Source organism: Lactuca virosa, chromosome 7 (genome assembly GCF_052849685.1).
Source record: "Lactuca virosa cultivar CGN04683 chromosome 7, Lactuca_virosa_CGN04683_v6, whole genome shotgun sequence".
In the NCBI taxonomy this organism is placed as follows: Eukaryota; Viridiplantae; Streptophyta; class Magnoliopsida; order Asterales; family Asteraceae; genus Lactuca; species Lactuca virosa.
Genome location: NC_136432.1, coordinates 228,364,980 through 228,437,068, shown reverse-complemented (window position 1 = coordinate 228,437,068; position 72,089 = coordinate 228,364,980). Strand labels below are relative to the sequence as shown.

At 35.7% G+C, this 72,089-nt stretch overlaps 3 protein-coding genes and 2 pseudogenes across 3 annotated transcripts; 1 reads left to right on the top strand and 4 right to left on the bottom strand.

Annotated features, from left to right (window-relative positions):
• Positions 1 to 30,269: 30,269 nt before the first annotated feature.
• On the bottom strand, positions 30,270 to 34,515 carry LOC145124328 (UDP-glycosyltransferase 85A8-like). The gene is made up of 4 exons (XM_079059625.1): positions 33,891 to 34,515; positions 31,689 to 32,266; positions 31,175 to 31,501; positions 30,270 to 30,558 (listed from the first exon to the last, which is right to left on the bottom strand). Exons 1-3 carry the CDS (start codon positions 34,405 to 34,407, stop codon positions 31,361 to 31,363), a joined length of 1,236 nt encoding a protein of 411 aa, XP_078915751.1. The 5' UTR covers positions 34,408 to 34,515; the 3' UTR covers positions 30,270 to 30,558; positions 31,175 to 31,360.
• Positions 34,516 to 39,156: 4,641 nt separating this feature from the next.
• LOC145127622 (RNA-binding protein 1 pseudogene) lies at positions 39,157 to 40,143 on the bottom strand (annotated as a pseudogene).
• Positions 40,144 to 43,556: 3,413 nt separating this feature from the next.
• LOC145127621 (uncharacterized) lies at positions 43,557 to 46,107 on the bottom strand. Its single transcript, XM_079062780.1, has 3 exons — positions 45,337 to 46,107; positions 44,319 to 45,126; positions 43,557 to 43,984 (listed from the first exon to the last, which is right to left on the bottom strand). Exons 1-3 carry the CDS (start codon positions 46,105 to 46,107, stop codon positions 43,557 to 43,559), a joined length of 2,007 nt encoding a protein of 668 aa, XP_078918906.1.
• Positions 46,108 to 49,638: 3,531 nt separating this feature from the next.
• On the bottom strand, positions 49,639 to 50,193 carry LOC145127620 (uncharacterized). The gene is made up of 2 exons (XM_079062779.1): positions 49,741 to 50,193; positions 49,639 to 49,650 (listed from the first exon to the last, which is right to left on the bottom strand). Exons 1-2 carry the CDS (start codon positions 50,191 to 50,193, stop codon positions 49,639 to 49,641), a joined length of 465 nt encoding a protein of 154 aa, XP_078918905.1.
• Positions 50,194 to 56,639: 6,446 nt separating this feature from the next.
• Positions 56,640 to 58,099, top strand: LOC145127619 (CENP-B homolog protein 2-like; annotated as a pseudogene).
• Positions 58,100 to 72,089: the final 13,990 nt, after the last annotated feature.

The window sequence follows — 72,089 nt, the reverse complement described above, 5'->3', positions numbered from 1 at the left end:
GCTAGGGTTTGAGGTTCCTTCACCACTTGACTCTTGAATTTCCTCAAGGTAAATTTGCCTCCCACTTTCTCCTTGGCTCATGAATTCTCTCTCTCGAAAGAATCCTCTTCTTGCTACAAAGACCACATTATCACTGGGTCTGTAGAAGATGTAACCAAAGGATTTATGTGGGTAGCCGATGAAAATACACCTTTCGCTTCGGGGTTCGAGCTTATCGTGAGTCTCGCGTCTCACGAAAGCCTCGCAACCCCAAATCTTGATGTGGTCTAGATTGGGAACTTTTCCAGTCCACACCTCGTGAGGTGTTTTGGCAACCTTCTTTGTAGGGACTAGATTAAGGATATGGGCGGCAGTCTCTAAGGCATACCCCCAAAATGAGATTGGTAGCGAAGCTCGACTCATCATGGAACGAACCATGTCCAACAAGGTCTGATTGCGCCTCTCAGCTACACCGTTCAACTGTGGTGTCCTAGGAGGTGTCAGTTGTGAGACAATCCCACATTCCTTAAGATAGTCAAGGAACTCAGTACTAAGATACTCACCACCACGATCGGATCGAAGCATCTTAATGTTCCTGCCCAACTGATTCTCCACTTCTTGCTTAAACTCTTTGAATTTCTCAAAGGTTTCTGACTTATGCTTGATTAGGTAGACATATCCATATCTACTAAAATCATTAGTAAAAGTCACATAGAACCGATTAGCATCTCTTGTGGCGGTTCTGAAGGGTCCACACACATCCGTGTGTATGAGGTCCAACAAACCTTCACCCCTAGCACAAGTGCCAGTAAAAGGTGACTTTGTCATTTTACCAAGCAAAGAAGATTCACAACTATCATCTGACTTTAGATCAAATGACTCCAAGACTCCATCCTTTTGGAGTTGGCCTATGCGTTTCTTGCAAGACGACAATGCCATAAGGATGCTTTATCTAAGCTAGTGGAAGAGTTAATACACAATACATTATTTCCTAGATTATCTACAACAGATATAGTTTCATACACGCCATCACAAGGTAATGCTTTAAAATAAAGAACATTATTAAAGAAAGCATCAATGCTACCATTATTATTATCAAAATAAAAGGTAAAACCTTGTTTATACAATGCATGAAAGGAAATAACATTTCTTGCCATTTCTGGCAAATAATAACATTTATTCAAATCTAATGTAAACCCACTATTTAGCACTAAGGAATAAACTCCTATCTTGGTGACAGGTGAAGCTTTCCTGTTTCCCATGATCAAGTTTATCTTTCCCTGCTCCACATTCTCACTTCTTTTTAGTCCCTGCAAATCACAACATATGTGAATACCACAACCTGTATCAAGGACCCAAGACTTAGAATGAGGTGAGTTATTTAGACAATATAGTGTATATACCTGCATGGTTGGGTTTTACATTCCCATCCTTCAAATCTTGCTGGTACTTTGGGCAGTTTCGCTTCCAGTGCGACTTTTCATGGCAATAGAAGCATTCAACCTCATTAGGGTTAGCAGAAGGAGTGACAAAACCTTTCTTGGTTTTGCTTGAAGAGGAGCCTTGAAGGGTCTTACCCTTGGTACCCTTAGAAGGGTTCTTTCTCTTCTTCCCTTTGCCATGCCCAATTGCCAAGACATTGGCCGCAGTTGGAGTAGGAGTAGGAGTAGTAACAACCGACTTACCCTTTAGACCATTTTCGGCGGTCTTCAAGAGTCCTTGAAGTTTGCTGAGGGTGACTTCTTCCTTGTTCATGTGATATGTCATGCGGAATTGATCATAAAACGATGGCAAGGAGTGTAAAATGATGTCTATTGCTAACTCCTCAGGGAAGTTCACATTCAGCTTCAGTAAACGGTCCACATACCTTTGCATTTTCTGCATGTGGCCCGTGATGGGTTCACCATCCTTCATTCGGGTTGTTATCATGGAGGAGATTATTTCATATCGCTCTTGACGAGCACTTTGATGGTAGCGGTCCATCAAGTCCTGGTGTATCTCAAAAGGATAATAGTCCTCATAGGACTTTTGGAGCTCGGCTGTCATGGTGGCCATCATGATGCATGCCACTTTTGTAGCATCTCTTTCATGTACCTCATATTCAGCAAGCTCTTCAGGAGTAGCAGTTGGCTCGGGTACCTTTAGCTCCTTGTCGAGAACATATTCTTTGTTCTCATACCGAGAGACCATCCTGATGTTTCTGATCCAATCTGTAAAGTTGGACCCATCAAAGATGACTCTCCCACAAAGATTCATGAGAGAGAAGGAGCTAGTAGGGTTTGAGCCAGAAGCATTGTTATTGGAATACATCTGAAAAGATGAGGGAATAGATTAGATTAGATATAGAGATTGTCCTTAACAAAACACCCAAATGTAATATTAAGGCTAGGACCCAACACAATATTTTATAACTTAGAAGAGGGATGCCGTAATCTAAGCTATAAGATATTTGAAGGTAGGTGGATGACGATTCACCAATTTCCACCATGACAAACGAAATATTTAATTAGGTTTTAATTGGTTTAGAAACTCCTAGATTCTTTGAGATTCATTGAACTTTCTTCAATGGCATGTTTCAATCTCGAGTGTGCCCTTCAAGTTTTGTGACTGGGATGCCGACGATCACAAAACAAGGTGTGAAGTAACCATGCAAATTACTTGGTACCCTTAATGTATTACCCCTCAATCGATGTGCCAGTTAACCACCCATGCTCCATCAATACTATGATAAACATTAAGTCACCCTTTACCTACCTTGTTAAGTTCAAGTTAGTGTGTCGGTTAACCACACACGCTCCACTAACGACTTAAACAAAGTGTAAAGTGTAATTTCATGGATTAGCACCTTATTCACATTTTCCTAAAATAACTAAGATTGGGAATTCAATAAAGTTTAGTTACTTTAGTATTATCATTATACTTTTAATGAGAATTTATAAGTCCTTGTCCTACCCGTTCAGCTAACGACCCTCCACCGATCAAGGAAGCGGTGGGTGAGAGTGGACACCCATTAAGTTGCCATTTTATAGGCAACAACCTTATACCCCCCTTATAGACCGGCTTCGTGAATGAGGCGTACTAGAGGTAAGACGACTTGGTCTTATACATATATAAATATTATTAAACTTATAATATTATAAAGTATAAGGGTTGAATTTTAACTTTTAAAATTCTAGGGGTTGGAACTAAAGTTTTTAATATGACTTTACATGTTCCAAAACTTGAGTGCAAGTTTTGTAAACTTTCAAAACTTTTCATTTCTCATAACTTATGAGTTAATGGTTATTAAAAATGAAGACTCTTCATTTTTTGTAACCTATGTGTTCTTTTAATGGTTATTTATAAATGTGACTTTTGGTTATCCATAACTTAAGAACTAGTTATGGACTCCATTAAAACACATAAAGATCAAGAAATTAATCTAATCAATTATTAGCACATAATTTCTATGATCTTCTAAACTCATATGTTTATGAGTGTTCATATTAAAAATTTCAAGAATCGTAAGTACATATACAAAACTTGAAATTTTGATACGAGCTTTTGAACAAAACTTCGATTTTTCAAGTTTTTTTTTTTGCATCAAGTATCAAATAAACAAACCAAGCTTTGATACCACTGATGGGTTATGGGCATTCTAACACTCCTATGGTGTACATGCAACCCTAGAAACCTTGGATCTATGTTTGACTAAGATACATGCAAATAATTATTTTTCCAAGGTTCTTATCCTAACTAGCATGGAATGGGATACTTGAATCAAATAAAACTAGTAGAATTACTTACCTTGTAGTAGTAGTTGATTGCTTGGAGTTTGAGAGCCTAGCACCAATAATGTGGATGCCTCAAATGGAAGTCACAAATCACCACAAACTTGGAAACTTGAGAGAATAGTCACAAACTTCTTGAAATCGGCCCTCTTGGTTTACACACATCAACTAGTGCTATTTCAAGAACCAAAGCCTCCTTTATATAGTGTGGTGGATTAGGGTTACATCCATGTAAACCCTAATACCCATGTCTTTTCATTTCCATGAGATCCATGGGTTAAAGCTCCATGGAGTATCCATGGACTTTCCATGCAAGCCTAGCCCATTCCAAATAAGCATTAGCCCACACTATATAAATACAAGAGCCCATATTTAATTAGTCATACTTTTGATCTCTAAATTAATTCTAAATTAATTATAGATCAACACTAATTAAATAATATGATTTTATATTAATATATTAGAACTTATAATATATTAATAAATCATAACTTATACTATTCTCAAAAGATTATCAGTAAATTGTTCGGGTGAAGTGCAACCCAAATGGACCATGCCGGGTCGGGTCAAGTACATACCAAATATAGTTATGGACTTAGACACTATCTCCAACAACTATGACCTTTGCTCCATCGGGACAACTACTAGTGCGGAAGGCGTTAGCGACATCCACTAACTGATGCCTGCTCGTGATCGGGTCCTTCTCCCTAAAGTACTTCGGAGACCCAAATGCCCGGAACTCAATGAAAGTCAATGAACGTGGCCCAATCAAAGCCACCATCTTAGAACAAAAAGAGCCCAAATGCTCCTCCAATTCCTCCATCATACGCTCCTTGATCGTACCAAAGATCACAGGAATCTGCTCAAGTATGTTGCGGGTAATCTCATACGAGATGAACTCCCGCGTCTGATCATCCAACTGCCCGACTCTAGAACCCAAGCCTGAACACTCACCGACACCAGAACCACTAGTTGGTTTTCCTCGAAGAGTCACCATACTAAAAATAGACCATATTAACCATCAGAATATGCATAAATATATCGAGGAGTCATATAATCTACAAGCTCCCTGGTTTCATCGCTGCTCTCCTTGACTCGAGTACGGATCCTCTGCTTCCAGTAGTACGGGCACATACTACCTTCCACATCTATCCGTACTTTCCTCCAGGATCGCCTTGAATCCTCCAAGTTACTCCTTATCCACACATACAATCCTCCATAAGGCATGGCGCCCAACACAAAATCTATTCCTAGGTTTTCCTAGGGAAATGACGCCACCACTCTTCGCCATCAGTTACAGAAGGAACTCGTACTAGCACCCTCTAACTAGCTCACAAATACAATTAAATATCACTGACACCAGATAATTCTTCGAATGAAAGGTCTCACACTATAACGGTTGGACTTAAACAAGAGTTGCGCAATAGAGTTAAAACCTAACCTTCTAAAATTATTCAGTTTCCATAATATGTAACTTAGCATATTCGCTTACAAGTTAGCTGAAGTTAGTGAGAGCTCCTAAAAAGGATAAAGAAAGCAACATTCGAGCATTGAGTAATCAGAATCAAGCATAACCTAAACAGGCCATCCTATCACTGACTGATCAGTACTAGCATGCAAGTCTACAATCTCATATAATATGCATAAAAAGGCGTCTCTCCTAGCATTCTATCATGCAAATCCTGGGTAGATCCTTAGCCCTAACTAGCATGCGATTCACAAATTCATAAATCAAAGCACATCATAAAACATGCATAGGTATTTTGGGAAAACTTACTTGAGCTCGGTCGATTACATGCACCACACCCTTTTTATTTTATTAGAAAACCCTTTTTATAACACATTTCTTTTTGAAAAGTTTTACCAAACCATCGGTTTCAGTCCAGACACACCCGAGAGTATGTCCGAATCCCTCCAAATAAGGCTATGATACCAACTTGTAAAGTCCTAAAAATTAAGACTAAAAATTTTTGTTTTTAAATTAATAAAACTATTATCCAAAACATCATCGTAAAAATCCTAGTGGAACAAAGTGTATCAACAGCATCACAAAACATCAGAGTAACATAAAATGCGGAACGAGATGATGTGTGCATTGCAATCATCCCGGGCTCTTCCCTTTTGAACCAGAAGTACATGAAAAAATAATCTAAAAACCGTAAGCACAAATGTTAGTGAGTTCCTCAAGATACCACACACCATACATAATAAACATGTAATGGGCCCAGCTCGGCATCGAGTCCTGCTCGGTATACAGATCTGTCAGTCATTGGGCCTCATCCGGTATACATATAAACATATAAGCTTTTAAACACATAACACTTGCAATAATCACAAAGATAAATAGCATACATAATGGTCATCGGGCCCCGCCCGGTAAACATATTCACACATAACATAAGGAAGAGTCATGCAAACATCTAGGATCCTAAACATAACAAACCATGGGCCGGCATTGGTGCCTTCGACCCGCTAAACACATCGAGGAAACTCACCTCTATCTGTTGAAACGCTCAAATGAATCTCAGTCTGCTGGTTCGGAAAATCCCCGCCCTAACATCATCAAAATAATATCCAATTAATAATAGGACCTCGACCCATAAATAAGAATCTAAGATACTTAACCCATAACCAAGGTAAAAGACCATTTTACCCTTTTTCTTACTTGGCCCAAAACCAAGGCCCAACCCAACTACCCAAAAGGCCCAAATCCTAAATGGCGACCTGAAGCCCAATATGGCCCAATCCTCCAAATTGGGCCCAAATGCATCATGGCACTGAATCCAAGGGAGCCCAATATACTAGCAAAAGCCCAAAATCAAAAGTCTAATGGCCCAACAAGGCCCAATGTTAAAATTCCAAAGCATGGCCTAATACCAAGAATCGCCAAGCCCAAGAGCCCATATGCTGAGTACGCAGGGTGTACTCAGCTCGTACGCCCAACATACGCCCCAGACTCCCAATCCACTCCATTAAACACTTAATCAGTTAAAACCTCTTGCCAAACTCTCAGATCTAGTCCTAAAGGGTGACTTAATACGTAAAGTTGGCAACTTTACACCCATGCATGGCTTAATGGGACCCAAAACTCAAAAAGAAACTTAATAAAGCACTTAACACTTGCATGAACCAATCTCTTTCACAAAGTTTGAATTTTTATGAACAAGGGACCTCCATAGAGCTAAGATCTAACATCCATAACTTCTGGAGTAGATCAAAAGCTCAACTTTAACTCAAAAGACTCAAAAATGCATAAATAACCCCAAAAATAGATCTATACAAAGGACCATCAAGGTGAGAGGGTTTTACCTCAAATGGCTTGCTAAGGTGAAGGTAACTCTGGATCTACAAGCTGAAGCTTTTCCTCCAAGTGTTCCTCTTCTTCTTCTTCACCACAAAACACCAACATACTCACTTTTAAGCTCAAAACTCACCAAATACTCTTAGGGTTTCGATATTAGGACATAAGGAGATGGAGGTTGGTCAATAAATGTCCAAGAGGTGCTATAAGTTGTTTAAATAGGGTGTAAAACCTAAAAATTAGGGTTTGCCCAAACATTGTGTACGCCCATCGTACTTCCACGTACGCCCAGCATATGTGGGTGAAGTCTGCGGCTAGAAAAGATCTAGTACGCTAAGCGTACTCATAGAGTACACCCCGTGTACTGGCCAGGGACCAAAATAAAAAGGATTTTAAGGGCTAAAAGGAAACTTACTACATTATAAGTGTTGCACCCATCCTTAGGCTTCAACCCTCAGGTCGATCATCATATCCGCTTCCTACATGAGCCCCACGACTCAAACTAACACTACGTTGAACAAGGTATTGGACACTTTAAGATCAACTAACTCATACAGATTTGTGCCATTCAGATCTAAACTACCATGGCCACCAAGGCCCAAACAAATACCAAACTCATCTTCATCCTGGACATTCATATTAAATAATTTCTTTGTGACAAATTATTAGCAAAATTCAACAGTGAAAATAAATTCATGTGGCCATTCGATGAACATGGTCATGTTTTGCTTAACTGTGTGTCTCTAAAGATAGACAATTCTCATAATAAACAATTTTTGTGACAAATTATTAGAAAAATATCACACTTAAAATATCAAATTGACATCCATTCGATTTTGATTTTAACAATCATTGAACTATTTGACTGGAAAAAACTAATTTTTACTATTTTTGAAAAATGTGTTTCATTGAATTTTATAAAATAATGTATTTTAGATACTAAACAAATTGTATGAAAAATCGAATTAAATTAATATAGTTCACCGGATGCCCTAATCTACCCTTCTTAATAAAAGAGTAGTTTTACTGTGCCACGTGTCTATTTAATAGCCATTTCGCCATGTGTCGGTTCCTTAGCAATTTTGCCACATGGCCATATCTTCTATATATATATATATATATATATATATATATATATATATATATATATATATATATATATATATATATATATATATCCTGTAATCAGGGTTCAATTCAATTTTATTTTAAAGATTTATCGATTTGACATTCACCTTTTGTTCCAATTTATTAGCATATTTGAATTGAAACTACATTCACCTCTGTATACTCTGATTCCTTTTGATGCATATGTAGCACCTGGTTCTTGGTATGTATTTTTATTTAAGTATTTTGCATTTTTGGCCTTGGACTCGGCGAGTTGAAGGACCGACTCGCCGAGTAGAAGCAGGATGAGGCGGGGGATTTAAGTGATGGACTCGTCGAGTCGGGTCCCGGATTCGACGAGTAGGCTCTGACTGGACAAAACCCTAATCTAAGGGTTTGTACCCTATTTAAACAACCTTATGCAGCCTCCATCGCCCCTTTATGCTCCCAGAAACCCTCCATAGCAAACCATAAGTGTTTTGGTGCAAGATCTAAGGCTTTTGAGTGATTTTTGTGGGTTTTGACCTCAAGGAAGAAGGAAGAGCATAGAAGGGTCAAGAGGAGACTGAAGGATTCGAGTTTGGTCCATCATTTGCAGTCTTTGAGAGGTATAAAGTCTGTACCTTGCTCTTTCATTTGATAGATCCCTTTTTGGGGAGATTTAGGGCTTTTATAAGCCATTTTTGGTAACCAACCATGATTGCAAACATGGTTGGGGGTTGGGGCTTTGGAATCAGGTCTTTATAGGGGTGACAAGGCAGATTTGGGTTGCTTTTGCACCCAAGGAAGGCTCCATGGAACACTAGAGCTTATTTTATGTCCTTTTGAGCTCAAAGTCCCGTGCATGCACGTAAAGTTTGTAACTTTACGTGCTAGAACGATTGAAGGAGCTTAGATCTATCTTTTGGTCAAGTGTTGTACATCAGAAATTGAGGATTTAGGGTGTGGATGTTATCGACTCGGCGAGTCCGTTCTTGGGACTCGACGAGTCCAAGACTTTGAGTCCCATATCTGTTGAGGGTCAGAAGGACTCAGTTGGGTGTTAGAAGGATTGTAGCAGGACAGAGAGAGTAACCCAACGCATTGGACTTAATTTTAGACCTGGAGTTCATGGGACTCGATGAGTGCTAGAACAGACTCGGCGAGTCCAAGGCAATCTCCTTATGATTGGAGATGAACTCGACGAGTTGTTCATACAACTCGGCGAGTCAAGGTCAGGACTTGTTCATCAGTTGAAGGTGAACTCGGCGAGTGTTCATCCGACTCGGCGAGTCAGATGAAGGTTCATTGATGTTCGTAAGGAAGGGGAACTCGTCGAGTCGTTGCCAAACTCGACGAGTCGAGTCGTGGATAAGGACGAGTAAAGGGAATGGACTCGACGAGTTGGCGGCCCAACTCGGCGAGTCGGGTCAACTGGAAGTTGACTTTGGCTTGGACTTGGTTAGGGGTAAAATGGTCATTTTACCCTAAGAGTAGATATCAGTTTCTAACTGAGTGTTTTGTGGGGATTGTAGCCGGAGGATTTCTGGAGCAGCAGCGGACGGAAGTTTCTCGCACAGCTTATCAGCAGTTTCTCGTACGAGGTGAGTTACCTTCCAGTAGGGGTGGGTCTAAGGCCACAATGCCGGCCCACCAAAGAGGAGTATTTAGAAGATGATTGTCTTTGTGATAATTATCTTGGTCAGGTTACATCCTTGGGTCATGAGTTTTATTTGTATGATATGTTACGTGTATGTTAGGGATTGGTTTCCCTGATAGCGGTCCTTAGGACCGAAGGGTAGGTCAGTACTCGGATGTGCCTGACCGTATGTTTATATCATGTTGTTGTATGCTAGTGGTAGGGGGTGGAATAGTCCCCAGTTACTGGTTGAAAGATACCAATGACAGTTACCGGTTGAAAGATACCGATGATGATTACCGGTTGAAAGATACCGACGATGATTACCGGTTGAAAGATACCGAGGATATTGTATGGTATGTGATGATTACCGGTTGAAAGATATCGATGAGGATTACCGGTTGAAAGATACCGACGATGATTACCGGTTGAAAGATACCGAGGATATTGTATGGCATGTGGTATGATGGGGGAACTCACTAAGCTTTGTGCTTACGGTTTCGGTTTTGGTTTCAGGTACCTCTTCGTCTAAGGGGAAGGAGTCGGCGGCGTAGCATCGCATCACACACACACACATGATTTTCGCATGGAGTTTTCTAGGATTATACTCTGATATGTTATTATTTTATGACTTGGGTTTTTAGACATGTTACATTGTTTTATGAGATGATGTGTTTTCACAGTATTTTCTTATGAATATGTTATGAGTCAGTTTATTAAAAAGAAATTTTTGGACTTGAAAATTGGGTCGTTACAGCCTATCTTCTCCGAATTTGAATCCACGCACCACAACCATTGCTTCCTCAAATCGAAAAGGTTACATCCTCCTCCAAAGAAGAAATATATTGATAGCCTTAACCTGCCAATCCATCAGTGATGATAGCGCCGCCTCCACCATGGAAGAAGATAGGGTTTGCTCCACATGGGTTGCCTCTCATTCTTCTCACGTCACCATTTATTCTGAAGGTAAGATTTCATGGATTAATTTTTTAGTCGATTAGCATGATCATGAAGGTAGACATTTCCAATTTATTCCTAAATCTTAGTTTTTAAATGTCTCTTAAACCATTTGGTTATGGCTTTAAAACTTCAATTTTTACTGCATTTGAGAATCAAATTACCTCTTGCTATCGAAAAATCAAATTCTATGTGATTATGGCTTTAGAGGGTTGTGACGGGTTTGGACACAAGGTTGCAGTTTTCCACATCTTTAAATTGATTTTCTTGCTGAAAAATAAAATCCCAATAATGCTTACACATCTTCAAACTTATTGTTGAATGTATAGATGATTCTAGGATAAGTGGACTGAAGGGATTCCTATCAATAAATGCAAAACCATCTCCCTGATGGTAACTCAAAATCCACCAGAAATCCATCTGATAAGTTTTTCAATTGGATTTACCTGGATTTGTACTTGAATCAATTAACACCATTGGGCTGCTGCTTCCGCTCACCACCCATTTGATGAAATGCCTCAGATGTGTCTAAAACAGTCGTAAGTGCATGAATGACAGAAGTATGATTATCACTGAAGCTAAACTTTTTTATGGATAATAAATTCCATTGGAAGCTATATATCTCATTCATTTCTTCTACCTTTTTTTTTTGTTATTTCTGATTGCAGATTATCTAGACAGTGAATCCTTTGGCAACACCGATGGATTTTGGACAAAAAATATGGTGTTTGTGGTTTTTTTACCACTCTTGAAAAGAAATCAAAGAGTTTTCAAGGCAACAACTCTGAAGAAAATGATTATGAATTTATCATGAAGAGGTATGGTGATAAGATTCATTTCTGTTAGCATTATTCTTTTATCTTTCATGAAGTCTCTATTATAAACAAAAAGAAAAACTAATATAGAGAATATGATAAGGTTGTCACTAATCCAAATTTGTGTGCCACTGTTAAGAATTAATCTGTTGTTCTTATTGAGGAAATTGGTGACCACATCTATAAGCAATCTCACCTAATTTTCCAGTATTTTTCATTATTATAGTTTTCTTTCACATGAATAATAAATGTTTGATGAAATAGATATTGCCTTAATAAATTTTTAAGTATCAATTTGGTTGTGATATGTGGAATCCGGAAAAAGGAATCCTGGTAAATTTTCTGCTTTAATGATTTTTATTTTAATATTTGTTAAAGTTTAATGATTGTTGTAGTTTATCTGTTCTTTTTTTTCTGATTTCCGCTAGCTATCTTTTTGTATAAGTCATTATTATCTATATATTAAAATTGTGCGGCAACATGAATAGTGAACTGGGCAATAGTTTGGCAGAAATGGCCCCCTGTTTATGGGTGTACCTGCAATTCCGTCTTCGTTTTTACAGGGGGTTATTTTTTGACATTATGTGTATTCTTTGTGAACACGTGTTGGCAATCTACCGCCTCCAGATACTTCCACACCAATATGCTATCTTGCGGATCTCATTCATCGACACCCACCATCGCTACATCATCCAAAACCCTAAATCCCCTTTCATATTAAAGCCACATGCCCGCCTCCTTCCTGATTCCAATTGTTGATGAGGATTTACGCTTTTGTCGATGACCATTAGAAAACTCACTGACAATCACAACAACACAAGCACGACCTCCTTCTTCCATATCTTCGGTGGAGGTGAGTACGCCTATGGAAGAGGTAAGGGAGAGAGGGTAACGGAGAAGATGACACCACTGAGGCCGGAGCAGAAGGTAATTGGCTTCAAATCAAGTCAGAACCCATGAAATTAGGGCAGAAATATGGAATTCATGATCGACAACCCACCTAGATTGTGTAGTATCAGCTTCCGATTATTACTCCTTCTACCCCTTTTGTCTCTCCTGTCGTCGATTTTCTATCATCACGTCCGGCTAGAAGTCATCACTTCCTGAGGAAAACCTCCGGCTTAGCCCCACCTCAGCTCACCGACATGGAAGAAACCACCTTCTCCTTCTCTTTCTCAGGTATCAAATCGATTTCCTAATAGCTCAAGTATCAAAAGGATTTCCTAATACCTGAAATCGATTTTATTTTAGGTTCTTATCAAGGTATCGCCAATCAATTGGACCCTCTGTATAACCAATTGCTCTGCTCCTACATTCGAATGGGAAGTTGAAGGTACCCATGTCACCATAATGTTACAGGTTTCATATTACAAGTAATAATTTCTTTTTTATATGGTAATTTTATGTAGTTTTTGATGTGTGTGTTCTTTGAGTTGGTAGGGATACCATTTACTTACTTTGGTTTCCCATATTTTCATGCTTGCATCTACAGTTCCGTTCCTATGGTCCAATGAGTAAGCTTTTTATAAAATATATATGTTTTGCTCACAGGAGAGGTAAGTTTTTCAATTAAATTTAAAGTTATAGCAATGAATATGTTTTATTAATATTTACAAAAAAAAAAGTTGAATTTGATGTGTGATTGTTTGTGAAGATGTTACCTACACTCCAAATCAAATAAGAAATATGGAAGAATCAGTGTGAAACACATAGAATCTAAACCTGTAAAGCTCATGGAAATGGTAAGATTCATACTTGATTTTCATTGTTTAATTTTTCATAGATTGTGGTTATATATTCATCATTTAATTATATAAGTTGATTAACTGAGTTCTCTAGTTTGTATTTTTACAAGGTTAAAGAGATCAGAGCATGGTTAAACAATCACACGGGAAGTTTTGCAATGTTTCAGACCCAAAGCATGGTTAAACAATCATATGATTGTTGAGTTGAATTCTTATATCTGGAAGTAAATTAATGAATTATTGTGCTGCTGATACAAATGGACACACAGACAATATGTGGTGTTTTTTTAGTTCTTACCTGATTTCTGTTTTTAGTTAGAAATTCAGGGAAAAATGAATTTTTTTATTATTATTTTGGTTTAAATTCTTATCGCTAACTTTTCTACAGGTTCTGACATTCTAATAGACAATGAAGGAAATTTGAAGCTAGCAGATTTTGGCATTGCCCGTTCATTCTCAAATGATCACAGTGGGAATCATACAAATCGTCTCATCACTTTATGGTATAGGTATCCACGTCAACACTCTGTCTCTCTCTCTCTCTCTCTCACACACTCACACACACCAAATTCTTTCGGTTTCTAACCGGTTGGTTGTCTAATCACCCTTTGATTTCTTTTATTTTTTTATTATTTTTTTGTTTTTATATTGCAAAAAATAGCAATGTACTTAACCTCTATGCTCTAATGTTTACCGATAATAACAACATACTTAGAATTTTCAATCGGTTTTGTTAATGGACAACCTCTCATATTGTATCTTCTGTTTATCGCTTCAATAAACTGCTTATTGGGACTTTTTTTGTTGTAGGGCACTCTAAATATTATGAAGATTCAGTTTCTGAAACCGTTGGAATGATTTTATTATAGGGACATTTTAATGTTGAAATTTTTTCAAATATTAGTTATTATTTCGTTCTTCAATCAGATCTGACTTGTGTTCGAATAATTTGATTTAGGGGCAGGGGCATAATCGAAAAGTTGATGGTAAACTTCTATTCCTTTTTTCTATTTACAATTGAATCCATAAAATTTATAGTTTTAGTTAAAAAAATCACTTCATTTGAAACAAATAAACAATTATTATATATTTATCTATTTTACTTACATGTTGCAAGGTTGATGCAATTGTTGGAAAGCCTCGGATGCCTTTAATATTTGCTTTAATTTAAAATCCATAGAAGCCATGAAGCTATTTCTGACGAATAATTGATTTATAATTCCCTTTTAGATGGGTCTCTGGATGTAATCTTTGGAACGATGATGTTATTTGTGGCTTGTTACTTTATTTTCGTTCACTATTACATAATCACTTTCTAAAACCAATTCAAACATCCCCTACACCATCTTGAAACTATCCAATGCTTTATATTACCTAACAAGTTTTACAACTACTCATATAATAACAAAAAAAATAATCAAAAAAACATTGATTTACATTATCAATGTTGATTCTTTATTGATTTTGAAGGAAACAAGAGTTTTAATTATCTTAATTTTTTTCCATGTCTTTCAAACTTTGCAAGTTTTACTTTCAATAGGAACACAAACATCACTACAAAAGGAATGAGTGTGCAGTATGTCAGCTTCTGTATTCTTGGGTTCATCAAAAGATAACTCACATTTAATGAAGTTTTTGGAGAATGGACAGTTGTGGCTCCCACCATCTCCTGGACATAGAAAAACTTGGGAAGAAGAAGTAAGTGAACTTTTTTACTTTCCTCATTTGTTAATTTTCACATTAGGGCAAATTATTATTGTAACATGATATAAGAGGTGAACATGGTTAGATTAGGAACAATATATGAAACTTCTATGATTTTTTAGGTTTTGATTAGATTTTTTTCTTGCATTTGATACCTAATTCTTTTTTTTATGTAGATACTCACGGATTGATGACCGAGGCAATGGGGAGAAAACATCAATAGCCAATCTTCACGAACAGGGTATACAGGATATTTAAATGCACATGTTAGCAATGAACTTTCATTGATTAGTTTAGAGTACTTTTAGAGTTCATTTATTAGGATATTGTAATCCTAGGGTCATTGGTGTTGTATTGTAACTACAACTGGTGGATTGACATTAAGCAGTCTGTAGTGATTTAGGGATTGGTTGGTATGGACAATTTCAGCTTCTAATACCCTTCCCGACCCATTCTTTTTAATTACTTATTACTCTTGCCAATTAATATCAAGAAACACGTTCAGTCCAGATTTCCAACATGTAGAAACAACATTTTACAAACAATCGACCAAAAAGAGTTCACACATCCGGACCCCGCAAAGCGGGGTTACTCATCTAGTTATTGTTTAAAAAGTTATTTTTTAAATGGTTCTTGAAAGTTGGTCCAGTTTGTTTGGTTTTTAGTTAGTTCTTTGTTAATAGGATTAAAGCACTTTATTAGAAATCAGTCTTGACTATTATTCTGAATGTTAATATGGAATTGAAGAACAAAAGGATTTGGGCTAATTTGTTTGGTTTTTCAATTGGTTGTTTGTAAATAAGACTAGTGTATTCTGTTTAGCTAACAGGATTATGTCCATTATATATGGTTTTTTTACTTCTTGAGTCCAATTTATTAACAATCATCCAACTTAAAATCTGTTTGTTTTTTATTTTTAGGTCACTTTGCTTTGAAAGTTCTAACTGTTGGCGAGAGCTGTAACAAGAATCAAGCTAAGTTTGGATATTATTGATAAAATCTGATATTCATAGAAAGTATTGTATGTCCTATCTAGTCTGTATATAGCTCCTTATTATGTGGGGTTTCCTGTTGTACTGGTCCTATATATGTATCTCATTGTAATTGTGAATAAGATGAGTGAAAACATTCTATCAAATTCTTTGTTTTACATGGTATCAGAGCATACCAACTGAACCCCTCGAAGACCATGACAGACAAAGACGCAACACCTCCTCCAGAAACCCGATATGTGGTTCAGGATGCTCCGTTCCCAACAGGGATCATCCTGGATGACAAAAATTATCAGTTGTGGTCACAACTGATGGATATGTGAATTGGAGCCCGAAACAAACTAGGATTTCTCACCGGATCCACAGCGAAGCCTAAATCTGGAGAAAAGCTAATCGAAAATTGGTTGACTGAAAACAACCGTGTGAAGAGCTGGCTTATTGACTCCATGAGCCCGACTTTGATTCCAAGATTCATCCGTCTAAAAACAGCAAAAGAAATATGGGATGCAGTGGCTAAGACGTTCTATGACGGAACGGATGAAACACAATTATTTGAATTGAACAGGAGGTCGTTTAGTACCCGACAAAATAGAAGAACCCTCGCATCGTACTACAACGAGTTGATTAGTATTTTTCAGTAGATCGACACGCGGTTGATGGGTGAAGAAGATAACATAGAGAATGTTGTGTCACTCAACAAGATTCTTGGCCGGCTCTGTGTGCACATTTTTCTGGCTGGGTTAGATCCTGAATTTGATCAGGCCCGTGGAGAGATATTGCGTAAAGATCCTCCTTTAGATCTTGAAGCTTGTTATGCCTTTGTGCGAAAAGACCAAACCCAACGATCTACCATGGAGGAACAAAAACCAGAGCCCGATAGCATTGTTAACCTAGCCACTAGAAACCGGTCCTCAAAAGGAAAAAACACCAGCAACAAACTCGTGTGCAACCACTGTGGAGAAGAAGGGCATTCAAAACAGCGATGCTATGAAATTGTTGGTTACCCTGAGTGGTGGGATTTCTCCAAGAAACCAAGAAGAAAGGTGGGCCAAGCTTCAATAGCCACAACGAAAAACAAAGACACAAACCCCATGGCAGCACACACTGAGTCCTTCAATGATTATGGTATGTCGAATACAACCCACTCGTTGAATAGTGAATGGATTATTGACACAGGTGCGATGGATCACATGACTAATGATCTGTCCAAGCTAGTGACCATATGTCGGCCTAACAAACAAAAAATAAAAACTGCAAATGGAGGTTTATCACCTGTTACGTGTGAAGGTGCTGCTAAAGTATCACAGTCAATGAATCTTGACACTGTCTTAGTTGTTCCATCTCTCTCATCAAACTTATTATCTATTAGTCAGATCATTGATAAACTAAATTGTTATGTAACTTTTTGGCCAAACAAATGTACCTTTCAGGACATAACAACGGATCGGATGATTGGCTCTGGTATTAGAAAAGGGAAGTTGTACTATCTTGAAGAAGAAAGGCAAGCAGAAGCATACAATGTTGAAGGGGAGACATCTCAGTTGTGGTTATGGCACCATAGATTAGGCCATTTATCTTTCAATTATTTAAAGAAACTAAAACCTGAGTTATTTTTGAATAAGAACAATGTTGAGTTTAATTGTGATGTGTGTGAATTGGCTAAAAGTCATCGAATTTCTTACTCTCCAAGTGAAAATAAAGTTACAGTACCGTTTATGAAGGTACACTCAGATGTCTGGGGACCAGCACGAATTCCCACCCCGAATGGCTATCGATATTTCATCACCTTTATTGATGAATGCACACGTATGGTATGGGTTTCTCTACTTAAACATAAAGATGAAGTTTCTCGTGCATTCCAAGAATTATACAAGAAATGAAACGTTTTTGTGAAGAAAAATCTATTAGACACCAAACTTCATGTGCTAATACGCCCCAACAGAATGGCCTTGCAGAAAGGCGAAATAAACAAATTTTAGAGATAGTTCGTGCATCCTTGTTTGATATGAAAGTACCAAGGAAATATTGGGGTGAGGCAGTACGAACAGCAGCATAAATGAACCGAACTCAATCTAGAGTAATTGACTTTAAAACACCACTGCAACGTTTACATGAAACCATGGAGCTCCCAATGGGGCCGAATCTTGAACCAAAAATATTTGGCTGCACTGCCTTCGTACACAAAGATGGTGGAAAACTTGAACCACGAGCTATTCGATGTATGTTTTTAGGGTATGCCGATTTTAAAAAAGGGTATCGGTGTTATGACCCTAAAGAAAAGAAGATGTATATCACGCGCGATGTAAAGTTTCATGAAACTGTTTTGTTTTTTGATCATGACGTTTTTCCTCAGGGGGAGATAACAACTAATTTGGAGGAAAACGTAATACATCAAAATAGTGAGTTCAGTAAGGGTCTAGATGACACTGGACATGAAGGATGCGATAGTAGTGGAGATTTCGAAACAGGGGGAGCAAGTCCTGACCAAGATAGTACAACGAGCTCATATGAACCAGAGCCAGAATCATCTTCGAGTCCGAGTCCAACTCCAGAGCCAGAACCATCTCTGAGTCTGAATCCAACTCCGATCCCATCACAAGGTATATCATCTAACGATATCTCTTCTACCTCTCCTGAAACTAATAATGAGCAGGTAACCCCGAGATATCCTGTGAGGAGAAATAGGGGAGTACCAAAGAGACAATATCAACCGGAGTTGACATCAAAATCCAAATATCCGATCAATCACTATGTATCCACAGATAAATTGGTGAATACACAAAAAACCATGGTGGAATAATTATCAACTGTAGCCATACTGAATTCGGTCCAAGAAGCACTTAAAGATCCAAGGTGGAGGAAAGATATTCAAGAAGAGATGGATGCCTTGAAGAAGAATTGGACGTGGGGATGAGGTAATTCTTCCTCCAGTAAAAAAAACTGTTGGGTGCAGATGGATATTTACTATAAAGTTGGACTCCTCTGGGAAGATAGACAGATTGAAAGCCAGGTTGGTCGCGAAGGGGTATACACAAAAATACGGTATAGATTACGGAGATACTTTCGCTCCAGTGGCGAATATTAACACTATTCGTGGTCTTGTCTCAATAGCAGCAAACAAAGAATGGCCACTGAGACAGTATGATGTAAAAAAACGCTTTTTTGAATGGTAATTTAGAAGAAGAAGTGTATATGGACCCCCCACCAGGAATGAATTTTGGTAACAAGGTGTGTAAGCTTAATAAAGCTCTTTATGGCTTAAAACAGTCACCCAGAGCTTGGTTTGGGAGATTCTCAAAGTTCATGAAGGGTATTTGTTGAATTAATGTCTAAGTCCATAACTATATTTGGTATGTACTTGACCCGACCCGGCAGGGTCCATTTGGGTTGCACTTCACCGGCACAATTTATATGGATAGTCTTTTGAGAATAGTATATTTATGATTTATATTAATATATTATAAGTTCTAATATATTAATATGGAATCATATTATTTAATTAGTATTGATCAAGAATTAATTTAGAATTAATTAAGTGATCAAAAAGAACTAATTAAATATGGACTCTTATATATATGGAATGGGCCAAGTTCATTTAGGTTGGGCTAAGCTTTCATAGATGGTCCATGGAGCTTTTAACCCATGGATCCTACGTAAATGAAAGGTCATGGGTATTAGGGTTTACATGGATGTAACCTAATCCTCCATAATATATAAAGGGGTCCTTGGCTCACAAAATTGGCACAAGTGTGTGAAAATAAGAGTGGGCCGATTTTAGTGTGCATACATATTCTCTCAAGTTCTTCCAAGGTGTTTTGGTGATTTGTGATTCCATTTGAGGCTTCCACACTATTGGGGCTAAGCTCTTAAAGCTTGAAGACATCAAGCTACATCAAAAGGTATGTCATCTAACTAGAACTTTGTAGTATAGGTGCTTCATAATATGCTAGTTAGGATGAAACCTTGGAATAGTTAATATTTGCATGTATAATAGAGAAAACATAGATCCAAGGTTTATAAGGTTGCATGTACACCATAGGAGTGTTAGAATGCTCAAAACCCAACAGTGGTATTAGAGCCATGGGTTGTTTTCTGTTATATTAATGCAAATGTTTTATTTTCAAGTTGAAAAAAAAAGGAAAAAAAACATGACGTTTGTCAAATTTTAAGATAATTACTTGTTTTGTGAAAAACGAATTATTTATAAAATTTGAATCATTTGTTATATGAGTTCAATTAGGTCAAATTTAGTAAAAGATAAAATGATATGATTATTTTATTAGTTTTAAAAGTTTGATCTAAATGTTTTAAGGAGTTACATATTTTGTCATAAAATTTTGGAGCTGAAAAGTTTTTTTTAAAGTTGTGATCTTAAGGGTTTTTAAAACTTCCATAAGTTATGGATATGAAAGTTTTTTTAAAAAAAAAATTGATTCAAAGTTTTTATGGAGTTACAAAATTTGGTGTTAATGTTTTAAAGAATTCCATAACTTGTTCTTAAGTTATGGAACATGGAAAGTTTCATCATAAAACACCATTAATTCCATAAGTTATGGAATCCAAAGGTTTTCAAGAATTACAAAACTTGCCTTCATGTTTTGGAATTTGAGAAAAGTTTTTTATGAAAAAAACAACTGAATTCTAAAACTCTTCGGTTCATAACTTAAACAATTAATTAAATGGTTTTAATTTTGAGTTTAATAATTGGAATTATGATGTTTTGTTGAATAGTTCAAATTAACTCTTATGGACTTTATTAATAGTTAATTAAAGCGTTTAATTAAAAGAGTATTATTAATCCATAAATATATGGTTTGAGTTTAATTAAATTAAAACTCTAGTTTAATTAATAGATTAAACCACCAAGTATTTTAAATGTCTAAAATACACCCTTATACTATTATAATATTAAAAGTTTAATATATTATATGTATAAGAGCAAGTCGTCTTACCATTAGTAGGCCTTATTCACGAAGCCGGTCTATAAGGGGGGTATAAGGTTACTGCCTATAAAATGGCAGTTTAATGGGTGTCCACTCTCACTCACCGCTTCCTTGACCGGTGGAGGGTCGTTATCCGAACAGGTAGGACAATGACTATAATTCTCCCTTCATTATAAGTATAATGATAAATACTAAGTAACTAAACACTTATAAATTCCCAATCTTAGTTACTTAGGAAAATATGAATAAGGTGCTAATCCATGAAATTACACTTTGCACTTTGTTTAAGCTGTTAGTGGAGCGTGTGTGGTTAACCGGCACACTAACCTGGACTTAACAAGGTAGGCAAAGGGTTACTTAATGTTTATCATAGTATCGTTGGAGTGTGTGTGGTTAACCGGCACATCAATTGAGGGGTAAATATTAAGGGTACCAAGTATATTTGCATGGTTACTTCACACCTTGTTTTGTGATCCTTGGCATCCCAGTCACAAAACCTGAAGGGCACACTCGAGATTGAAACATGCCATTGAAAAGTTCAATGAATCTCAAAAGAACTAGGAGTTGCAAAACCAATTAAAACCTAATAATACATTTCGTTTATCTTGGTGGAAATTGGTGAATCGTCATTCACCTACCTTCAAATATTTTATAGCTTGGATTACAGCATCCCTCTTCCAAGTTATAAAATAGTTTGTTGGGTCCTAGCCTTAATATATCATATTGGGTGTTATATTAAGGACTTAAATCAACTTTACGTGAATTTCTCCCATTGTTGATGTCTGGTTTAGACAACAATGATCTTCCCAAACCAAGTTTTCCTAATGAATATGACTTCCCGAGTTTGGCTCATGGAAGTCATACTTGTCTTCCTCCACCTCCTCCAATTATTCTCCCTAACCCACAAGTTCAAGGTCACTCAAGCCCTAATGGCAAGCAAGGTCTATGTGTGATCACATCTTAGAGATGAAGTCACATATTGACAAGCCGGGAGAGTTGGGTTTCAAAGTCTTGAGAAAGTTGGATGTTCAATCACTTTCTAAGTCACATAGTGAGTTCCTTTGGGACTACTATGAAACAGACTATGACATGAACCTTAATGATCATATCTATTTGCTTGGTACTTCTGAATCAGCAATGATTTGGAACGATAGTAAAGCAAATTTGATTAGAAGATCAACTTCCCAAAAACTTTATGGACAGTGACAATGGTGACACTGGAAATCCAGAAAAAGCATTCTCTTCCAATGGAAAGGGATTGGCCATAGTCAACCCGGTTGACCAAATGGTAAAGAGAAAGGCTAAGTCTGAGATAGTCTCATTACCAAAGGGTCCATATGTTTATTTTGCCAAAGGAAGGGGCGTTGATTGCAAAGCTGCCAAATTTACCTAAGGATGTTAAAGTCAATAAGTTTGACTCTACATCAGGTAGAGCCCATTATCTAACTCTGTTAAGTTCTATTCTGAGATCCTCATTACATGATGTGACTGGGTCACATGTTGATGTTTTAAGAATCAAAGAATAGAGAGAAATCTTAAAGGAAGTATATGTTGATTCTGATCGCGAAGGTGGATTTCGATCGCATGAGAATTTTGAGCAGTTGCTTAAGAAGTTATGATATATTGCTAAGGAATAGATAACAACAATTTTCCATGTAGATTGTAAGGATAAGTTTTTCCGCAAAGTTTTAAAATAAAAGAAAATTGTTTAATTTTATTTATTTGAAGTATCCTTACAATGGCATTTGTGGAAAATTGTTGCTTATATGATTCCACTGACAGCAATATTGGAAAATGGATTTGATTCCTTCATTTGTGGTAGTGTCTGAATTTACCAAATCAGGAAAGTTCCTCATCACCCAAGTTTCAATTGGACGAAACTTGGAATCATGCAAGTTGAATAGTATGATGAATGAGAACTTTCAAGCATTGGAAAATCAAGACTAATTACTTGTTCACATGGATGTGTGAGTCAAGTGAAGGACTAAAGGGATCGAGTACACATTCTTGTGCACTGGTCATGTCCACCACAAAGCTCGTTAAGAATATTTGATTTACTAAAGTTTAGTAAATATGGTTATACTTACAAGTTTAAGTATAATTCGGAAACATTGGAAAAGTCTCAATGTATGGCAGAACGAATGGGAAGAATTAAATTAGGCAGAAAGATAAAAGTTTCTCAAATCTGAAAAGATGGGAGAGTACTTTAGTATCATGTTTGTGATCATCTTAATGATTTAGAAATCATATCACAATTAGTCCTCTAAAGGTCATCTTAGTGCATTCTTATGACTAAGAAGAGGAGTCATGAATTGTTGAAATGGTTAGATCAGGAAGATGAGTCATAATTCGTTCCAAAACAATTCTTAGAGTCATACTCCAAGATTGTAACTTGAGTGATATATCTTAAAGAAAGGTTTAAAACACTTGTCAAATGTAAGAGTAAAAGTGTCCTACTCTTGTACATTTGAATTTGGTAAGTTGTGATGGTTTGGATAAAACAAAGACCAACTAAGGCCAATTGTGTGAAGTGTTTGTCTTGATAAAGAATCCGCACTATCTCTTGAATATTTGGCAAGATAGTCTTATATGTCAAGAGGATAGTGGGAGTCTTAAAGATCCTAAAAAGAATTTCAAGAACTAATCAAGAATAAAACCTGAGGTTCTTCACTAGCACACGACTTGAGGTTTATAACCTATCGTGTTGACATATTCTGTGCCCATTCCAGTTAAAGTTGGCTTTGCATAGGAGTTCTGAAAGTTATCAATTGGTTGCATAACAACTTGGAAGCAATGGCAGGCCCTGTACTGCCAGGTCGCAAGAAGTTAAGATTGCATAAGTTCAGTCCATATGAGTTTGGATTTGTCATTATCCTTGTCTTGTGACTATGGTTTTGACGATTCACATGGATAAGAACACATACACCATAAAATTTAAGGGTCATAAGGTTTCTCTCCGATTCATGAAAATGATGGTGAGGAAACACTTCCACCAAGTAGATTTGAAGCAGATGGCAAAAGGTCTAAACAATTGAGACTATGATTACGGCATCCCTTTTCATAGTTCTGAAATTGTTTAGACACACATGCATGCTATCTAAGGAAAGGTGTATGATTTTGATAAAGTTTTATCAAAGCATCTCGTATCAGAAATCTGAACTTTGGTAAGAAAGTCAATAAAGTATTGATTTCTAGAAGTCCAGCTGATTTCTGAGTACATGTCAAAGCTAGTGGGAGCATAAGTGTTATGCTAATAATCATCATGTTAGTGGGAGCATGATAACTATTGTTAGTGTTGCAAGTTAGGAATGTTAATTATAGAAAACAAAAGTTTCAATTCGTGAGGCTGCAGGGATTGAAAAAGTTGTTTTGCTATAATTAAGGGAGAGTATATACTTCATTTCAGTTCTAAAGGCTTAGATTGAGACCTTAATCATCTTTAGTCAAGAATATATATATATATATATATATATATATATATATATATATATATATATATATATATATATATATATATATATATATATGAATTTCATGTTGGATTCATTCAACTTAAGGAAATTCTATATATTGCGTTCTCAAAATTCGATTATGATTACGGCATCCCTCTTCATAGTCAAATTTTGAAAACATGGCAAATAAAAATATTGTAGCAAAAGACTGGTCTAGAATCATGTCTTTATGTGAGACATCATGAATCGTGTACCATTTGCTTTGGGTACCGGATCGATTGCATGTGCTATAATATTTGTCATTTCTAAATATTTCCAAATGCCCAGAGGCATTAAGAAGGGAAAAGGTCTAGAATTGGATATGACTAAAATGATTAAGCAATTGTCGAGGACAATCTGAGGTTTACCAAAGATTGGTTGCTCAGGGACAGTTGGAAGTATAGTACTAATTTTGGAAGGACCATCTTGACATATTCTGAAAAGAGGCATCTCTTATTCAAAAGTGATAGTCAAAATGAGAATATGGAGTTGTCTCCATAGGTGGAAGTTATCTGTGTAAGATTAGAAAACTTAAGGCAAGAAGCATGTCCAAAGCAATGTACTTTGAATATGAGACTTAGTTTCCATGGAGTTGATCTCCATTGGAATACCTTATAATGACTGTTGACAAGTCTTTGTGACTTTGTACATATTCATTACAGGAGGGTCAGTGCATGTAAGTTTAAAATCTAAACAGATTTCGATAAATGATAGGAATTTGAAATTCTCACATTTTTCGATAAGGATTTGGGAGTGTGAAATTAGAATCATTGAAATTATGTTCAATTGGTTTATTTCACAAAGTAAGGATCATAGACAAACATAGAGTGCATACTTGGTGTATGGCAAAGTTATTCTTTAAGAAAAACATAGTGTACATGCTTGGAGCATGGGACAACTAGTGTTTTTAGTTCAAGTATAAAGTTGATAAAACCGAAACAATCAATAATGAGTAATCAGTATGGTGATAAATAAAAGTGTTTATTTATATTCATAGGGTTTGATACCATATTTGATTCATTTATTCTTGTGTTTCACTTTGCATGTTTTGACTTCCAGAATAACTAAGTCGCTCTTCCTGAATGATTAAGTTATTCAAACCATCCACAGTCGGTCATATGTTGGAAGTAGATATGAATCAAGACTGTCATGGGTTGGTTTGTAGAGGTCCAATTTGGTGGACAAAGTGGTGCTACAACACTCATGAGTGCTCATAAGTTCTGAGTATTGGATTCAACCCGCGCTCATTTGAATCACTTCATGGATTTTATCACGAGTGATCATGAGACGATAATATCTTATATTCTTCAAACCTAGAGATATGAGTTGTTACTATGAGTTGGTTATACATTGATTGCACGAAAACACATTTGGTAACTCAATGTTATAAAATGTGCCTTTGTGTATGATTCAACAAGTAGTAGAACAAGCCATATGAGTCGAAGTTTATCCATTCCTTTTACCTTGGGGATAAAAGCGATATCTGTGGGCCCCTCGATGATTTAGCGATGACACATGTGAGTGCTTGGCCAAGCCAGGACTGATTTGATTTGTTCAATCAGTCAGTCGTCATAAATCGAAAATCGGGAAACAACAAATGGACAGAGAGAATGATTATAATCCATGTCTCAGTCCATATGATATCTAGAATGGAGGAATATATGATCCCTTATCAAATGGACAAGTCATTGACAAGGTCAGAGTTCGACAGCGGCTTTAAGAGCTACGATTGCCAGTTAGGTTTTGAAGTCATACTCAATAATAGTTTTAGACTTATCCAAGTGGGAGACTGTTGGATTAATGTCTAAGTCCATAACTATATTTGGTATGTACTTGACCCGACCCGGCATGGTCCATTTGGGTTGCACTTCACCGGCACAATTTATATGGATAGTCTTTTGAGAATAATATATTAATATATTATAAGTTCTAATATATTAATATGGAATCATATTATTTAATTAGTATTGATCAAGAATTAATTTAGAATTAATTAAATGATCAAAAAGAACTAATTAAATATGGACTCTTATATATATGGAATGGGCCAAGTTCATTTAGGTTGGGCTAAGCTTTCATGGATGGTCCATGGAGCTTTTAACCCATGGATCCTACGTAAATGAAAGGTCATGGGTATTAGGGTTTACATGGATGTAACCCTAATCCTCCATAATATATAAAGGGGTCCTTGGCTCACAAAATTGGCACAAGTGTGTGAAAATAAGAGTGGGCCGATTTTAGTGTGCATACATATTCTCTCAAGTTCTTCCAAGGTGTTTTGGTGATTTGTGATTCCATTTGAGGCTTCCACACTATTGGGGCTAAGCTCTTAAAGCTTGAAGACATCAAGCTACATCAAAAGGTATGTCATCTAACTAGAACTTTGTAGTATAGGTGCTTCATAATATGCTAGTTAGGATGAAACCTTGGAATAGTTAATATTTGCTTGTATAATAGAGAACACATAGATCCATGGTTTATAGGGTTGCATGTACACCATAGGAGTGTTAGAATGCTCAAAACCCAACAGTATTGGCTACAAGCAGAGTGATATTGACCACACGTTGTTTGTCAAGAACAATGAAGGAAAAGTTACAGCCCTTATTGTTTATGTCGATGACATGGTAGGGACAGGCAATGATGAAGATGAAATGAACAAGTTAAAAGATGTGTTGGGTGCTGAGTTCGAGTTAAAAGACCTGGGAAAATTGAAATATTTTTTAGGTATTGAGGTGGCGAGATCCAGTCGAGGTATTACCATGTGTCAGCGAAAGTACACTCTTGATATTCTCACAGAGACAGGAATGTTAGATTGTCAACCCATTGATACGCCGATTGAAAAAAATCATGGGCTGGCTCTTCTCTCCAACAAAGCTCCAACAAATAAAGAAAGATACCAGAAACTAGTTGGTAAACTTATCTATTTATCCCACACTCGACCGGATATTGCATACGCTGTGAGTGTAGTAAGTCATTTTATGCATGCACCAAATGAAGATCACATGAAAGCAGTGATTAGAATCCTACGCTATCTTAAGTCATCCTCGGGAAAAGGTTTGTTTTTTTCTAAAACTGGAAGTCTTGAAGTGGAAGGATATACTGATGCTGATTGGGCCGGAGATAAGTCGGATGGGAAGTCAACATCGGGGTATTTCACATTTCTTGGAAGGAACTTGGTAACTTGGAGGAGCAAGAAACAAAAGTTGGCAGCACGCTCGAGTGCTGAGTCAGAATTCCGTGGGATGGTGCATGGTGTTTGTGAACTTCTGTGGATCAAAAGAATTATGCGAGACCTGGGTTTTGAAGTAAGGAAATCTATGAACCTTCATTGTGACAATCAGGCAGCAGTGAAGATTGCTAATAACCCAGTACTCCATGATCGAACTAAGCACGTGGAGGTAGATCGACATTTTATAAGAGACCACTTAGAAAAGGGAACAATCAAGCTACCACATGTTAAATCAAAGGATCAGTTGGCGGATATGTTAACTAAAGCAGTGTGTAAAAATGTTTTTTACAGCTCTCTTGACAAGCTGAGAATGATTGACATCCATTCATCATCTTGAGGGGGAGTGTTGGCGAGACCTGTAACAAGAATCAAGCTAAGTTTGGATATTATTGATAAAATCTAATATTCATAGAAAGTATTGTATGTCCTATCTAGTCTGTATATAGCTCCTTATTACGTGGGGTTTCCTGTTGCACTGGTCCTATATTTGTATCTCATTGTAATTGTGAATAAGATGAGTGAAAACATTCTATCAAATTCTCTGTTTTACACTAACTATCTCTACCATCAACTTGAATGAGAGTCTTTGTCCTTTGCTTGGGTATTAATATAGAAGATACATATACGTTTGTTAATTTTGTGATTATAGGTGTTTTTACATGTACGTAGAAAGTGATTATTACAACTTGAAGAGAGAAAAATGTCTTTCATTGAAATTGTTATTTTGAATCTAAAACATGAAATGTATATGATGTTTTATATGGTTAGACTCTTTCCTTTTTTACTTTGTTATTTTTGTCAAGAAATTTGAAGTGTCAAAATTCGTTTATGTCTAATAAAATATAATAGTTGTAGAATTTTTTTTTTTTTGTTTTTATTAAGGGGCATGTGCTTTCTTTCCCTTTTACCATTTGTATATCGACACCTTACAAGTACTTGATATTTCCGGTGCTACTAAACAAAGAAAAAGGAAAGATAAGTTGCTATCAAGATATAGCCTTAGCCCCGTTTTAAATTTGTCCATCATAAAAAATATAAGGTTTTATATCATAAAAAAAACACACATTTGTATTAGGTTAACACTTCAAAGTTTTTAAACAAATTAATATTTTCAAATATATCATTGATGATTACAATTTTTATAGTCTATATGTTATTTTAGTTTGTGAACCATAGATTCAACGGGCTATAAATTTGTTATTGATGAGAATACGTAACTTTTACTAAAGTGTAAAGACAACTAACCAACTATTATTCTTTTAATTTTAGAATTGTGCTTCTGAGACGGGATAGAATGTAGCTTCTTCAACTTTAGAAAAATCAACCGCCACGAGTCCTATTAAACTGCTAAATAACTCCATTGATCTAAAACGAAATTTGTATGAAGTGTATGATGTTGATTCACCCGATGTTCTATCAACAACCAAGCCAAAACGATTGTCAAGCGGTGAGAGCAATCCTCTTTTGGTCCCAAAGAAGGAGAAATAGAGTGTGATAGTGTTTTTAAAGAGTCTTGAATAATTTGGCATTTGTGTGTGGGAGATTTGATAGTTTTTGATATTTTGGATAATGGTTTTTTGATGGTTCTTGATTATTTTTTAGACTTTCTCAAATTTGGAACAAGTATGATGTTGGTTTTAAGGTATTGAAGTTTTTCGAATACATAATTATTTGTTTAATTTTAATGTCATTCTTAGTATACTTTTTATCATATAAAGTACAAAAAATATAATTTTTTAGCTCAAAACTAACATTTATGCGCTTTTCGTCAATTTAGTCATTTTCACCATTTTTAAGCTGAAAAATATTTTTACATATTTATTTGAATCAACGATTACAATTTATTTAAAATAATTGATTAATACTTATGAGTTTTTACGATAAAAAATTAATTATAAAAAACAACCGTGGTTCCCACATGCTATAACCTAGGGTGGAATTGGTACGGTACCGGATATTTTTTCCCCAAACCGTGTACCGTACCAATTATAATTGGTATGTAATTTTAGTTACCACTACCGTACCAAGTACAGTTGGTACCAACTTAATTGGCTACCAGTAAGTTCGGTTGGTACATGTTGGTAATGGTATATACCAACATGTATGGGTGTTTTAGGAATTAAGATTTATGTGTTATTGTGAACTTAAAAGATACATGTAGGTTTTGTAAATAAGAGTTTTCTGAATGGTTGGATTGGAAATTCGATACAAAAAATATTTTATAATTTTGTACCATGAGTTTAAACTAAACAATAGAGTAAATGGGATATGTTAATATGAGTTTAAACTTTAAAAGCTACTAGAAGGTAAATGCTAATATCAAAGCACTTGAACTCTTAACCGTCAAATACATTTAAAGTTAAAATATGCAACACTTTATATATATGAAAAATAATTTGGTTGGTACGGAAATACCGTGGCATTTAAAACCTTGTACCATTACCGTACCATTATTAATTAATTGGTACGGTACTACCAACCAAACATGTTGGCTACCAAACAGAGGCGTAGCTATGTTGATTGAAGGTGGGTCCTAGGACCACCTATTTTTCTTAATAATAATAGAAGGATTATATTAAAAAAAATAAGAACTACCTTATAATTTATAAAAGACCTACCTTATAATGTTTACGAATGTATGAAGCTCATATTTTATATAATCTAGTCCACTTAGTGTAGCCCAATGAATCAATCCACTTAAAAGTTATTCATTACCCAATAGCCTAACCCATTTAAAATTAAATAAAAAAATCGAGAAAAGCTCTTAAGAGATGCTTGAACCTTGATCGTGGTCGACATCTCTTAACATTGAATGCTTGATGTGGTTTCTCGCCTGGTCGATCATTCCCGCTGTCCACTAGCCACCGTCGCCCCACAGGAAGGTGCCACCTCCTCTGCCCTCATACCCTATACACAACAAAACAAGTGATCAATTTTGAATGATAGTTTAGTGTTGTATATTGAAAAAAAAAATGTTTTAGAAGTATCGATAATGATATAATTATGAATATATTTCAAAATATAAGACCTCGTAAGTTAAATTATAAGAACTTTATTATAACTATTGAAGTTATGTTTAAATATTTTAAGTCATATGGCTCGACTCGCAACCACTAGTATTTATTGCACTTTCATTTTTTTCGGTTTCATTTACATAAGGAACCATGTGGTTTTCGGCTCTAGATTCGCCACTGCTACCAAACATATTGGCTACCAACATAATTGGTTCGGTTGGTACACATGTTGGTTGGTTTTCCATGGTACATATTTGCCACCCCTACTATAACCTAGTAATATTTATATATGTCGTTGCAAATCTTTTCATTTTTTAAAAGTAAACAATACATCATCCACATTTTTCATTTATTTATGATAGATTCAAAATGATAGCAATATCTTTTTGATGATGTTTTAGCTGCGGGAAAACAAACAATTTAAGTGAGTGGCTTATTTCCAAAACTTTTGTTGACATATTGACCAATAGCAACCAAATATCAACTGCACTTCCTTAAAAGAACCTCACTGATTAATTTTTCAAAGTTGAGATAGGACGATCCACCAATAGCAACAGCTTCTTCTGCTTCCTTCTTCCACTCCAAAGCCTTACTTTTCATAATCTTCCCTTTCTTCCCATCCATCATATCCCTCACCTGAGCCTCCACCTCCTCTCTCTTAACATCTGTATCAATTTCCATTCCAATCCCCCACTCTACATAACTATACCGACAATTTGTTTGTTACTCTGCAAAAAAGGCCAACAAATCACTGGAACACCGCTGCTAATACTCTCAATAGTTGAGTTCCATCCACTGTGAGTCAAGAATACCCCGATTGCTGGATGTTTCAAAACCTTCATATGGAGACCAATAAAGAAGCTTATCAATGTCATGATTAGAAAATAGCCATGAAACGCAAATGTAGTCAAACAAGGTTAAATGATTTAAATATACGTTCAATAAATTTCTATTCATCTTTGTATTATTACTTTGTTTTTATGTGAAAGTTTTCTAGATTTTAAAAAATGTTACATAAAGTACCTGTTCTTGAGGACACCAACTAGTCACCAAGCCTCTCTCTTTTGTCTCATCCACAAACTCTGGTGGCATCAAGGCCTCTTTGCCTCCGACAATGTCCGGCCTAGTTATCCACAAAAAATTCTTCTTGCTATTAGCAAGCCCCCACCCAAACTCGATGAGTTGTTCCTTTGTCATTACTGTAATACTTCCAAAGTTCACGTAAATAACTGAGCCAATATCTTTTGTGTCTAGCCACTTGATGCAACTATCATCTTCTTTCCAAAGGTTGGACCCAATATCTTTGAGCCGATCATCATGAATATGTTGTTGCATCAAGTGTAGTGGGCCTATGGTGTAGGTTCGTGGGTTTATTTCAATTAAAGGGTTAACACTATCTTGTTCTAAGGCATCAAATGTGTTGAGCACAATAGCCGTGCCTCTAGGAAGAGTTTCTGCTTCGGTCATAAGATAGGTGAACAAGATGTCGTTTATGTCTGTGGTTCTAATGAAGCTCGGTAAATCCCTTAGCCGTATGTTATTCATTCCAGGAATCCAATCCAAGCTTGTTTCCAAATACCCATTTGTTATGTCGCTCATATCTGTAACATTTAGTTAATTACCATTGTGCATACAAACTTACATTCCTAATTTAACAATAGATAGATTATCACGGTAAATAGTTTAATGAGATAGAACTAGTAATTGGCAAATGGACTAAACTAACCATAGTTAGAATGTTAACTTGACATTCAATAGATTTAGAGTTAAATAAAATGAAATATACTCAAAAGGAAAAAATTAAACCTTTCATTCCTTTAGAATACATTTTATTTGTATTTTATAAAGTTTAATTAGTAGACTCTATATAAAATGAAATAGTAAAATTGTATAAAAAATAAAATATTATGTAACACTACACTAAAATTTATACATTTCAGTTAACTGTGGATGCTCTTATTTCAAATCATATTCAAAAAAACCTGACATGCTTAAATAATTAATGTTTAATGTGATATCCTTAACTGAAATTACATATTTAATTAATGAAATGGTTAAAGCTTTAAAATAATACCGCTTAAAATTCCATATCCATTGACCAATGCGACAAAGGATGCCCACTTGACATCTCGACATCTCCGTTTATATTGGTGAACATGAAATACTCAATTTAGTTTTTAGTATTACAGTAAAAAAATTAATTACTTTATTGCACACGGCTTATCCAATGTTTGGACCGACTCTAAGGTAGTGTTTGTTTTTTGTCTGCAGATTTGTGTGGCCTTTTCTGTCTGTGCCGTGCAGACCACGCGCAGACATTAGCCTTCGCAGACTGTTTGTTTTTTTGAAGACTGCAGACCTAAAAATGTCTGCGCGCCCTCTTCTTGGCGCAGATGTAGACCAGAGTCTTCTAACATCTTCAGACATCTTCTAGGCTAAAAAAACATATATATCTTTATTTTTTAAGTTTTTTTTTAATTTATATTTTTTCCAACTTTATTAATGATAAACAATTTGAAAAAAAAAATTACAAAACTTAAAAAAAAACGTTCGATGATACAAACATGATATTTTTGACAAATTTATAAATAAAGATTTATTACAATAATAGTTGTTAAAGTTGTTTATATAAATATGAAAAAAAAAATCATAATATATTCTTATATTTTTTTGCCAAATTTTGTAAAACATTATTTAATACAGTATCGTCAATTTCTCGAGAAAAAAATATTTATGGTACATTTTTAATGAATTTAATTGAAAAAATCGAAGTTTATTTCCATCCATTTATGTATCAAATTCTTTGATCACTAATTATAATGTTTAGTTATAACTTTACAACCAAAGTTATTGGTTTTATCAAATATATACGTTAATTCATACCATTTTTATTTTTATTTTTTATACAATAATACATAAAAGTTAACTACATTCGTTAATTATTTATAACAAAGTCATAAAAATATTAAAAAATCACTTTGAAGTTTAAAAAAATCAGTTTATTTAAATTTCAGTTTATTTTAGTAGCCCGCAGATGTTAAAAAAACAAACAGTCTTCTTTTTTCAGACTGCAGACAGTTGGTCCACCTCTTCTACTGAAGAGGTCTACACATGTGGTCCGCAGACTATATACATTTTGCCTCAGGAAAAACAAACCACACCGTAAGTGGGGGCACATCGGATATGATACAACTAAGAGAAACACAATATGGACAATAATTTTACCTTTGAGGGGAGTATACCCCCTCTGAAGAAGTTCACGATAGCGAGTGTAACCCAAAAGGCCGCAGGCACTTGGGGTCCAGAACAGTACTTCCGGCAACCCAAACCTCTCGGCAGCTTTAAGCGTAAAGCTCATGCACCCATCGGATATAATACAGCTCACTGGGGGCACATCGGACTCTTCACCACCATTAAGCTTAGTGATAAGCTCACAGAAAGGTTCCAGACTGTGCTTAGGAACAGATTCACAGATGTCAGGGATTGACTGGGTGGCTTCAGTGTCAGATGGCGGAAGACCATCGGGAATGGAGTGAAAACGAAAACTTGGGAGGCCGTCCAAGGAAGAAGGACCTCGGGATCTGAGCAGGCGCTTATGGTTGTAGTGGGTGTTGACGAAGGAGATATGGAAGCCCTTGAAGTGAAGGAGCTTCGCAAGTTTCATCATGGGGTTGATGTGGCCTTGTGCTGGATAGGGGATACATATGGCATGTGGCTTCCCCAGTTCTGCTTCAGAACCCATCTGAGGCAAATATGCAATACCTCTTTGTGTTTAGTGAGAGGGAAGGAAAGCAGTGTTGTTGGAATTTATACGAAGGTCAGTATGGGCAAAACGTGAGTTTTGCTTTGAAGTTTGACATGGTTTAATCGAAGACCTCGTTCACGATATTATACAATATAAAAACCCATGTGCTTTTTGAAAAGTTTATTTTTAATTATTTATCCACAATTATTATCTATATTTTTTATAAGTATATATTATATAAATAGTTTTATATATTTGTGATAAATGATTCTATATAGCCAAAGTTCTACAAAATTCGTAATGGCTAATCTTTAACAAAATGTCGTCTTAAAGTCATTTGTACATAAAAATGAAAAATAGTAGAAAATGCATATAAAATTATTAATTATATACAAAATTATCGCCTTAAGTCACCCCTTATAATCGACGTGACTTGTCACGGCTTGAAAAAATTTGAGGTTTGATATTGTCGTCAAGTAACGCCTAACATTATTTAGAACCTTGATATTTGCAGTGTTTTCTTTAAAATGCTTTTAACTTTAAAATTAAATTACCAACTTACTCTTAATCCCTCTTTCACCCAATAAAATACTATTATCGTTTTAATTTTTAATTACACATGGATTTTTTTCGTTTCTATCGTAAAAAAGTATTCATAATTAACTATTATATTAATATGCTAATAAATACTCCACTCATTCATTAAAATATCACTTTGCAATTAAATATTATATTAAATGGTTTAAAATGTACATAAGTGCAAAAATGATCTCTTTTGTATGTAATTTTTTCAGAGTTTTGGTCCAAACCTTGACTTTTATGGATTGGTGGTTTTTTTGACCATATTTGATTGTGATTTTGGTCATTCGGAAAACTGAAAAGACTAAAATGTCTTTCTGACACATTTTTTATATTTCCTTTATTTAATTTAAATGTTTTATTAATTAAAAATATCGGGTCCACCTCTCTCTCTCTCTCTCTCCCTCTCTCTCTCATTTGACATTTGCAGATTTGAGAACTAGTGAAGCTATCATTCCCTCGATTACTCGTCCAACCGAAGGCCTATGTGTGTGAGTATGTCGATTTCAACAACTTCTACCATGGATTTGCAGGTGTGTATGTGTGTGTGTGTGTCGATTTCAACAACCACCTTCGTCGTCGTGGGCTACCCCCGAAATAGGTAGCTGAAGCTTCCAATCATAAGATCTGGACATGAAGTTTCCAATTTACAAGACCTGGATATCAAATATTTCTCTCTCTGCGGTTATCCGTATTTCTTTTCCTTACCACAAATCTATCACTGGCATCCATCGATTTGTTCCAACCATCGGTTTAACCATCATGTGTTGCATTTAAGACCCTCTCTTCGGAATAAAAAACTCACACGTAGTTAGGGCTTGATGGGTAGTAGATCGTTTAGAAGAAAAAAAAAGATGCAATTAAGTTCGATACAAGGTTTCAGATTTTGATGTAGTTCTGATTTTTTTTAATACTTGGATTGAAATCATCGATTTGTTCACACCAATTACAAGGAATATAAGGAAATGGGGCTAAGTTGATAATAAACCCTTATCATCTGTGTGGGTTTTTCTCACGATTTCAATAGATTTTGATATCAAAATTTGATTTTTGTTAGGTTGAACTTTTAATTCTGAGTTCAATTTTAATATTAGGTTTGATTATAGTTTAGGGTTTAGTCGGATAAGACGCAGTGGTTTGATTTTAGATAGTGATGATAGTTGTTGTGGGGTAATAGGCAGCGATGTTTATAGCTTCTGAAAGTATTAAAGTTGAAGCTACTGCAATCGTCAATGTAGAAGATGATGAACGGTACAAGCCCCAATTAGGTATGCACATATCTGCTCATTTTTTTTCCAGATATTTTGATTTGGAAGGGAAGATGAAGTTCATCACAACCAACCATCACCACAAGAGACTTATTTTGTTCTTCACCAGCTTCATCTTTTTCCATATTTATATTCTTCCATGGATTTAAAAAAAGTAGGAGAAGGGAAACATAAATATTGGGTAGGGGTTGCGGACAAAGATTTGGGTTGTAGGTTGTGTAATAATGGTGGTTATTGGTAGGTTTAGTTGCAGGGAACAAGAACAATGTGAAAAGAGTGTGTGTTCTTGATTGTATGGGTATGTATGTGTTCTCGGGTATCAACACACACACACACACATATATATATATATATATATATATATATATATATATATATATATATATATATATATATATATAGAGAGAGAGAGAGAGAGGTGGCCCCCCTTTTATTTTTTAATTATTAAATAAATAAATATTATATTCTAAAAAATGAAAGAAAAATAGAAAATAAATACCTCAAGGGTAATAAAGTCATTTTATTTTACCGCGGGACCAAATGTACAATGAATCTAACTCAAAATGTGACAACCGTCAAATTTTGGTCAAGTTAAGTCAACAAGACAACTCAGTAGTACTTGTATATTAGGGCTTACACTATGTTCCTAATGTATAACTTGCCATTTTAATACAAAGTATCACTCGAAAGTTTCGTCAGTCCCAAACATCTAAACCCTAAATAGGGTGATAAACATAACAACTTGGTAAACACAACTATGGATCCTTTGGGGATCAATAACACTCATAACAAGGGATAGTGGAGTTTACAATCCTAACACTACGGGGCAAAACCATAACACATGTCGCAAACACAATCTCTCTCTATATCTCTCTGTCTCCCAAATCTCTCCCAATCTCTCCCAAATCTCTCCCAATCTCTCTTGGTAATGAAAAACACATTTTTTCAACTTTTCTATGAACATCCATATCATCCCAGACCTTCCCTTGGTCGATAACAGCTCAAAACGGAAGAAGGAAACCAAAAAGGCCAAGGAAGGTTCGCAGGTTACTGTTCACCTGCGAACCTTCACAGGCATTCACAGGCCCCACCTCCGAGAAGTTTCGCATGACTCAGTCACTTTTGCATCTCATCCGGATAGATTCGCATCCCAAACTGAGAACGTTCGCATCTTACCCGGCAAGTCTCACAACGAACCGACGACTTTCGCACTCGGCCCGGAGACTTTCGCTTTTCCATCCGACTTTCGCATCTATCCTGAGTTTCGCAGCCTCCACCCTCTCGCAACGAACCTCACTCTCGCAGCGAACCTCCCTCTCGCAGGTCAACCTTAGTATTGGTTTTTCACTAATCTGGCCCCAGCTTTATTATGCATACATGTATATATGTAACTAGTTTATAACCCGTGGAAACCACGGTTATTAAATTAGACGAATATTGATAGTTCAAATTCATAATCCTTGATCAATTAAATGACAATTTTGTCCTTGGATGAAACCTATAAAAACATATACCAATGTAACCAATATTAACAATGAATTATATAAAATATTGTTATTTGAAGATGTAAAAACGTAAAAGTTGTATGTAATACTAAATTAAGATTTTATAAGTTTTAGGTTTTCATTTTTCAGTGTTAGTTCAGGGGTAAAATGGCAATTTAAAAAAATAATAATAAGTTGAGTAGTAAGATTTAACGACCCAATGACCAAAACCACAATAAATAAAACCATACCGATAATTAACCACATAACTAAACCTTTACATATACAAACACGGACCAATTTTTGTGATTTACTTAAACCTGAAAAAAAAATTGGTTAGTGAAAGTTGAGAGAAAGGAAATTTGCTTCAATTGTGGCTTGATGTAACAGGATTTTATCATTATAAACCCATTGTCAAGATGTTAATATCGCAAATAGTTGAAAATTGTTGTGAAATTGTTGTGCACTTGTCCCTGTATATATCTCCATTCATTTGATGCTCAAGATTGTCACCAAAAACACTACGTAATATCAGTAAAAAAAAATACATAAAAAAACTAAAAAAATAGATAACACATACTACTTACAGCTTGTGGATGGAATTTTAGGGTAAAACACGTCCAAATGCAACAATAATTCTTGTGGATGAATGAAGAAGCAATTAACAGAACAACATAAATTAGGGATAAATAATGATAGTCAACCCAATGAATTAAATACAATGATTTACCTGTGTATTTGGAAATGATAACCTTGAAAATAATAATCAAATCTAAATATTCAGTATCTCACTCATTTTTAGTTCTCATACCTAAAACACGTATATATTCAAAATTTAAAATTAAAATCAGTTGACTTAAGTGAGCAATCAAGTTAAAATACTAAATACAAAGATTGAGCAAAATAATTGGAAATAATAACCTTCATCATGCTAGTTAAGTCAAAATTTTCGATGATTAATATTAATCAATATGGAATCTGATTAATCAGACCATTCTATTATCAAATAAAAGAAAAATTAATATTAGGGTTCCATTATCAGAAGAAATGTATATAACCCTAAAACAGGAAAAGATTATGCTTACAAGAAGAAATGGAGGCTGCAAAATTGATTGAACTCCTTAGATGTGGAATTGAAAGGTGTGGATGGAGGTTCATGCTGGTTGTGATTGGTGTATGATTGATAGATCTCTACTTATCTACAGATACATACCAAAACACAAAAGAAAAAAAAAACGGCAACAACAATCTTAGATCAGTAAGAAGGGAGTAGTCAAGCGGGAGCAGGAATCGTATAAATAAATAGGCTGGCCTTTAATTTTGGAATGGATTTCCATGAAATAGGTTTTGATCTTGCTAATTAGTAGCAAAAAGACTCGATAATTGCTGATTTCTTGTATTTGTTTCCTGATTTTTTAGTATGTACGTGGATGTGAACGGGAAACCAATCTTTGGAAGATTAAGAGGCAGACACATGGAACCAAACCATAGTTAAATCCTCGATAATAACCATAAGGATAACCACCGTAAACAGGAACAAAGTAATTGCCTATTCCATTCCCACCACAGGGGTAATTGTTGATTCCATTCCCACCACCATTATCATCTTTTGGTACAACCTTTTTGACCTCCACAAGCTTCCCACATAATTCGTGGAAACTTTTTTGCATAGCCTGTTCAACAGAATCTTCAGAATCAAAAGTGATTAAACCAAAACCCCTTGGCCTATGTGTTATGTTGTCATGCATCACAACTACATCCGTAATTCTACCGAATTTTTCAAAATAGACCTTGAATTCATCTTCTGTTATGTTAGTAGGTAACCCCCCTACAAAAATCTTCTTAATTTTTATATTACCGTTGCTAATAATAACATCGTTAGTTTTACCTTTTTATTTAATCTGCTTTGGTTGTATTCATGTCTTGGTACAACCTTTTTCACTTCAACCTGTTAAGAATCAGAAAGAATATGTCAAAAAGGATAATCTTAATTCAATTAAACCGTCAAACAATTTAGTCAAGGATTATCTTGAACAACAACATGCAAATATATTAATGGAATTTTCATGCGATTTAGGGAGTAATATGAAATCAAACAGACTGATTAAGAAAATTAGAAGTAATAAGTGGGAGATTAAAGAAAACAAACCGCTCTCCCAAGAATCGTATGTGTATTAAGAACTTCATTCAGAGCCGCTGCTTCAGTGAAGGAAATAAACGCAAATCCACAAGAACTTCCAGTGATTCTATGCAAATCCACGATAAGTTCCAGTGATTCTATCTTTAGCAATTACAGCGTGCATAACCTTTCCATACTTTCCGAAGTGTTCTCTCAACACATCCTCTGTTGTTTCCCATGATAACCCACCCACAAATACCTTGCTTTGATCACAACCCTCCATTTTACTCCTAAAACAAATTATGGGTTTCAGGCGAAACCGATATAGGGGTTTTGGTGTTGAAAAATATTGGAATTTGCCCTAAATCAAAGAATTAGGTTGGAATTTAATCGGCAATAGCAATCGATCAGTAGGAAGGGAGTAGTCGAGTGGGAGCAGGAATCATATAAATAAATAGGCTGGCCTTTAATTTTGGAATAGATTTCCATGAAATAGGTTTTGATCTTGCTAATTAGTAGCAAAAAGACTCGGTAATTGCTGATTTCTCGTATTTGTTTCCTGATTTTTTGGGATGTATGTGGATGTGAACGGGTTGGAAGACTAAGAGGCAGACACATGACACATGGCAGTTAAAGACTTTGACACATGGCGATAGGAGATTCAAATTATTTATTTATTAGAAAGGAAGATTCAATAAATAGATTTTGATAACAAATTAACTCCAAAAAGATCAAAAAAAATCTTATTTAATTATTTTATTGGTTAACTAAGGAAACTAAATCCAGAAATTCAATGAAGAAATCAAAACCAATACTAATAAAATTAGGATAACAATGGATTAGGAAGTTAAAACTTTATAAAAAAATCTATAAAGTACAAAACCCTATCGTCGGTGTGGCCGTAAAAAACTGCTCACCGGAAAATACCACCGATGTCGGATGTTCACCACTCCATCTTGCCTTTCGCCAACAACTACTCCTAATTCCTCTCCGACGTTCGGTTTCAGTCAAGAGTCTCTTGACTGACCTTTCTGGTGTCTTTGTCACTCATCATCCTTACCGTTCAAGTGTTCAACAATTGTTATTCCCACCAACAACCTCCGTGACCAGTGTTTCCTCTCCAACGGACTTGTTCCGATCTCCGCGCTCTCCGGCTCTCTACTCCGACGGCTTATACACTCTCATTGCCGAACTTGTAAGTCTCTCTCTCTCTCTCTCGTGTTTTTTTCCTTTCTCTCACTGATGAACTTTGAAAAGAAAATGTAATTAGTATAATAGTAAAACTGTAAAAGTATTAAAAGCTGCAACGTTAAAAAGTGAAATTTTAGTTTACCCTACTAAGTTAAAAAGTGAAAATTCTTAAGAAAATCAGATTACTATATAAAATAATTATATTACGATTATATGATAATTTTGTTAATTAAATGTATGTTAATTTCTTTTAAAATTAATTTTGCTATTTGTTAATTGTTTTAATAAAATCAGAATAATTGGTTATTTGTTAAAATGAAATTATGAATTGTTAGTTTATTTGTTGTTTTTTAATCGTTAGTACATTGTGTTATGTAGTATATATTAAAATGAAAAAGAAAATCTACTATTGACTGTATTTTTAAAAGAAAACATGCAAGTTTGTCTTAAAATTCCGAAAAAACACCAATATTGTTTTGGTTACAAATACTCCTACGACTGGTGTTCACATTATCGAAAACCGGTCCCAAAAAGCTTATCTTGAATTGAAAGACTTTGACCTAAATTTAACTTTTATATATTGTTTTGGTTTCGGCTCTCTAGTTTTGTTTGTGTTCCGTGTAAGAAATCATAGGGTTTGTGGTGGAGATCTGGATACCAACTTGGATCGTGAGTACACTTTCCGAACTGATATTTCTACCCTATGCTTGGGTTTCAAGAAATTCAACCTAGGATAATCCAAGTGGACACTTACGATTCTAGGCACAGAAATCATAAGCCAATTTGCTAGAGAGATTCTGTGAGAGTTTGATGAAAACGAGAGCTAAAATTTGTCACCCTCTTCTGAGAAGGAAGAGTCGTTTATATATTAAACGAGATTAGGGTTTTAGTAGGGTTGGGCCGTCATTAGTTTCTTTGGAAGCAAGCCAGGATAGTCCGAATTTAATGAGGATTTAGGGTTATCAAAACTAACGAGTTTTGTTAGTTTTACCATAATCACCCTCAAGAAATTGAATTTCCCACTATATTCCCATATGTAAAATTCGGGACCCCAGCCAGGGGCTCTGCCCCTTAGATCCTGCTAGGGGCGCTGCCCCTTTGGAACCCCGGACCCAGGGGCGCTACCCCCGGACCCCCGACTAGTCATCGAACCGGCTTCTAATTCGATCTTATACATGTGTGCACTCCGCACAACCCCGTACATATATTAGAGTACAAATTATGAAACATTTTAGCTCACATGTTAGTTCCAGTTACTTAAAATGATATGGTGACTCTAAAATCACCAACAATCCTCCCTCATTTTAGTGTAACCCTTGAACGAACACATCCTTATCAAAGAAACCAAACTAGTACATAATGAAAATATCGAAACGATTGAATTTCCACTTAGTATCATACATTTGCAAATATTCGAGAATCAGGGTGTTCTAAGAATTGAACCCATCAACCTATTTGAAAACCAGAAAGTAAAAGACATACTAGTTTATTGAATTTCTAGCAAAATACAACTTGACACTATTATAAATTCGTGTGTCCTAATCCTGTCATGATCGTATCAAGGTCAAGTACACAACCTCTTGAAATGCGGCTACACTTAACAACCACGTAGGTAACTCCTTTCCATGTATATGCACGTACACTTATCAAAGGAATTATTAAGAAGTTAAACTTCAACCTGGCTAACTTGCAGAACCAAACACATAACTAGGATGAATACTTCATGTGTTCCATTCTATAAGTATAAGCTTTCCACATTGAATTCAACTCCTAACATTATATCAGGAGGGAATTGGGTGTCTCATCATTACAGAATTAAATGGACTTTAATCCCATCCTGATTACAGACTTGTGCACTAAGTCTCTTGTCAGACCTTTAGTCAAGTGATCTGCCAAATTTTGTTGCAATTTCACAAACTCAACCGAAATCACACCATTCATGATTAGTTCTGTAATCATACTATGTCTAACACCTAGATGTCTAGACTTGCCATTATAAACCTGACTATATGCCTTAGCCAAAGCGACGACACTATCACAAAGGATAGAAATAGGTGCTATCGGTTTAGACCACAAAGGAATCTCATAGACTAAATTCCTTAGCCATTCCGCTTCTTTACCAGCATCTGCTAACACAACAAACTCAGATTCCATTGTCGAGTTTGTAATGCAAGATTGCTTCTTGGAAGCCCAAGAAATGGCACCTCACCATTTAAAAAGGTTGTTTTCACATCCATTTGGTGAATAACCAGATTGTGGATACTTGCCAAGGCAACCAACAATCTAATAGTAGAAATACGTGCAACCGGAGAATACGTATCAAAATAGTCAATACCGGGTTTTTGTCTAAAACCTTGAATGACTAACCAGACTTTGAATTTGTCAATATTCCCATTAACATTCATTTTCCTTTTGAAAATCCATTTGCAACCAAGAGGTTTAGAACCTGGAGGCAAATCAGACAACACCCATGTGTGGTTCTCAAGAATTGATGACATTTCATCATCAATTGCTTCCTTCCAAAAAGGCACTATCATGAGAATCCATGGCCTCTTGATATGTCTTAGGATCATCTTCAATACTATAGCAATAAGAGTATTCAAGATTAATTTCATCCCTTGAACCTTCCACCAAATACAGTTGGAAGTCGGATCGAATTTTTTTTGCAAATTGGCCTCTTTTGCTTCTACAAAGCTCTTGTGGTTCTTGCACGATACCACCATCTTGAATTTCTGAATTTTTCTCTTTATTAGCACCAAAAGTTAGATCCTTAGGCCTTTGAATTGATGAAAACCACATCTCATTAAAAATTGCATCCCGTGATTCGATAACAGTGTTAATTGAAACCGAATCATTAGGTTCTATTATATAAAACCTATATGCCTTGGAATGTTCAGCATATCCAATGAATATGCAATCAATTCCACGTTCTCCTAAAATTTTCTTTTTGGGCTCGATAAGTTTTTACAACTGCCCGACATCTCAAAACCCGAAAATAACTCAAATTCGGCTTTTTCTTGAACCAAAGTTCATATGGGACTGTTTTGTTCCTTTTATTTGGAACCCTATTTAATAAATAGCAGGCCGTTAACATGGCCTCTCCCCAGAATCCTTCACTCTATCCCGAGTATGATAACATCGAGTTTACCATTTCCTTTAAAACTCGATTTTTGCGTTCAGCAATACCATTCTATTGGGGTGTGTAAGGTGTCGTGGTCTCATGAATGATACCCACTGATTGAAAATATATGGGATCCATATATTCACCTCCCCTATCAGTCCTGAGACGTTTAACCGGAATGCCCAATTGCAATTCCACCTCAGTTTTGTATATTTTGAATTTATCTAAGGCTTCATACTTAAAATGTAACAAATACACATAGCAAAACTGAGTGCAGTCATCAATAAAGGTGACTACATACTTTTTATTTCCCAAAGAAGGAGTGGAGTGAAAATCACACAGGTCACTGTGTACAAGTTCCAAAACAGCTAAATTTCTAGTGACACTAGGAAAGGGTTGTTTTGTTACTTTTGTAAGCATGCATGTTTTACATTTATCAGATGTCATATCAAAGGCTGGAATTAATCCATCTTTTGACATCTCATGCATCCTTCTAAAGTTGACATGACCTAATCTTACATGCCAAAGCATAGATTTATCAACATTAGAAGTAGAAGATACAAATGAAGAATTATGAACAGGTACCAATTTGTCAGCAATATTCAAACGAAACATTCTATTATTTAAATATCCAAAGCCAATAAAGATTCCACCCTTAGACAAAACAAACTTATCCGACTTAATAACTTGTTTAAAACCATCAGAATTCAAACAACTAGATCTAACAAGATTCTTGCGAATCTTGGGAACAAACAAAACATCAAATAATCTAATTATCTTTCCAGAAGTAAATTCAAGACACACGACACCTAAACCACAAATAGGAATAAAAGAATTGTCTCCAATTTTCAGCACCGACCCATCTTCAAGCGGAGTTAATGTTTCAAACACCCATTTATCCTTGCATACATGGTTCGTTGCTCCGGAGTCGATCCACCAAGCAACATCATCATCCTACATATAGAATGATTCAGGGATAAATGAAACATAATAAGCATAATTATGATTAGAATTATCAAAGTTAGTCAAAAACTGACCTCTTTTAACTTGGGCCGAAGACCCGTTCACTTTCCCATTGACTCCACTGTTTCCAGCACCATTGTTGCCCAAATTCACACGACAATCACGCTTGCAATGCCCAACTTGATTTCACCTCCAACAAACCAGATCCTTTCTCTTTTTGTTGGAGTTGCTTGGGACATGTTCATGCTTGCGTTTTCCATGTCCTGTGTGGTTCTGGTTCCTTGGTTTATTTTCCACCATATGAACCGAGGGTTGTCCAGGTTCAACTTTTCCTTTGGGTTTTTCATATTTGTCACTTTCCTTCGCACGAATAGATTCTTCAATACGAATGTGACTAGCAAGTTGAACCAAAGACAGTTCCTCCTTTTGATGTTTCAATTTGTGTTTGAAGTCTTTCCAGGATGGATGGAGTTTGTCAATGATGGTTGACACAACAATGGATTCATCCATATTCATAAGGTGTAGTTTAAACTGACCGTATATGCCAAGGAGTTCATTGTATTGTTCAGTGCCAGACCTTGAATCGTCCATCTTATAATTGTTAAAGTCACTAACCAGAAACTTCTTGCTAGAAGCATCCTCGGTGATATATTTCAATTCAAGTGTGTCCCACAACTCCTTGGCACACAAGGCTTCACTATGGATATCAAATAAAGCATCAGACATATCATTCAGAATGTGACCTTTGCAGATATAGTCATCATTGTCCCACTTCTGTCTCATTCTTATCTCTTCAATCGTCTTAACAACACCTTCCTCAGGCTCCACTAGACTAGGAGTAGTCAACATGTATGCTGCCTTCAGAGTAGTCAGCATGAAGTGCATCTTCTTCTTCCACCGCCTGAAGTCAACACCTTCGAACTTCTCCAGCTTTGCAAACTTAGTGGTCATTTCGCGGATTGTATCACCCATCTCCAGTAACAGAAAATATCAGTTCGAATGTAAGAAATTATAGGGTTTGTGGTGGAGATTTGGATACCAACTGGGATCATGAGTACACTTTCCGACCTGATATTTCTACCCTATGCCTGGGTTTCAAAAATCCAGCCTAGGATAATCCAAGTGGACACTTACGATTCTAGGCACAGAAATCGTAAGCCAATTTGCTAGAGAGATTCTGTGAGAGTTTGATGAAAACGAGAGCTAAAATTCGTCATCCTCTTCTGAGAAGGAAGAGTCATTTATATATTAAACGAGATTAGGGTTTTAGTAGGGTTGGGCCGTCATTAGTTGCTTTGGAAGCAAGCCACGATAATCCGGATTTAGGGTTATCAAAACTAACGAGTTTTGTTAGTTTTACCATAATCACCCTCAAGAAATTGAATTTCCCACTATGTTACCATATGTAAAATTCGGGACCCCAACCAGGGGCTCTGCCCCTTGGTCCCCGCTAGGGACACTGCCCGTAGACCACGCCAAAGGGGCGCTGCCCCTTTGGAACCCCAGACCCAGGGGCGCTGCCCCCGGACCCCCGACTAGTCATCGAAGCGGCTTCTAATTCGATCTTATACATGCGTGCACTCCACACAACCCCGTATATATATTAGAGTACAAATTATGAAGCCCTTTAGCTCACATGTTGGTTCCAATTACTTAAAATGACATGGTGACGCTAAAAGCGCCAACATTCCGCACTTGTTTTTGAGATTCGCCAATCCCACTTATATTCAAAGTTATAGTATTCATTGATGCACTTTGGTTTCACCATCGCCAAAGAATATTTCGTCCAATAATTCAAAATCCAAATATTCGCCAATGGTGTTTTAGAGTTCAGCCCAAAATCCTTTTTTTAATATAGGTTTATCATGTGCAATTAAAATACCATTATTATCTCCAACGATCACAATTTGTAGCGTGGATCTTTCAAGTTCTTCAATATTTCTGACACCATAAATCCAAATATTGATCCACTTTTGTCTTTTGTCCCTCGGATGTATATTCTCGTGACGTTACCGTATTCCTTGAATGCTTCTCTGAGATTGAATATGTTGGTGCCTTCTGGGATATTGGTGACGTAGTATGAAGTAATTTCGGAATTCGGGTACCTGCTATGGGAGCATTTTTTGCATAGAGTGGGAGCCTTGACTTCTATGGTGAATATGAGTCTATCACCCATCATTCACAAACCAATATAATAACCATAAAAACACCTAGAGTAAATTAGATGAATGGTCCCTATGGTTTAGGGTAATTTGTGTGTTTGCTCCCTAACTTATTTGTTTTTTAATTCGGAAGGTCCCTACTGTTTATTTTTGTTACGCGCTTGGTCCATGTCTTACCTAAAATGACTATTTTTCCCTTGATTTGTTAATTTATTTAAATTAACATACCCCCACCCTCACCACTCACCAGTGACCAAACGTGTAACAAAAACAAACAGTAGAGACCAAACGCGTAATAAAAACAAATAGTAGGAACCTTCCGAGTTAAAAAAAATAAGTTAGAGACCAAACGCACAAATTATCCCAAACCATAGGGACCATTCGTGTAATTTACTCGAACACCTATTGCCGACATATAGAACCTTTGTGGCAAAATCTCAATTGCAAAATCTATGTTTATTTCCACTTTGTAATTAATATATATATATATATATATATATATATATATATATATATATATATATATATATATATATATATATATATATATATATATATATATATAAATCAAGGTTGTAAAAAATGTTCGGCATTAACTAGTCGGTAGGTAGACTGAGATTAATTCCTAGTTCCCGAGTTAAAGCAAAGAAAAGAAGAGAAATGAAAGAAAATAAAATTTGTGTTTTAATGTTTTCGAGTTGGAGAGGTGGAAGAAAAATTAATCATTTTGTTCTTTCTTTCAAAATCCTTCCAAATCAGAAGAAAAGTTAGGAGAGAAAGTGATCATTCCATTTCCCTCCACTTCCTTCCGTTAATGAAACTCGGGAATACCAATTTCTTTTACTTTCTTCTCATTTCCACTTATTTTCTTTCTTTTCTCTCGTTATGTTGAACTCGGGAACGGGGAGCAAGAGATTTTTCGTTTAGGCGTGGATTACTCTGGACCCTTAATTACTAATTCATTGAAATTTTAAAATACGAAATATGACTAATATCATACCAAATTTCATAAATATCATTGATATTATAACAAAATACGTTAATATGATTAATGCAGTACTAATCAATCCTCAAATAATTTCTATTGAGATAGAAATATTTCAAACTGTTTCAGTCATTGTATAGATATGGATTAATCGCTAGACGCCTTCTAAACAATCATGAAAGCGCCTAAATAATAATCGGAGATTAATCCGGACCTAGTCGGAAGTTTAACATCACTAATAATAGTTGTTCATATAAGACAACGAATAAATCAATAATTAGGAAAATAAAATGCCGTTACTCAGTAAGGTCGTAAATGAATTACGAGTATCTTGTCATGTTTTTAGAATTCTCCTTTTGGTAAATTAAATTAAGCTTGTTTCGGGCCAATGAGTTGTGAGTTAGACAACTAAGTCTTAAAATGTTTTTAGTCTTTTTCCGTATTTGCGGCAGAACACGTGGACCAAAAGTATTTTTCTATGCCTTTATACAAGAAATGATAAAGAAGTCTTTTTGAGTTATTTTGTCTTCCAGAAAACAAACAGTCTTTTTGGTAAACATCTACCCGCCCGCAAATATAAGTGTCCAAAAAGTCTTTTTGCCAAAAAAACAAACTAGCCTTAAATGTCATAACGAAACAATGTGTTCTCTTAGTCGATCCATTAACATGTTGTGTGTGAATTTCGTCCAATTCCGAACTGTTGGATCATTTCAGCAGATTTGTCGCTGATGTCATTATATTATCATTCCTATTGATATAGTAGGCTATGCATCACCCCTTGTACCACCTACATCAAAATATGTATAGTGAAACATTTTCTTATAAATAATAACAAAAAAGTAACAAAAAAATGATATAGTATCTTAGAAAAAGAGGAGTAAACTATGAGACTTTGATGCATTGTTCATTTTTCTTAACATAATCAAAATACCCCCTCAATGTAGCCTTTGGACTATCTTGTAATATATGAAGTATACTGCGTACCAGAACATTTTCCATGACAAATATATGAAGTATTATGTATATGATATTTGTCTATAACTTGAAGGACTATATATGTGTAGTTCTACAACTTATCCATAGGTGCAATAATGAGAATTAAACACACATTTTAGAGAACCATAATAGGCGGACAATGATCAATTTTCTTGTACATTTTAGTTCTCCTTATAACCAGGGGCGGAGCCAGGATTTAAGATTAAGGGGCTCACATCGTAATAATATATTAAAATATAATGTTATACCCGCATAAAGTAATAAGTCTAAATTTAAAAAAAATGACAAAGAATTAAAAATTTGTCTCCATTAGCCTGAATCTTCAAACGTTTTCAACTAACTAAAAGCATCGACTCATATTCATCCATTAACCTGCAAGTATTACAATAAGTAATTATAACATAGATACATATGGTTCATTTTACAAAATTAAAAAATATATATAAACATAAGAAGTAGTACCTTATGCACTTTAAGTTGTGCTCGTCTTTGTTTAATGGAATAGAAATCATCTATAATATCATCCGTAGGAAATGCATCAGCAATCTCTCTCTCGATGTTAGCAAGCAAACAACTTTTAAGAAAATCATCATTCATGGTATTTCGAAGTCGTGTTTTCACAATTTTCATCGCTGAAAATGCTCTTTCAGATGTCGCAGTAGAAACAGGGAGAGTCAATATAAGACGAATCAATCTATCAAGCAAATGATAAGTACCTGATTTTCCTGTTTCATGTAGGCCTCTACACAACTCAGAAATTGTAGAAAAATTTTTCAATTGTGGGTGATTTTGCACATCTAGTTCATAATGTTGTAACTCAAGTTTCAACAAATTCCTTTCGTGCTCCGTAAAATCCATAGGATAATATGATGTTGCCAATTTACATATATCCTCAACATTTAAGGATAATATCATTATTTATCCTATAAATTTATAATTATAATAAACCAAATTATAAAACCATAATTAAATTATTAATTACAAATAACAATAAATAAAACATGCAATAAAAAATAAAACTTACCTACTTAATTAAATAACTGAAATCACTGTAATAGTGTTGCCGAAAAACAAATTTAACCACTTCGATAAATAACAATAGCTGCGATTGAAAGTTGATCCCTTGATGAAGCGTCGATTAACAAACCCTTTTTTTTATTAAACAAATGAGGTATTTTGGTGTGGGTATTGATTCATAAGATCATATCTAATAACCAATTAAATAATATATATATATGGTGAGGCGGTGATTGTGAAATAGACATGGGATGGGTCCTCATAATTTGTATAATATATAAAATAATTGTTTTTTAAAAGTAGCAGGGGCTCAAACAAAGTTAGTTAACGGATGTGGGCTAATTTTTCTATCAGTGGGCTTATAATATAGCAAAAAATGAAAAGAGATTGGGGGACAGAACACCCGGCAGCCCCCTGGTGCCTCCGCCCCTGCTTATAACACATGATCATGTGTATAATTATCTATTCATCTAGAACTCAATGTAGCACCTTCATGGAAAGTAAAAAGAATCAACATGACATTATTCTACATCATTGAAGTTATCATTCTCTCCAGGTAAGTGTTTTTTGATTGTCATAAGGGTTTTCATGTTTGTGCATATAATTATCACTTAATTTCAATATGTGGTATCAAAGTCGGGTCAATTGTGTGCCTTAAGTTTGATATTTATTCATTTGCAACATGGAACCTTAAATCCTCGTTATTTTATTATGCCTTTAAATTATAGTGGCAATAATAATTCAATCATGATTAAAAGGTAACACAAACAAAACAAATCCGTTTATTGTTTCTTTTTGGAACCTATGATTTCAATCGTACAAGGATGGACGTATTGTGGTTCAATTTTTCCTTAACAAGTAAAAAACCCGCCCGCGCTACGCCTTGGCTTCGAATGAACTGTGATTAGCATTCCAAAATTGACATAATCAGACAAACACAAGCATAAGTTAAATGTAAAATACTTTTTATCTTGTTCAAAAAACGTAACTACATAAACATGTTATTTTTACCTTTAATCAAAGTAGGTTGCTTGTTTTGTTAAAGTAGAACAGATGATAAAAAACCAAAATAAAATAAAAATATAAGTACACTTCCTTTTCATGCTCCAAATTATACGAGGTGACTGCAATCCTAAAAATAAAATAAGTACATTTCCTTTTCCAGAAAAAAGATACCAACAGACACAAACCCAAATGGTATGTCTAGTTAAATTAATCTTGAAAGAAGATGAAAAAAAACAAAGGTTTACTTATTGTCACCCACAAAGTCTGTGGACACCATATCATCTTTAGTGCAACCCAAGATGTCCTTTAACCTCCCTAATAACAAACCCAAAAATAATATTACATTTTTTGACCATTATCTATCAAGAATTCAAGATGTACACCATGAAATGAAATAAGTTTGCTTACTTCGTAGCAGCTTTGATCTCATAAAGTCACAAATTTCTCCAAAGTAACAGTCAGATCAACATTTGGGATACAGAAATGGTGTCCAAAGCAATAACATGATGTTATGGCTAACATTTCATGAATATGACAAAGTAAAGGAGCATGTGTAATAACTATGAGATTGGAAAAGTTGCTTTTTTGTTAAAAAAAAATTTAGCAAGCCAAAGTAAATACTTTCAATAGAAGTTAATTGTAATTTAATTTTTTTCATGATTGGAGGGCAGAATGGCTATGTCATTGTCGGCAATAAGATAGAAGCAAAATAGGTAAGTGGAACAAACACCCGGTTAGATCTATTTGGCTAAACATGAAAGTAGAAGCTACTACCTGATTACTATCTCATCTGAAAGAATAAGTTTTATTCACAAATTGAAGTTAAAAAGAAGAAACCCGGAACCATGTTGATTCAGATATTGAGAAAGAGTTCAAAGAGTTAACTTCATCTATGATATGGATAAGTGTAGCTATAGTTATCACCGATGGTTGATAACCCACATATCTTGAATCTTCAATTCAAAGAAAAGGAACACAAATAATGATAAGCGGAATAAATGACTTTGAGATCTAACATGGAATTTGACTTTTTTGTGTAAGTGAAAGAAATTTTTTACTTAGAGTAATGGATTACCATAGAACATGGACAAAATGAGATCTTCATGTTTCTTGAAGAAATCACATCAAAACCAATTTTGGTGCTTATTTTAAGGTCCTATAGACCAAAATAGATTTAAAAAACCGATTTATTTACCCCTAATCATTGCAACTTATAATCTGAAATCAGTTTGTAACTATTGTGACCTAAAAACCCAAATGTCACACCTTCCCCGACCGATGACGGAAATGTCGAGTGGTGACAAGATTTACATAGATTACCCAAATCACAGAGCGTAAACTATAACTATCTATTAAACGAAGTCCATCTACCTTCGAGTTGATAGTCATTCCTTGACTTGATCCTTACTCTATCCTAGGAACACATGTTTTTTTTAGAAATGTCAACTTCATGTTGGTGAGTTCATAGGTTTTGAGATAAACATATGATAAACTTTCTTTGAAAACTTTCCAGAAATTTTTAGAAATGATTATGATCATTTTACTTAAATTCCTGGTTTCATATGTTTTATTATATTATCTCTTATCTTTTTATGATATTTACCGATCCTATCTTATTATCTTTTAGGATATTTTATTAATCCTAACTTACTATGTTTGTAGGATATTTACCGATTCTATATTATTATCTTTGATGATATTTTATCAATGCTAATATACTATCTTTGTACGAAATTTACCGATCCTATCTTATTATCTTTTAGGATATTTTATCAAACCTAATGTATTTTATCTACCACTCTAAGGCGTCTCCCTTGGTAGTCGGATCTCTAAGGCGGATTTAATGTATTACCATGAGCCACCATAATCAATGTTGTTTGACTAGTGATTTCCCCGCACGACGTTTCATCAGACGTCGAATAATGAGTAATAAGAAAAGTTATCATGTCGGGATTGTAGCTAGCAATCACATGTGGTGGTGTCAAACCCTGTATAGATCTATACATATCTTTCTGGCTCTCACAAAATTAACAATTACAGGTTCAGGGTAGCCGAATTTAATCAGGCTAAGGATGAATAATAACAGCTAACTAACACATTAACCTTAGGTGTTTTATCTTTTATCTTTCTTTCTTAGCGATTTCCTATAACTATCACAATATAAACTTTTTTCCTTTTATATTTGATAATTATACCTTTTAGATCTCATAATTATCTTAGTGTGTGTGTGTGTATATATATGTATATATATATATATATATATATATATATATATATATATATATATACTGTTTACCATACATATATACCTTAATTATGGTTAATTTGAAAACTAGATATTTTGGCAGAGTAACGATTGGGTACAGTGTATATCCATATATTTGACCAACATTACTTCTATGTACTATGTTATCCTAGGAAACTGGCCATTATAACGTCTAAGTAATAACTCTTCCTAGACTATCGGACATCATAACTCTTAGGAACACTATCATAAGTTACAACTATGTATAGTATCGATAGCTATACTATCCAAGGTTTCATGCTTTATTTAACGATTGGTATTTATAGATATAAATAAATTTTGATCAAGAAGTTTTATAAACATGTATCCCCCAGGTAAAACTTTTAAAATAGTAGTGGGGTCGTGAACTCACTCTAGTAGCGTAATCTGAAGCATGCTACTGCACCCGAAGCTTCACGCTATTGGGCGGAGTTCCGAAATAGCTCAAGAGATATAGCGACAAAGTTTTGGGTGTGAGGAAATCATAAAGTAAGCACATATATTTATAGTGCTTGTGTGTGCGGCGCACTTCACGCGCGACGTGCACTCGAATCACGACTCCATCTAGTGTTTGCCACGTGTCCCACTTCTGATGGTCCACGTCTCTCTAATCTCGATAAATCTGGGTATCAGACGTGTACGTCGAGCATAGTGTGCACTTCGCGTGTACCTCCAAATATTTATAAAAACTCATATCATCTTTAAATGAATCTTGTTTCTTACCCTGTTTTATATATTTGTGTAGGTGTGTACTAGTACTACAACTTTCCTTAAGGTGGCATTGCCAAATTTTAACTTTTATTTTTTACTCGTATTTTATATTTTTCTAAAATCGTATCTTCTTCGTACGAACTCCATTTTTGACCTTTTTCCCTTTTCCGTTTAAAAATCGCACTTCGATTTTTCCTTTAGTGACGTTAGCCAAAACTTAACCAATTTCTTTGTACCATTTTGACGTTAATAGCGTTATTAACATGACTGAATTTTACTTTTTATAAAATCATAACTCCTCCGGTTGGAGTCAGCTTTTTACAAATTTTATATCATTAGGACCACTTTATCGTGTACTTTCCAAATACACTGACCATTATTAAAAGTGGTGTAACTTTTTGGTCACTCATTTTTTACCATTTCATATAACTAGTCATATTTTTCCTTATATATAAAAAGCTCTATAATCATCATTTGTCGATGCTAATTTGTAATGAAGGTCGATGACGGGAATTTCCCAATTGTCACATTCTACCTCAGTTTTAGGAATTTTGTCCCGAAATTCAGACGTTAGGTTAATTTTATTAGGGGAGACTGGTTTCTTAATTAGGGATCGATCCCTTTTCCTTTTTATTGGGACAACTAATTTTTTTTTTAGTTTCCTACTTCTAATTCTGTAAATTTATCATTAGAATCTAACATTTGAATTTTGAAATTTTATTTGATTTAATCCTTATTTTACACCAATAGGAAACCAAAACCTTTTATCTTAATAGTGGTGTGGATTTATGGAAGGATTTCTCTGTTTATTTGTCTATTACTACTTGTAGTCAAAAGTAGATCTTTTTATATGTATAATAACAATGAGTACAACTTCAAGGGTTTCCAATTCCCTTGTTATACATTACATGATTATCTCTATGGGACTTTTCCCTAAATATCTTATTCTAACATCCAATATTCCCTTTTACTAGCCTGGTTAACTCTTGCAAACATTTGCGATGTGCTCTGGTCTTTCGTAGTTGTTACACATAAACTCCTCACATTGTCCCAGATGATGAATTCAACAATTACTACACAAGGGGAGTCTTCCTAAGTATCACCTTGGTGGAGTGGGTGATCTCTCACGAGGCTTCCTTTTATCTCTTTCCTTCCACAAGGGTTGACTAGATTTGCCCTTGATGATTCCTTCCCACTTGTTCTTAAGTTTTTTGGACTTCTTCTTACTCCTTCTTGATTTTTAGGCCACTAGTTCCTTGAGACCGAAGGCTAAATATTTAGCTTCCTCATAGGTATTCGACTAGTGTGCTTGCACCTCAATCCTGATATGGGGAGCTAACCCTTGGAGATATGCATTGATCTTCTGGGTCTTAAGGAATATGGTGTCTAGGTACTCAATGTGTACCATATAGAGGGTCAGGCCTAAATCCTTAGTGCTAACATGACTGAATTCCTGCTCCACTCGTGCCCCGTCTTTTCCAGAACGAAATTTCTTTATCATCTACTTCTTTAACTTTTTCTAGGGGGTTGCATAGGCTTCGTCTACACCTAAAGCCTTGAACTGGATACTCCACCAGATGAGAGATCTTCCCATAAGCGTGCATGTTGTGAACTTAACTCTATTTTCACCATCACACTTTCTCTCTATCTCTTTTATCTATTGGATCAAACTATCTACTCATCTTTCTCCATAAAAATATTTTGGCTTACTGTTAATAAAATCCTAATAGGTTTTTGTCATTTGACTACCTTCTTTATTGCTTCCCTCATCTTTACTAGCTCTAAGATTCCCTAACGCATCAGAGACTTAATGTGGAATCATGGTCTGAATGGTGGTTAGGTCAATCAAGGTTAACATTGAAGGGTTGTTATCATGAAATGACAGTAAGAAGGTTACTCGTTATTCCTAATGGGGTTGTCATTCTATTCTTGATTTATTGGGATAATACTACTTTTCCCATTTGTAGAGTATTATAGTTGATTTCCTAGCAACTTGTCTTCCTAAAGACTTTACTTTTATCCTATAGTAAAACCTCTATAAATTAATAATGTTGGGACTGAGATATTTTATTAATTTAACAAGATATTATTATATCGATAAATTAATAAATTATTAATTTAAAGAGTTGGCTTATATTCGCAAGCAACTCTTAAATTCATGCATCGACCTTCAAAATTTCCATGCCCGTTCACTTTACCTATTTGAATAAAACAGAAACAAGGACCTTCAAAATTCCTATGTACATTCACACATTAATGAACTTGTCAAGTTCAATGTACATATAGTAGATCTAGATTGATCACTACAAAATGTCTAATGATAAATTTTAAAATCACATCAACTATGGCTTCTAAACTAAAAGGTGTTAAAAAATCAACGATGAAAAACTATTATGCGAGTATCAGAGAGATCACCAAGGATGCACTCAACAAGATTTGGTGAAGTGGGTTGACAAAACTTTCGATTTGAAAGTTAGTCAAGGAACAATATCAAACACTCTTAAGAGATCATCGGAGTTCCTATCGGCTAACTTTGACAAAGATGGATCTTCCAAGCATCACAAAGCAGCCAAGTATCCGAACATGGATAAATTTGTTTATGAATGGTTTCTCCAACATCAAGAGCATGTTAATATAACAAGAGAGTTAATCATAGAGATGGCGGTTGAGACGTTGAAGCTTTTGTATCCACATGATTCTTCTGAGCATAATCTTTCACAAGGTTGGCTTAAGAAATTCAAGTTAAGGCATGGTATGAAATCGTATCACCGATTCGGAGAAAGTGGCTCAGTCGACACACATGACATGGAGAATAAATTGGAATCTATAAGGGAAAAAATTAATCAATTTCCAATGAAAGATGTTTTTAATATGGATGAAACTGGTTTGTTTTACAAGTTACAAGCTGACCATTCACTTGCAAAAAAACCACTTGAAGGTAGGAATGAGGACAAGGAAAGACTTACAATTGTTATCTATTGCAATGCGGATGGCTCACAAATAATTCCTCTATGGATCATTGGTAAGTATGCAAAGCCACGTTGTTTTAAGAATATTAACATGAATAGCCTAGATTGTGAATACCGTGCCAATAAAAGAGCATGAATGACTGGGTTGCTTTTCGAAGAATATTTCCGTTGGCTAGATGATCAAATGCACGGTCGAAAAATTCTCTTGGTAGTGGATAATTGTCCAGCCCATTCAAAAAATATTCAAGGGTTTCAAAACATCGAATTGTTTTTTCTACCACCAAACATGACTTCAAAAATTCAACCATGTGATGCTGGGATAATTAGAGCCTTTAAAATCTACTACCGTAAAATGTTTTATCATAAGATTTTGGATGGCTATGAGTTGGACATTTCCTCCCTAGAAAATATTAATATTTTAGATGCCATCAACTTGGCCGTCTCGGCTTGGAGAAATGTGAAACTAGAGTCCATAGCAAATTGCTTTTGACACTGTAAAAATTTGTTCGACTAATCCAACCAGCTCAAATGATTTAAACGATGTAAATTCTGGAGAAAACATTTGTGAGCTTGAGAACTTGATTACGGGAATGCATTATCGACACAAAATGGATGTGAATGAGTTGTTGGTTATCTAGGTGAAAATAATGAATGTAACGAGATTCAAAGCATTGAAGAAATTATCGCGGATACCGTTCAAAATTCGTTTGATGATGAAGTTGATGATGATTCAGTACCTTTCGAACCGGTCACTTCGAAAGAAGCATTGCAAGCGGCAACAACTCTTCACAACTTTTTGTTGCAATACGAGAAAATACAGTGCCTTAACTCTTAAGTGCAATTGGGAGATTTAAAGTTGAAGTTCACAAAAAAACAAGTGACTATAGATTCATTTTTTACTAGACAATTCTAGAATTTTGGAATATTTTAGTAATTATTAATTTATAGTTTCACTGGGACCAATATATTTACATTGGGATTTCAAAAAAATTATTATTTTATTATTTTATCGATTGAGGTCCAATTTTTTATTGGTCCCAAGTTGGAATCAGACAAATTATTAATTTTATTGAGGTTATTAATTTATCGAGTATTAAATTAAAGAGGTTCTACTGTATGTACCTTTTCTTTCATTGTCGTTCTCTCCCTTATTACGACATGATATTGTTGCTTTCCAAGCAACTCTCATGGAGCTTCACTATTATGGTAGGCTGTTGTTGCTTCCCTAGTAACTTATATTATGAATGGAAATTTCTTATTCTTCCATGGAAATATCTCTTCCTTGCCCGTAGTCTTCTAAATAGATTGAACTCCTAAAGGTTTTTAATATCCAGGGCATCAAAAATTTTGGGTAAAAAGTGACAACTTTTGAAAAATTTTGATCATGCGCACCGTACATACAATGTGCGTCGCGCGCACCTGTAGCAGATCGACATTAAATTCGATTTTTGGACTCATTCTATACTTTTCCAACATTCATATGGTCCCCTACCCCTCTTCTATATCGATTGGGTCCCACACGCACGAGTCACGCATCACGTGCTTGCTTCCGATCTTCGGTTTCTGAATCTCTTTCGTCTCCTCTACTTCCAGGTATCCTTCTTACTTAATCCTATATCCTATTTAGGCTTAATTTTGTGTTTTAGGGCCTTTTGGAGGTTTTTTATCAATTGATGGATTTTGGTTAAATTTTGTGAAATGGTTGAGAAATTTAGCTAACCATACTACCGATTTTACTTCCTACATACTCAATTTCGAGTTTATTTCATCCAATGATCCTAATTTTGAGTTTTAGAATTTGATTTTTTCTTTAAAATATTTTTTAGCTAAATCCGTAAATTTGTAATGTTTTATGAGAAATGAACTACTTATTTGTGCTCCAGAAGCCAAGTCGAACATCCCTACGTGGTTATTGGGTTGAAATTAGACGAAACAATAGTTTTCCAAATCTGCTATTCTTCATGTTCTTAGAGCACACCACACAGAGGCATGTGCATCGCGTGTACTCGCATGTAGTGCACACTTTTGCGCATTTGGTCCATTTCAACACCTTTTGCAACATTAACTGATCTAACTTATTCTTAACTGTCTTTTTTCTATTTTTTTTCTTTAGATATGTCAAGACGAGGTCGACAAGATGCAGGTTAGTTACCTCCTAACTGGCCATCACATCTATTCCTATAGTTCCCTGATGACCTTGCTGATCGGAGTTCCTTTGTCTCTTGCCTGATTTCTCTTCTGTCCAAGAAGATGGGCGTTTCCTAGGTTCTTTCCTAGAGGGTTGTGAACGAGATTGGGTTGACGGCTTGTCTGGAGCCATTCCTTACTCGTGTCTTGTGGGAAGATATCGATCTTGAGCTTTTTGTCAACTATGGATGGTGGCGGGTCATTGGGGTTCGGGAGGTGGTCTACAAAGAGCTATGATGGGAGTTATTTTCGACAGTCCGCTTCGACAAGGCATCAATGAGATAGGCTGATTGATCAGTCTTTACCTTTCATCTGGGAGGCGTATCCCGCTCCTACAGCCTGATCGAGATGGGGAGACGTCTACGGATTTATTCAGTGGAGGAGACTGCGAGTACTCATTTTTATGCTTATCTTGATAGTTGTATTACCGAGCCACCACAGGAGTATGGCCACATGAAAGTCTGGGGTTGCACTAAGGGGACCTATGTATCTAGTATGGCCAAGGAGAGTGCATTTAGATATCCTATTTATCGGTTGATTCACCGACTGGTCGCCTCAACTATTTGTCATCGTGAGGACTGTGACAAGGTTCCTTGTGGCGACCTCTTCTATATGTGGTGCCTCACTCAGAATGAGGTTTGCCTCCATCTTCCCTTTGCTCTTGCTCTCTATTTAACTAGTATGGCTCTAGGTTCCATGCCTTCGAGCAGAATTTGTAGGGGTTATTGAGTCAGTCGGTTGGCCCTATCTTATGAGGTTGACACTAGCAGGATGGTTCACATTCTTATCAGAGACATGCGTATTACTGCTCTAGGGAATATGTAGATATTGCTTCGAGGAGTGGGGCGGTAGTGGAGGGTTCCAGAAGACGATATTGTAGAGCCGATCGGACAGGTGGAGCCAGAGCATATCCCCGAGCCTGCCTCCGAGAGGCGTCATAGATACCGAGCCTGATCAGCCGGAGCCGATTCTATGCGATGTGATGCGGCGTCTGGATGCTACACAGGAGGAACGTCGCTGGATCATGGCTTCAATTGCTGGGGTGATGCAACATCTGGGGATGGACCATCCAACTTTTCCTCAGGTGGGCCCTACTTTTCCACCACCTACTCAGCCTCGTCATGATGATGATGTTCCTTCAGGAACACATCATGGGGATACTAATGACGATATCGAGGAGGGTACGGAGGATGAGGAGAATCAATATGTGAGTAGCGAGTAGGTTGATGTTTTGGGTTGTATTTTGATACTTATTTTTACTTATTTTGTGGGATATATCTCTAATATACTTATTTACCCTTTTGATTTGTGTTTATGTATATATGGTTTCTATTTTATCTTTTATCTAACCCTAACTCAATTGATGTATTGGTTCAGTCAAGACTAAACATAGGTGATCATGCTACGTTTAGGAGTGACTCAACCTTTACATACTGAACTAGCTTAGATAATTGACTTATATATTACATTCTTGATTATTATATTTATTTGGGATTGGCGATTATTATTGTTTTGTACATTTGGACTATCAAAATTGGGATTGGCCAGATGAGAAGTGTTAGAGCGTAGGATCATTTTAGCATATAACGGTTCTGAAATCCAGCAACCCAAGAGACAATTCAAACTAGTCACCTCTCCCATATGTTGTCTATCAGTAGGGTAATTAATAGTAATACTTTTATTTATAGGTTGAGGGAAAACCTAATCGGAGTATATGTCCTAAGATATAGTCGTAGTTCCTAAGGAAATACTAATTAGCTATAGCAACTCGCTCTGATACCATTTTATCACACCTTCCCCGACCGATGGTGGAAATACCGAGTGGTGATGGTATTGACATAGATTAATCAAATCACAAAGCACAAACACTAACTATCTATTAAACGAAACCCATCTACATTAGAGATGATAGTCCTTCCTTGACTTGATCCTTACTCCATCCTAGGAACACATGAGATTTTTGGAAATGTCAACTTGATGTTGGCAAGTTCACAGGTTTTGAGAAAAACATATGATAAACTTTCTTTGAAACTTTTCTAGAAATTTTTAGAAATGATTATAATAATTTTACTTAAATTCCTAGTTTCCTTCATTTTATTATATTATCTCTTATCTTTTTAAGATATCCTACAAATCTTATTTTCTTATCTTTATAGGATGTTTTTGTTGGATATAGTGTCTAAGTCCATAACTATATTTGGTATGTACTTGACCCGACCCGACATGGTCCATTTGGGTTGCACTTCACCCAAACAATTTATGGATAATCGTTTGAGAATAGTATAAGTTATGATTTATTAATATATTATAAGTCCTAATATATTAATATAAAATCATAGTATTTAATTAGTATTGATCTATAATTAATTTAGAATTAATTTAGAGATCAAAAGTATGACTAATTAAATATGGGCTCTTGTATTTATATAGTGTGGGCTAATGCTTATTTGGAATGGGCTAGGCTTGCATGGAAAGTCCATGGATACTCCATGGAGCTTTAACCCATGGATCTCATGGAAATGAAAAGACATGGGTATTAGGGTTTACATGGATGTAACCCTAATCCACCACACTATATAAAGGAGGCTTTGGTTCTTGAAATTGCACAAGTTGATGTGTGTAAACCAAGAGGGCCGATTTCAAGAAGTTTGTGACTATTCTCTCAAGTTTCCAAGTTTGTGGTGATTTGTGACTTCCATTTGAGGCATCCACATTATTGGTGCTAGGCTCTCAAACTCCAAGGAATCAACTACTACTACAAGGTAAGTAATTCTACTAGTTTTATTTGATTCAAGTATCCCATGCCATGCTAGTTAGGATAAGAACCTTGGAAAAATAATTATTTGCATGTATCTTAGTCAAACATAGATCCAAGGTTTCTAGGGTTGCATGTACACCATAGGAGAGAATGCTCAAAACCCATCAGTGGTATCAGAGCCTGGTTTGTTTATTTGATACTTGATGCAAAAAAAAAAAAAAACCTTGAAAAATCGAATTGTTGTTCAAAAGCTCGTATAAAAATTTCAAGTTTTGTATATGGACTTACGATTCTTGAAATTTTTGATATGAACACTCATAAACATATGAGTTTAGAAGATCATAGAAATTATGTGCTAATAATTGATTAGATTAATTCTTGATCTTTATGTGTTTTAATGGAGTCCATAACTAGTTCTTAAGTTATGGATAACCAAAAGTCACATTTATAAATAACCATTAAAAGAACACATAGGTTACAAAAAATGAAGAGTCTTCATTTTTAATAACCATTAACTCATAAGTTATGAGAAATGAAAAGTTTAGAAAGTTTACAAAACTTGCCCTCAAGTTTTGGAACATGTAAAGTCATATTAAAAACTTTAGTTCCAACCCCTAGAATTTTAAAAGTTAAAATTCAACCCTTATACTTTATAATATTATAAGTTTAATAATATATATATATATATATATATATATATATATATATATATATATATATATATGTATAAGATCAAGTCGTCTTACCGCTAGTACGCCTCATTGCCGAAGCCGGTCTATAAGGGGGGGGGGTATAAGGATGTTGCCTATAAAATGGCAACTTAATGGGTGTCCACTCTCACCCACCGCTTCCTTGATCGGTGGAGGGTCGTTAGCCGAACGGGTAGGACAAGGACTTATAAATTCTCATTAAAAGTATAATGATAATACTAAAGTAACTAAACTTTATTGAATTCCCAATCTTAGTTATTTTAGGAAAATGTGAATACGGTGCTAATCCATGAAATTACACTTTACACTTTGTTTAAGTCGTTAGTGGAGCGTGTGTGGTTAACCGGCACACTAACTTGAACTTAACAAGGTAGGTAAAGGGTGACTTAATGTTTATCATAGTATCGATGGAGCGTGTGTGGTTAACCGGCACATCGATTGAGGGGTAATACATTAAGGGTACCAAGTAATTTGCATGGTTACTTCACACCTTGTTTTGTGATCCTCGGCATCCCAGTCACAAAACTTGAAGGGCACACTCGAGATTGAAACTTGCTATTGAATAAAGTTCAATGAATCTCAAAGAATCTAGGAGTTTGTAAACCAATTAAAACCTAATTAAATATTTCGTTTTTCATGGTGGAAATTGGTGAATCGTCATTCACCTACCTTCAAATATATTATAGCTTAGATTACGGCATCCCTCTTCTAAGTTATAAAATATTGTGTTGGGTCCTAGCCTTAATATTACATTTGGGTGTTTTGTTAAGGACTATCTCTATATCTAATCTAATCTATTCCCTCTTCTTTTCAGATGTCTTCCAATAACAATGCTTCTGGCTCAAACCCTACTAGCTCCTTCTCTCTCATGAATCTTTATGGGAGAGTCATCTTTGATGGGTCCAACTTTACAGATTGGATCAGAAACATCAGGATGGTCACTTGGTATGAGAACAAAGAATATGTTCTCGACAAGGAGCTGAAGGTACCCGAGCCAACTGCTACTCCTGAAGAGCTTGCTAAATATGAGGTACATGAAAGAGATGCTACAAAAGTGGCATGCATCATGATGGCCACCATGACAGCCGAGCTCCAAAAGTCCTATGAGGACTATTATCCTTTTGAGATGCACCAGGACTTGATGGACCGCTACCATCAAAGTGCTCGTCAAGAGCGATATGAAATAATCTCCTCCATGATAACAACCCGAATGAAGGATGGTGAACCCATCACGGGCCACATGCAGAAAATGCAAAGGTATGTGGACCGTTTACTGAAGCTGAATGTGAACTTCCCTGAGGAGTTAGCAATAGACATCATTTTGCACTCCTTGCCATCGTGTTATGATCAAATCCGCATGACATATCACATGAACAAGGAAGAAGTCACCCTCAGCAAACTTCAAGGACTCTTGAAGACCGCCGAAGGTGGTCTAAAGGGTAAGTCGGTTGTTACTACTCCTACTCCTACTCCAACTGCGGCCAATGTCTTGGCAATCGGGCATGTCAAAGGGAAGAAGAGAAAGAACCCTTCTAAGGGTACCAAGGGTAAGACCCTTGAAGCCTCCTCTTCAAGCAAAACCAAGAAAGGTTTTGTCACTCCTTCTACTAACCCTAATGAGGCTGAATGCTTCTATTGCCATGAAAAATCGCACTGGAAGCAAAACTGCCCAAAGTACCAGCGAGATTTGAAGGATGGGAAAGTAAAACCCAACCATGCAGGTATATACACTATATTGTCTAATAACTCACCTCATTCTAAGTCTTGGATCCTTGATAGAGGTTGTGGTATTCACATATGTTTTGATTTGCAGGGACTAAAAAGAAGTGAGAATGTGGAGCAGGGAAAGATAAACTTGATCATGGGAAACAGGAAAGCTTCACCTGTCACCAAGATAGGAGTTTATTCCTTAGTGCTAAATAGTGGGTTTACATTAGATTTGAATAAATGTTATTATTCGCCAGAAATGGCAAGAAATGTTATTGCGTTTCATGCATTGTATAAACAAGGTTTTACATTTTATTTTGATAATAATAATGGTAGTATTGATGCTTTCTTTAATAATGTTCTTTATTTTAAAGCATTACCTTGTGATGGCGTGTATGAAACTATATCTGTTGTAGACAATCTAGGAAATAATGTATTGTGTATTAACTCTTCCACTAGCTTAGATAAAGCATCCTTATGGCATTGTCGTCTTGGACATGTAAGCAAGAAACGTATAGGCTAACTCCAAAAGGATGGAGTCTTGGAGTCATTTGACCTAAAGACAAATGATAGTTGTGAATCTTGTTTGCTTGGTAAAATGACAAAGTCACCTTTTACTGGCACTTGTGCTAGGGGTGAAGGTTTGCTGGACCTCATACACACGGATGTGTGTGGACCCTTCAGAACCGCCACAAGAGATGCTAATCGGTTCTATGTGACTTTTACTGATGATTTTAGTAGATATGGATATGTCTACCTAATCAAGCATAAGTCAGAAACCTTTGAGAAATTCAAAGAGTTTAAGCAAGAAGTGGAGAATCAGTTGGGCAGGAACATTAAGATGCTTCGATCCGATCGTGGTGGTAAGTATCTTAGTACTGAGTTCCTTGACTATCTTAAGGAATGTGGGATTGTCTCACAATTGACACCTCCTAGGACACCACAGTTGAATGGTGTAGCTGAGAGGCGCAATCAGACCTTGTTGGACATGGTTCGTTCCATGATGAGTCAAGCTTTGCTACCAATCTCATTTTGGGGTTATGCCTTAGAGACTGCCGCCCATATCCTTAATCTAGTCCCTACAAAGAAGGTTGCCAAAACACCTCACGAGTTGTGGACTGGAAAAGTTCCCAATCTAGACCACATCAAGATTTAGGGTTGCGAGGCTTTCGTGAGACGCGAGACTCACGATAAGCTCGAACCCCGAAGCGAAAGGTGTATTTTCATCGGCTACCCATAGAAATCCTTTGGTTACATCTTCTACAGACCCAGTGATAATGTGGTCTTTGTAGTAAGAAGAGGATTCTTTCGAGAGAGAGAATCCATGAGCCAAGGAGACAGTGGGAGGCAAATTGACCTTGAGGAAATTCAAGAGTCAAGTGGTGAAGAAACCTCAAACCTTAGCCCTCAACCTGAGGAGGAAACTCCTGTTGAGCCGACTGAAGAATCTATACCTCTGAGGCATTCCACCAGAGTTAGGAATGCACCTGAGCATTATTATGGTTTTCATATTACTGCAGAAGGTGAGATACTTATCAGTGATAACACACTGGTAAATCTGAATGAGCCTAACAGCTACACGGAAGCCATGGCAGGCCCTGAGGCTGCTAAATGGAAAGAGGCTATGGATAGCGAGATACAGTCCATGTATGACAATCAAGTTTGGAACTTGGTTGACAATGTACCTGATCGTAAGATAGTTGGGTGCAAATGGATCTTCAAGAAGTAGACCGACATGGATGGTAATGTACACACTTATAAGGCACGACTGGTTGCAAAGGGTTATTCTCAAACTCCGGGAGTTGATTATGATGAGACATTTTCACCAGTGGCCAAGATTAAGTCTATTAGGGTTCTGTTAGCCATTGCTGCATTTCATGATTATGAAATATGGCAAATGGATGTCAAAACCGCTTTCCTTAATGGAAACTTGGCTGAAGATGTTTACATGGTTAAGCCAGAGGGTTTTGTCAGTACAGAGTACCCCAGTAGAGTGTGTAAGCTCGAGAAATCCATTTATGGATTAAAACAGGCACCTCGCAGATGGAATCTTTGCTTTGATGAGAAAGTCAAAGAATTTGGCTTTTCAAGGAGTGAAGATGAATCTTGTGTCTATATCAAGGCTAGTGGGAGTATAGTCAGATTTTTGGTACTGTATGTGGATGGCATACTACTCATAGGAAATGACATCCCAACCCTGCAGGAAGTAAAGTCCTGGCTTGGGAAGTGTTTCGCTATGAAGGACCTTGGAGAAGCTGCCTATATCCTAGGGATAAGGATTTTGAGAAACAGGAGTAAAAGACTAATTGGACTTAGTCAAAGCACCTATGTGGACAAAGTGTTGAAAAGGTTCAACATGCATAACTCCAAGAAAGGAGAGTTACCCATCCAGAGTAACGCCAGATTGAGTAAGACACAAAGCCCTAGTACTGAGACTGAGATAGCAGAAATTAGTCGAATACCTTTATGCTTCAGCTGTAGGATCGATCATGTATGCTATGACGTGTACTCGACCTGATGTAGCCTTTGCTTTGAGCATGGTTAGCAGGTATCAGGGGAACCCTGGCAAGGCACACTGGACTGCGGTAAAGAATATCCTTAAGTACCTACAGAGGACTAAGGACTGGGTCCTTACCCTCGATGGCAGTGAGGACTTGAGAGTTGTAGGGTACAGTGATGCTAGCTTTCAGACTGACAGGGATAATTTCCGCTCTCAGTCGGGCTGGGTCTTTACTCTAAACGGAGGGGCAATTACTTGGAAAAGTTCCAAGCAGGAGACAGTGGCTGATTCCACTTGTGAATCAGAGTATATAGCAGCAAGCGAGGCAGCAAAGGAGGCTATATGGCTAAAGAACTTCATCGGAGACCTTGGAGTTGTACCAGCTATAAAGGAGCCAATGGAGATTTTCTGTGACAGCAATAGTGCGGTTGCCTTAGCCAAGGAACCAAGAGATCATGGGAGATCCAGACACATTGACAGAAAATATCACTTCATCAGACATCGAATAGAAGAAGGAATCCTCGTGGCAAAGAGGGTATCATCGGATGAGAACCCAGCAGATCCCCTCATGAAGGGACTGACTCGGGCTAAGCATCTCCAGCATGCTCGGAGCATAGGGCTGAAGGATGATATTAGTTTTAGTAGTTAGATAATCTTGAAATTTGTAAAATGTAATTGAGATTTGATGATAAATAAAAGCTGTTATTTATGAGTAAAGTGTTGCTATCTCTTGTTAATCGTTTACTATTATTTCTTTTTGCATGTTTTGACTTCCAGAATAATTATGTTATGATTTATATCATATTATTCAAACTCTCCACAGTCGGTCATATGTTGGAAGTAGATATGAATCAAGACTGTCATGGGTTGGCTTGTAGAGGTCTAAGATGTTAGACAAAGCGGGGCTACAGCACTCATGAGTGCTCATAAGTTCTGAGTTTTGGATTCAACCCACGCTCACTTGTATCACTTCATGGAATTTATCTCGAGTGATCGTGAGACGGTAATATCATATAAGTCTTCAAACCTAGAGATATGATTTGTTGCCTATGAGTTGGTTATGCATTGATTGCACGAAAACGCATTGGTAACTCGATGTTATAAACCGTGCCTTTGTGTGTAGTTCAACAAGTAGTAGAGCAAACATATGAGTCGAAGTTTATCTGTTCCTTCTAGGATTAGAAGCGATATCTGGGCCCCTCGATGATTTTGTTTTGACCTATGTACCGGGCCCGGTCAGAACTAAATTGATGTGTTCAGTTAAGTTCTATGTCAAACAAATTGGAAATCGGGAAACAAATGTTGGACAATAAGCAAGACCATGTTCCATGTATTTGTCCGGCTGATATCTAGAACAGAGGATTATATGATCACTTATCTAAAATGGCGCTTCATAGTTCAACAGAGTTTAAAGAGCTACGATTGCTGATCGGTTCCTGAAGTCATACTTGCAACTATAGTTATTAGACTTATCCAAGTGGGAGATTGTTGGATATAGTGTCTAAGTCCATAACTATATTTGGTATGTACTTGACCCGACCCGGCATGGTCCATTTGGGTTGCACTTCACCCGAACAATTTATGGATAATCGTTTGAGAATAGTATAAGTTATGATTTATTAATATATTATAAGTCCTAATATATTAATATAAAATCATATTATTTAATTAGTATTGATCTATAGTTAATTTAGAATTAATTTAGAGATCAAAAGTATGACTAATTAAATATGGGCTCTTGTATTTATATAGTGTGGGCTAATGCTTATTTGGAATGGGCTAGGCTTGCATGGAAAGTCCATGGATACTCCATGGAGCTTTAACCCATGGATCTCATGGAAATGAAAAGACATGGGTATTAGGGTTTACATGGATGTAACCCTAATCCACCACACTATATAAAGGAGGCTTTGGTTCGTGAAATTGCACTAGTTGATGTGTGTAAACCAAGAGGGCCGATTTCAAGAAGTTTGTGACTATTCTCTCAAGTTGCCAAGTTTGTGGTGATTTGTGACTTCTATTTGAGGCATCCACATTATTGGTGCTAGGCTCTCAAACTCCAAGCAATCAACTACTACTACAAGGTAAGTAATTCTACTAGTTTTATTTGATTCAAGTATCCCATGCAATGCTAGTTAGGATAAGAACCTTGGAAAAATAATTATTTGCATGTATCTTAGTCAAACATAGATCCAAGGTTTCTAGGGTTGCATGTACACCATAGGAGTGTTAGAATGCTCAAAACCCATCAGTTTTACCAATCCTAACTTACTATTTTTTTAGGATATATACCGATCCCATCTTATTTTTTTAAAAATATTTTATCAATCCTAACATACTATATTTGTAGGATATTTACCGATTCTATCTTACTATCTTTTAGGATATTTTATTAATCCTAACTTACTATTTTTGTAGGATATTTACCGATCATATCTTATTATCCTTTAGGATATTTTATCAAGCCTACCGTATTTTATCGACCAATCTAAGGCGTCTCTCTTGCTCGTCGGATCTCTAAGGCGTTTTTAATGTATTACCATGTGCCCCCATAATCAAAACTATTTGACTAGTGATTTCCCCGCACGATGGTTCAATCAGACATGGAATAGTGAGTAATAAGAAAGTTATCCTGCCGAGATTGTAGCTAACAATCGCAGGTGGGGGTGTCAAACCCCGTATAGATCTATACATATCTTTCTGGCTCTCGCAAGAGTAACGATTACAGGTTCGGGGTAGCAAAATTTAATCAGGTTAAGGATGAATAATAACAGCTCACTAACACATTACCTTAGGTATTTTATCTTTTATCTTTCTTTCTTAGCGATTTCCTTTAACTATCACAATATAAACCTTTTTACTTTTATATTTGATAACAATAGCTTTTAGATCTCATAATTACCATAGTATATATATATATATATATATATATATATATATATATATATATATATATATATATATATATATTGTTTACCATAAATATATACCTTAAGTATGGTTAATTTGAAAATTGGATATTTGGGCAGAGTAACGATTAGGTAGAATGCATATCCCTATATTTGACCAACATTACTTCTAGGTACTATGTTATCCTAGGAAATTGGCCATTATAACATGTAGGTAATATCTCTTCCTAGACTATCGGACACCATAACTCTTAGGCATAATATCATAGCTTACAACTAGCTATAGTATCTATAGCTACATTATCCTAAGGTTTTGTGCTTTATATAACGATTGATTGGTAAAGATATAAATATATTTTGATAATCCAGTCCCCCCCCCCCCCCCCCCCCCCCCCCCCCCCGGTAAAACTTTCAAATGATAAAAGGGGGCCATGAACTCACTCTACTAGCAAAATTTGAAGCATCCATGCTACTGCACGCTAAGCTTTGCGCCATTGGAAGGACTTCTGAAATATATCAAGAGATATATAGAGAGTTTTGGGTGTGAGGAAATCAAAAAGTGAGCACCTCTATTTCTAGTTCTTGTGCGCGCGACACATTTCACACATGACTTGCACTCGACTCGTGGCTCCATCTAGAGTTTGCCATGTTTCACACTTCTCATGGTTGACGTCTCTCTAATCTCGACGAATCTGGGTGTCAGACGTGCACGTCGAGCATGACACGCACTTGGCGGGCACCTCTAAATCTTTTATAAAAATTCATATCTTATACGAATCTTGTTTCTTACCCTCTCTATATAGTTGTGTAGCTCTGTACTAGTACAACAACTTTCCTTAAAGTTACATTGCTAAATTTTAACTTTTATTTTGAACCCGTATTTTATATTTTTTGAAAAAGCGTATCTTCTTTGTATGAACTCCATTTTTGACATTTTTCATTTTAAAGTTCTTATCTCTCGAAGTACTACGATTTTCTTTTTAGTGACGTTAGCAAAAACTCAACCAATTTCTTTGTACCATTTTGACGTTAACAACGTTATTAACACGATTGATTTTTACTTTTTATAAAATCATAACTCCTCTAATCGGATTCAGATTTTAAAAAATTTATATCTTCGGGACCAATTTGTCGTGTACTTTCGAAATACATTGACCATTATTAAAAGTTGTGTAACTTTTTGGTCACTCATTTTGACCATTTTATATAACTGGTCATATTTTTCCTTAAATATGAAAAGCTCTATTATCATCATTTGTCGATGCTAATCTCTAATGACGGTGGATGACGGGAATTTCTCAATTGTGTGTAACTTTTTGGTCACTCATTTTGACCATTTTATATAACTGGTCATATTTTTCCTTAAATATGAAAAGCTCTATTATCATCATTTGTCGATGCTAATCTCTAATGACGGTCGATGACGGGAATTTCTCAATTGTCACACCAAAACACTTTTTAACTATTCTGCTAATTTCATGAGAAAACTTTCCAAATCAGATGTAAGAAAACACAAAAATTAGATTATAGGATGTAGCATTCAATAGATTGGTTACTAATTTGGCAAATTCTTCTACGTCTGAAATGCCAAGTCTACCAATTTTATAGATTTATGTTTATCAGGTTTTCATATTCTCAACTTGAGCCTTTATCATCCATCTTCGAAACGAAAAACAACATATTATTGATGAATTGTATAAAATGTATTGTATTTGTAAAAATTAAAAAAAAACAAAACTTTTAAAAAACTATTTAATTCATGTTTTCTAAATTACTTTTATCATATGAAGAATTTCACCTGATGCAAGACATCGTTGACATCTTCTTTCTTATTGACTCTTCAAATGATTTATGTTTTTATTTTCAACATCTGTTTTGGCATACTCTAGTTTATCCTGCAACTTAGAAGACGAAAGTCGTTGAGGTTTTTCCTGGAAAGAGGCATTTAGTACCCACAAATACAATTATTGAAAGTTGTTTTCTATATTTTCCCCCAAAAAAACCAAAATTTGTGGCCTTGCCTGAAACATGTCAGAAAGTGACTGAACCAATTG

Bases quoted from the DNA above. Each gene is read 5' to 3' on its own strand.
- LOC145127621 (XM_079062780.1), bottom strand. From the start codon at position 46,107: ATGGGTGATACAATCCGCGAAATGACCACTAAGTTTGCAAAGCTGGAG. The intron at 45,127-45,336 runs GTTTGTTGGAGG...TTCTATATGTAG, and splicing joins ACAAAAAGAGAAAGGATCTG to GATGATGATGTTGCTTGGTG. The intron at 43,985-44,318 runs GTGAATATATGG...AGAAAATTTTAG, and splicing joins TCTCAGGACTGATAGGGGAG to GAGAACGTGGAATTGATTGC.
- LOC145124328 (XM_079059625.1), bottom strand. From the start codon at position 34,407: ATGGGTTCTGAAGCAGAACTGGGGAAGCCACATGCCATATGTATCCCC. The intron at 32,267-33,890 runs GTAAAATTATTG...TAAATGTTACAG, and splicing joins GGGGTATACTCCCCTCAAAG to ATATGAGCGACATAACAAAT. The intron at 31,502-31,688 runs GTACTTTATGTA...CTCCATATGAAG, and splicing joins GTTGGTGTCCTCAAGAACAG to GTTTTGAAACATCCAGCAAT.
- LOC145127620 (XM_079062779.1), bottom strand. From the start codon at position 50,193: ATGATATTATCCTTAAATGTTGAGGATATATGTAAATTGGCAACATCA.